General features: G+C 37.9%; 4 protein-coding genes across 5 annotated transcripts; 1 reads left to right on the forward strand and 3 right to left on the reverse strand.

Moving 5' to 3' along the window:
- Positions 1-13,187: 13,187 nt before the first annotated feature.
- Positions 13,188-19,408, reverse strand: LOC136204246 (cyclic nucleotide-gated ion channel 18-like). The gene is made up of 6 exons (XM_065995467.1): positions 18,701-19,408; positions 17,336-17,548; positions 16,239-16,549; positions 15,523-15,634; positions 15,129-15,365; positions 13,188-13,981 (listed from the first exon to the last, which is right to left on the reverse strand). Exons 1-6 carry the CDS (start codon positions 19,202-19,204, stop codon positions 13,265-13,267), a joined length of 2,094 nt encoding a protein of 697 aa, XP_065851539.1. The 5' UTR covers positions 19,205-19,408; the 3' UTR covers positions 13,188-13,264.
- A 3,486-nt stretch (positions 19,409-22,894) lies between these two features.
- On the reverse strand, positions 22,895-27,486 carry LOC136202687 (large ribosomal subunit protein uL3y-like). The gene is made up of 6 exons (XM_065993454.1): positions 27,359-27,486; positions 25,686-25,790; positions 24,438-24,548; positions 23,943-24,247; positions 23,452-23,861; positions 22,895-23,364 (listed from the first exon to the last, which is right to left on the reverse strand). Exons 2-6 carry the CDS (start codon positions 25,768-25,770, stop codon positions 23,106-23,108), a joined length of 1,170 nt encoding a protein of 389 aa, XP_065849526.1. The 5' UTR covers positions 25,771-25,790; positions 27,359-27,486; the 3' UTR covers positions 22,895-23,105.
- A 21,452-nt stretch (positions 27,487-48,938) lies between these two features.
- On the reverse strand, positions 48,939-54,908 carry LOC136203593 (uncharacterized). The gene is made up of 3 exons (XM_065994790.1): positions 54,477-54,908; positions 49,732-49,888; positions 48,939-49,177 (listed from the first exon to the last, which is right to left on the reverse strand). Exons 1-3 carry the CDS (start codon positions 54,660-54,662, stop codon positions 49,044-49,046), a joined length of 477 nt encoding a protein of 158 aa, XP_065850862.1. The 5' UTR covers positions 54,663-54,908; the 3' UTR covers positions 48,939-49,043.
- A 13,380-nt stretch (positions 54,909-68,288) lies between these two features.
- LOC136202167 (uncharacterized) lies at positions 68,289-70,559 on the forward strand. 2 transcript variants are annotated; one of them, XM_065992670.1, is made up of 3 exons: positions 68,289-69,018; positions 69,868-69,928; positions 70,083-70,559. In XM_065992670.1, the coding sequence occupies exon 3, from the start codon at positions 70,096-70,098 to the stop codon at positions 70,372-70,374; it is 279 nt and encodes a 92-aa protein (XP_065848742.1). In that variant the 5' UTR covers positions 68,289-69,018; positions 69,868-69,928; positions 70,083-70,095; the 3' UTR covers positions 70,375-70,559. The 2 variants fall into 2 exon arrangements, with proteins under 2 accessions (XP_065848742.1, XP_065848741.1); XM_065992669.1 differs by lacking the exon at positions 69,868-69,928 and having other exon boundaries at positions 68,308-69,018.
- Positions 70,560-72,089: the final 1,530 nt, after the last annotated feature.

Raw genomic sequence — 72,089 nt, forward strand, 5'->3', positions numbered from 1 at the left:
ATAAAGACCCAGCAGCAGGAGGAGTGGAATGTTGAAGGTCTCTGATCAACGCTTGAACTGAGTCAATGAGCTTTTTTCCGGACTCAGTAGCATTCACATAGCTTTGAGAGCCTTCAGGGACATCAGTGTGACCGGAAGGAAGAGGAGTGAAAGGAGTTACCTGGTCAGTGACTGGAATAGCATTCTCAATCTGCACTTGAGTTTTAGGTATAGTTGATTGATCGGCAGAGAGTTGAGTTGGAGAAGTGGTAATCCGAATATTGTCTATGCTGACGGCAGAAGTGTGTGGAGTCAGCACCATGCTTGAAGAAATGGCATGAACAGTGATCGGCTCAACCTGACTGGTTGAGGTGGCGGAAGCATTTTGGTCGGCATGTTCCTGTTGAGAAGAAACAGAGGCTTGCTTTTCTAATGGCGCCGATGTAGTGAAAGTTGGTTGGCGTTTGAAGAATTTTAGCTTTACTGAGGAGGGGTCCTTGGTTGTCTTTGAGATGACAAAGTCAGGAAGAGTTGGTGGTGGAACAAAATCTTCACTGACAGGCTTCTCACTGGCCTTAACTGACTTTCTTCTTCTACGAGGTGGAGTGACAGTTTGAGTAGGGTCTCCTGAGTGAGAAGGAGAAGATTCGTGTTGCTCATCAGCAGGTTGGTCAGTTTGCACTTGGACTTGATCAACATTGTGTTGGTCAAGTGCTTGCTCTTCTTCAGCATCCAACCCAGTATTGGCTTGCTCAGTTTCATGCTCACTGGCTGTCTTCTCGGATTCCTCAGCGTCATCCTGACCACTGGCTTCTTCTTCTTCTTCATCGGTACTATCACCATCAAGTTCTTCCTCAACTTGTGAGATGAAGTGATCATCCAGTTGGACCTCATGTTCTTCGGACTCAGCTACACCTCCTTGACATTGGGTGAAGTGAGAGTCACCCGGTACAATGAAGTCAGTAGGTATGGCGTTGAGGGGAGTCAGTGTAGAAGGTTTCTGCTTCTTCTGAGGTTGCTCAGCAGTTTCCTCAGTTCCAGGCTCACCTTGCCTGCTTCGTTTCTCAACTGACTTACCAGCTGACTTCTGCCTTTTTGCTGGAGACTCAATATTTTTGGAAGGAGTCTCAGCAGTTTTCCTTTTGCGGGAAGCTGGGGCCTTAGTCCTTCGCCCTTTCTTTGGCTCAGCAGTTCCCTCAGCTTGTCCAGCAGCAGCAGCTTTACCTTTCTTCAAAGGCTGTCCAAACTTTAATGCTCTCAGCGAGGCAGCTGTGATCTCAGTTCCTCGAGTCTTCTTCTCACCTTCGAGATCAACTTTATAGTCGATGAGGATTCTTGTGATGATTGATCCTAGCCTCAGCGTACCAGTACTTCGAAGGAAACCATCAACAAGAAAGATTGGCATATTGATGGGAGTGTACGTCAGCATATGCCATATAAAGCATTGCTCGAAATTTGTTGCTGATGTAGTGCAGTTGATCTTTGGGTAGATGAAGTAGGTCAGCAAGTAATGAGCCATCTTCTGGTGCTGACCCATGGATGAAGCTGAGACTTCTCCTGAGTGGCCCTCAGGTTTGCAGAAGTTTTGTTCATACCCAGTGCCATCCTGATCTCCAGATCTTCTCAGCCTTGCTCCCTCAGTTTTTAATTTGAGAAGATTGCCTAAGTAGAGAGGGTTGATGAAGATGGTTTTCTCTTTCACCACTGTGCACAGATAGTCAGTGTTGTCATTTACAACTTTGAGGTTGTGGTAAAACTCCCTTACCAGGTCAGGATAGGTTTCATCCCTAACCGAAAACAGCTCCGTCCAGCCATTTTGTGAAATCCACTCGCAGAAGGGTTATTCGTTTTGTACGAAGTTTTCTGATACCCATCTTGAGGGCTCAACTTTCCATTCACGGACGTTCTCAAAGACCTTAGAGTAGGTCCTAAATTTTACGGGTTTTCCCTGACCAGAGGTTTGGCCAGCTTTTCCTTTGCTCGACGAGGTTATTTTGGTAGGTTCCGGCACAGAGGTTTGCCTGGAAGTGTCATCGGAGCTGGGTTTAGAGTGGCCAGCACCGGAGATGTTGTGGGAAACCTTAGTCATTGTTGAGGATGGGAAAGCTTAGAGGGATTTTGAGAGAGAAGGAATTTCTTAGCCAGAGTATTCGATAAGCGTAAAGAATAAAAATGGGGAATTACCCATTATTTATAGAGGTGAGAAATGGATCTTATCGAATCCATGTGTCAGTTTTCCCTCGGGATTGTGAACCGACAATAATCCTGGCATTTATGACACATACGGCGTATACATCATTCTAGGGCTATACGCGTGCTTTTGCAATGATGCTAACGGATATAACACTCAGCGTTTAGAATACTAATCGTTTGATATTCTGAGTGGTCAGTATTGCATAAAGGGATGATTTCTAAGTTTAAGTTTAAACTAATTTACTCAGTGTGCAAGTTTACTCAGTATTTGCTGTTTAATTTGTTTCAATGAGTACACAGCAAAGACAATCATTCATCATAGGAATTCACTCAGCATTCATATTCATTTAGCACAGGAATTTACTGAAGAGGATTAAACATACCAATTGCTTCTCTCAGTATGCTGAACTGCTCACGGGCCAGTGGCTTCGTGAAGATATCCACAAGCTGTTCGTCCGTTGGGACAAAGGTCAGCTTGATCTCACCCTTGAGTACATGGTCTCTAATGAAGTGATGTCTGATGCTGACATGCTTCATTCTGCTGTGTTGAATTGGGTTCTTTGAAAGATCAATTGCACTTTTGTTGTCATATTTGACTTCAATTGTCTTCGTTTGAACACCATAGTCTTCAAGCATTTGCTTAATCCATAGGACTTGAGCAACACAGTGACCAGCAGCAATGTACTCAGCTTCAGTGGTAGACAAGGCTACTGACGCCTGCTTTTTGCTGAACCAGGATACAAGACAGCTTCCTAAGAAGTGACATCCTCCAGATGTGCTTTTACGTTCCAGCTTATCCCGTCCATAGTCAGCGTCAGTGTATCCGATGAGTGTAAAATCATGAGTATTTGGATACCATAAACCTGCGTTCACTGAGCTTTGCAAATATCTAAGGATTCTTTTTACAGCAATGTAATGAGATTCCTTAGGGTTAGATTGATATCTAGCACAGTAGCATACTGAAAACTGAATGTCCGGTCTACTGGCTGTTAAGTAAAGTAGAGAGCCTATCATACCTCGATATAATTTGCTGTCTACTGACTTACCATTCTCGTCAGCGCAGAGGACAGTGTCAGTGCCCATAGGAGTGGATATTGGCTTGCAATTTTCCAAATCATATTTCTTTATATCTCCTTGGCATATTTGGCTTGACTGATAAAGATGCCATTCTTTCCTTGTTTAATTTGAAGACCGAGGAAGAAGTTGAGTTCTCCCATCATGGACATTTCAAACTCAGTCTGTATTTGTTTGCTAAACTCCTTGCACATTGATTCGTTAGTTGCACCAAATATTATATCATCAACATAAATTTGGGCCAGCATGGTATCTTTACCCTTTCTCTTAATGAATAAGGTTGTATCAGCTTTGCCCCTGACGTAATTTCTAGTCAGCAGGAAACTGGTCAGCTTCTCATACCAAGCACGTGGTGCTTGTTTAAGGCCGTACAGAGCCTTTTTGAGTTTATAAACATGGTTAGGGAACTTATGGTCCTCAAAACCTGGAGGTTGATTAACATAAACCTCCTCGTTTATAACTCCATTAAGAAATGCACTTTTGACATCCATTTGGAATAATTTAAAGTTCATGTAAGATGCATATGCACATAGAATTCTAATTGCCTCTAGCCTTGCCACTGGGGCAAAGGTCTCACCGTAGTCAATACCTTCTTTCTGACTGTAGCCCTGAGCTACAAGCCTTGCTTTGTTCCTGACTACATTCCCTTGTTCATCCATCTTGTTCCTGAAGACCCATCTTGTTCCGATGGTCTTTTGACTCTTTGGATGAGGCACTAGCTCCCATACATCGTTTCTTCTGAATTGATCGAGCTCCTCTTGCATTGCGTTCATCCAAAATTCATCATACTCAGCTTCAGCGAAATTCTTCGGTTCTTGAACTGAGACGAAAGCAACATTGCTGAGGTACTTCCTGAGTTGATTCCTCGTCATCAGGGTATTCCCAGTAGAATCAAGGATTGCACTTTCTGAGTGCCCTCTTGGGATCCTTATCTCTTTAGGTAGATTCATGTCTTGTGCTGTCTGTGTTTCAACAATCTCTGCAGAAGTAGATGGGTCAGTAAAAGTAATCTTAGGTTCACTCTTACTCTTGGTCAGCCTTTTTATGAATGACTCAGTAGCTGGTTCTTGGTCAGCAGTGGTTACTGAGTGTGGATCATCTTCGGTCAGCGGCTGGTATCTACCTGCAGGGTTAGTTTTGTCGAACTCTACATGTACTGACTCTTCTAAAACTTGAGTTCGCTTATTAAAAACTCTGTATGCTTTGCTGTTTGTTGAGTAGCCCAAAAAGATAGCCTCATCAGCTTTTGAATCAAACTTTGCTAAGCTATCTTTGGTATTTAAAATAAAACATCTACAGCCAAAGGCACGAAAGTATCCAATATTGGGCTTTCGTCCTTTCCAAAGTTCATAGGGGGTTTTCTTGAGTATAGGTCTAACTAGAGCCCTATTAAGAATATAGCACGCTGTGTTAACAGCCTCTCCCCAAAAATACTTTGGAAGCCTATGCTCATCCAGCATTGTCCTGGCTATTTCAACCAGAGTTCTGTTCTTCCTTTCTACAACCCCATTTTGCTGAGGTGTTCTAGGAGCAGAAAAATTGTGGTCAATGCCGCTGGCTTCACAGAATTCAATAACCTTTTGGTTTTTGAATTCTCCACCATTATCGCTACGGATGTGAGCTAGTTTTAGGTCTTTTTCATTTTCAATTTTTCTAACCAAATTTGAAAATGTCTCAAAGGTTTCATCCTTGCTGGTCAGCAAGATGACCCACGTATACCGAGAGAAGTCATCTACAATGACCAAGGAAAATCTTCTTTCACCCAGACTCAGCGGCTGGACTGGACCGAAGAGATCCAAGTGTAGTAACTCTAACGGATGCTTAGTTGAGATAATATTTTTGCTATGAAAAGATTGTTTGGTTTGTTTTCCAGCTTGGCAAGCGTGGCATAATTGATCTTTTTCAAATTTAAGTTCAGGCAGTCCCTTAACCAATTGCTTTCTTGCTAGTTTGGCCAGGAGGTCCATGCTTACATGACCAAGTCTCCTGTGCCATAGCCAGGAATTCTCTTCCTTTGATACTAAGCACACAGTTTTTGAAAACTTTTTCTCTAAGTCTAGCATAAAGACATTATCTATTCGAGGGGCAGTTAATATTAACTCATTTGTTTTACCCTCGTATATTTTACATCCAGTAGCATCAAATATAACTTTTCTCCCATTGTCACATAGCTGAGCTACGCTGAGTAAGTTATATTTGAGTCCGCTGACTAGGGAGACAGATTCAATAGTAGGATTACCTCTGATGGTTCCTGACCCTACTATCTTACCCTTCTTGTTGTCTCCAAAACTTACGCTCCCTCCTCGTTTACGCTCAAACGTGATGAACTGAGTTTCATCACCCGTCATATGCCTTGAGCATGCGCTGTCAATATACCACATCTTTGACTTCTCAGCACATCTCAGGCTTACCTCATTTGATTGCTCCTCGTCATCTGATGCGACGGATAGGTCAGCATGCTCAGAGACGCATGGCTCAGCAAGTTCGTCAACCATGAAGCATATCTTCGCTGACTCGGTGGCCTCAGTTTCTGTGGATAAAGACTCATCACTGTCACTCCATGTAGCCACCATTGCCTTTTTTCCACTCTTCTTGTCCTTCCTCAGTGTGGGGCAGCTTGACTTAATATGGCCGGTTTGATGGCACTCAAAGCATGTAATGGGCTTTGAGCTGTCCTTTTTGTATTTGCTGTCGCTTGAGTCAACTTTATACTTATCAAACTTTCTGTAAGGCTTCTTAGAGTATTTGTCATTTTCCTGAATAGCCTTTTCATCTTCCTTGTGAACATAGCCATCTCCCCATCATCAGTTGAGCTCCCGTCAGTGGAGTCAGCTTTCATGACAAGGGATTTCTACTTCTTGTCTTCAGATTTTTCCTTCACCTCGAAGTTTTTCATAGATATCTCATGGGTCAGCAATGAACCGATGAGTTCGTCATATTTGTAGGTGGTTAAATCCTGAGCTTCCTCAACTGCTGTCTTCTTTGTTTGCCAATCTTTAGGAAGACTCCTGAGTATCTTTTTGACTTGTTCTTCCTCAGTGAAGATTTTCAAGTCTCTTGAGCTCATTAATGATGTTGGTAAACCTTGAATTCATGTCTGAAATGCCCTCATCATTGTTCATCTCGAACAGCTCGTACAGTCTCATCTGCTGATTCACCTTGGACTCCTTTACTTTATTGGTTCCCTCGTAGGTGACTTCCAGCTTTTTCCAGATCTCTTGTGCCGACTCACAACCTGAGATTTTATTATATTCTGCAGCATCGAGCGCACAGTGAAGCATATTGATAGCCGAAGCATGGTTTTGGAGCTTCTTAAGATCATCCTCTGTCCATTTGGCCTCAGCTTTTACAACTGTTTGGCCAGCCACAACTTCGACAGGTACAAATGGGCCTTGGACTATAGATAGCCAGGCACTCATGTTTGTAGCCTGAATGAAATTTTTCATCCTATTCTTCCAGAAGATATAGTTTGACCCGAAGAATAGGGGAGGCCTAGTAATGGACAGCCCCTCAGGCAATATCTGAGTTGTTTGGTTTCCAGTGAGAAACCGAGTGCTGTTTTCGCCCATGGTAGGGATCAGCTCAAGGTTGTTAGACCTTTTACAGTGAGCTTTTAAGCTCTGATACCACTTATTGGTCCCTTGTAAGGTTGCAAGTATAGTTCCAATGGGGGGTTAGGAACTATTTAAACTTTTTTGCAATTAGGGCAGACTTCTTTTTCTAAGGAAAAAGGTTTTAACAGCGACGCTGAGTAAACAGCAAGATACTGGCTTAGTCAACTGGTGACTAGGTCATTTTCTTAGCTTGAGTCAGGAGATAGCACTTAGAGTCTATTCCTGAGCTCAGATGTTCAACGCGCACAACTCTACTTGACCTCTTTACTTGGTCAGTTTTTGGTTATTTTAAGCAAACAATATATATAAGGAGTTAAAGGTAAGAAATACTTCACTCAGCAGATTTATCCAGGTCCGGCTTCTTCTAAGCCTACGTCCTGTCCCCGGAACACGTTCCGAGATTTCGAATCCTCTACTGAGCTCTTTAAAGGTAGAGCCTCAAACCTTTTACAATCTTAGCAACTGAGTATGACAAGAGTACGACAAGAGTACCTTCCTCTATACCTCTACTCAATCCTAATCTCTCGCTGAGTACTAAAACCGAGTACTCAGTCTCTCCTTTCTATCTCTAGAAATGATAAGTGTTTTGTCCTATACAAAGATTTGCTAAGACACTTTAGACGATTGAAACAATCACTCTAGACTTTTACACAAATGTATGAATTGTAGTGTAAGATTTGCTTTGCTTCTTTGCTTGCAGAACTTGTGTAGAAATTTGGTCAGCGTAATGGCTTGATCAAGTTCTGTGTTGAGTGAAGCTTCTGATGGCACTATTTATAGAGACGTCCGGGCATCGGTCATTTCGAATTTCGAAATAACCGTTGGAGGGAAACGGCTACCTGTCGTTGTCATCCTGACTTGTTCAGAGCTCTCGGCCAATCAGAATTGTGTATCTTCTGTCCTCGGTCAGCTCAGCAGACTGTCTCTCCTTTTATGGTAAAGTCAACTGGACAGCATACTGTGTCGTCTGAACTTTACCCGAAGGGGAAATACTTTGTCTGGAAGTTTTCCTTGGCCAGCTGCTGTCTTGTACGTTTGTCGAATCTACTCAGCATCTTCATCTTGAAGTTGTTCCCGAAGGTCTTCTAGATCCTTCTTTTGCTGAGTTGCGTTTTGTTCAAAACGGCAACGTCTTGACAAACGCGGGCCGAGTTGTACTGAGTTTTTTGACTTGGGCCTTGACTTCCGTATTGAGCTTGGGCCTTTTAATTCTTGTGTCTTATAAACAGTTTTAACTCAACATTGAACAAACACATTAGTAGAATAAATCAAAGCATTTAAACTTAGTGTGTTTAGAATATGTATTTTAATTATACTTAAACAATTTTGTCAAATCAAAATTTATGTGGAAAGGTGTTTCAACATTTACCACAGCAATTTGGTGGTTATGACGGTGGATGTGTTCGAATGCCCCTACTTTTGATAAAATTGGGTTTATTTGGGTGCAAGTTGCTAATTCAGTGAGAGCTTTCTTGTCGTCTACGGTATCTATCCCTAGGCTCTTGACGGAGATTTTAGTTACTTGGGAACTTCCAGATACGTGCTGGGTTATGTGATGGGGCCAGTAAGGGAAAGCAGGGCACACATCAGCTGGTGGTGTCCGCGGAGTACGTGGAGAGTGTGGCTAGGTGGTTTTGCAGTCAACCTTGCGTTTGTTCGTCTGTTCTTGCAGAGCTTTGGGGCATATTCTTTGACCTGGAGTTAGTTTGGAAAAGAAAAGGTTTAAGGAGATGAAAGTGGAGTTAGATTCAAAGGTGGTTATCAGGTTAGTGTCTGAAGATTCACCGAATCATTCGTGTTACTAGCTCATTTTGTAACCCCGAGAGCTACTGGGTAAGAAATGGGAGCTAAATTTAAATCACATTTATAGGAAAAGGATCCGTGCAGCAGTCTGAATGATAAATAAAGCAAAACTATTGTCATCGAGTCTTCACGAATACAATGTAACTATTGATTTTAGTATCTTTAACTTTATATGCTTGGTTTGTTGTTAGTTTGTGTTTTGCTTGAGGTCATCCCTCACCTATCCATGAAACCAAAAAAATTTATTTTAGTATAATTTTATCATTAACTATATAATTACACAAAAATTTATTTTAGTATCTTTAACTTTATATGCTTGATTTTAGGGGTGCATGTGGTCGGTTAACCAGTCCATTAAGGTTAATTCGGTCGGTTAACCATTTCATCGGTTTTTTAAATATACTAACCATACACTAGTCCATTAAATTCGGTTAACCACTAATCGGTTAACCAATTATTCGCTCGGTTAACCTTTTATTTCGGTTTCTAACCATTAGTAAATAAACATAAAAAATAATAAAAGAATTGAAATGAAAGTTTAGTGCCAAATAAAATTAACTAAAGTATTATAAAGTTTGTAACATTCACTACTAATCAAATCAAAGTTTAATGTTTCAAAATAGCTCATAAATTTTCATCAATTTAAATACTTAGGCATTTGAAGATAAGAAATGCAAATAAATATAATGAGTTAATACAAAGAATATGATAGTGATTTTTTTAGTAAGTATGACCGTGATTAATTTAATGGAACTTAGAAGAGACTTTGCTAAAATTATATATTAGTATTCATATATTTGGGTTATTGTTATTGAAATTATTTACCCCAATTAATCTGGAGAAGTTGTTTCTCGGGTTGGAATAAAAAAAAAATATTTTTGATACTTGAAGGGTGAGTTATAATAAAAAGAGTAGAGACACAAGTAGAATTTTCTATTTCAAAACAGTAAACTTCAAATAATAAAAGATCAATGATTAGCTATAAAAAGCTTACAATTGATAATTTGTAACTTAGTTTTTTTTTATATAAAATTGTGTAACTTAGTTAGTATAACTAAAATAACATAATAATAAATTGATAATTGAGGAATTGCATAATATAATTGGTGAAGTGGAGTTGATTAATATTATTAATATAATTGATGAAACTATATATTATATTTTTTATATATTTAATTGAATTCGGTCGGTTTCGGTTAACCGTGGTTTTTGGAACATAAAAACCGTAACCGTAATTATTAACCACTATTTTTAAAATTAAAAACCGTACACTAGTCCATCGGTTTCGATTAACTTTATTTTCGGTTCAGTTTCGATTTGGTTTTTCGGTTTTTCGGATTATTGTGTGCACCCCTGATTGTAGGTGTATAAAAATATAGAAACTATTTCAAAGAAAATATGGAAACTCCTACAAAAATAGTAACACAGTATAACACCTGCGCAACATGCGAAAGGCCGGAAAAATAGGGACCCAGTAACTTACACGTTTCAGGTGGCGTGGCAGCAGGATTATCTTTCTTTATTTTTATTTATTTTATTAGCCTTAACCCAATAATTTGTTAAGGTTTATCATTGTTTTGGTCCTTCCATGACCAATTCGGCCATTCATCCTTTTAATAAAGGGTTAGGGGTACGTTTTGGGCCAGGAGCAATTTTACTTTTAACGTCTAAAATAGTACAATTTTACTTCTAATATTGAAAGTTAAGAGCAATTTTACCTCTAATATTAATAAATTGGGTCAATTTAAGAAATAATCCATCAAACTGTCTTTTCGGTCATGAATCTTGTTATCTACACTTCATACGTGTGTCATTTTATCAACAGTTATTGGGATGTGAAAAAAATAAAAAAATAAAAAATATACTATCTTTTTGTACAGATTAGACAAAAAAAATTCAAAAAATCCACCGAATTTATAAATATTAATCTCAAATTCTATTATTAAATTATAAAAAACATGAAATTCTTTTTTTAGAACGAATTGTTATGCAATTGGTGCAGAATAATGAACAAAAATATCTGTACTGTCTGAAATTGATCCAATTTATCAATGTTAGGGGTAAAATTGCTCTTGGCTTCCAACGTTAGGGGTAAAATTGCACCATTTTAGATATTAAGGGAAAATTGCTCCTGACCCAAAACGTTAGAAGTATTTTTGCACCTTAACCTTTTAATAAATTACCTCTTTCATACAAAATAAAGGTATGTTGAAAAAAAACCTAAGACACGTTCAACTCCTTGAATTTGTACGTAATAATTTCCTAAATTTTACACGTGTTTCATATAACCAACATTTTGAATTTATCTATCAAAATTATTACCAAATAAACAAGTTGAATTTTTTAAAAAGGTTTAATACATCACTAGCTTTCTGCACTTATTTATAAAAGTATATTGGTTTATTGAACTTTATCCATGTCTCACCAGTTCTATGAACTTGCTTATTTTATATTACCATTTATGTGAATTTGTCCATAAAAATAGAATAGTTTCCTAAACTTTGTAAGTGTCTCACCAATTCTCTAAACTTACTTATTCTATAACAACTAAATACAAAAATCATAATATTAACGCTCGATGTTCATCTATTCGACTTCTCAAACCTGCAACATTTCTTATAATATATTGAAAGGTAAGAGAAGAGAAAAAATTACCTCTCAAATAGATGAAGTTGTATTTTTAGAAGTTAGATTTAATAAAGTGAGCTGCTAAATACCACCCCCAAATTACTTATCACCGTCCTTTTTTTACCCTTTTTATAATTTTGATCAAAAACTGAAAATTCTTTCTCCAAAATCATAAACCCGAACAACAATAATTGAAATTATGAAAATAATTGATGTGTGACAACCCGAACCCTGAAAATGGATGATTACGAGTTGAAAACATTAAAATTTACATTTTTTTTATCAAAGAACTCATGAAAACAATACATGAGACGATTTAGTATTTTTCGTCACTAAAAATTGAAGAATTTTGTATTTTTTAAAATTTGGCCTAAACGGATGGCGCGTTCCTTCCGGCCCATGGTAGGGGCAGATGCCGCATCCGCCCGACCCATGGCGGGAACGGATGGCGCATTCCCCCGACCCATGGTGGGGGCGAATGCGCCATCCGTTCCCACCATGGGTCGGGGGGAACGCGTCATCCGTTTAGGCCAAATTTTAAAATTTTCTCTCAATTTATTTTTTTAATTTTGCAAAAATTTTATACAAAAGGACAAAATTGTCCAAATGAAAATAGTGATAAGTAATTTAGAAGCAGTAAATATAGCAAAACTAGATGTTATCAGCCTTTAAAAAAAATAATCTTTGAAAGAATATGGCATGCCCTCATTGTCATAGAGAAACATAACATGATTCCAACTGAAAAATGTGGATTTGCTTACAAAATCACTTTCATCCACATGTCATGTTTTTAGTTCCTTTGTGAAGATTTGTCTGAATCTTCATCAATAAAGGTTGGACTTGGGTCCATAAACTACCATGTTATTTTCTTATAAATAATTCATTGGTTATTACATTTTTTAATGTAATACATTGTTTGTTATATTTAACAATTTAATTCCTTTCCAAAAATAATTAACTCCTTAAATATTTAAATTATTAAATAATTTAATCATTTTATAAGACTAATTATTAAAAAATTAAATAACAAACAATATATTAAAAAAATAGAATCAAACAAATATGTTAGATATAAATATGGAAATTAATAAATTATTTATCTTATTCTTTTTAAAGAAAAAAAAAACCCATGCTATTAATTTCCTCAAAATGCAGAATTTCATCATTTACCATGATGCCTATAATTTTAGGATAATACATCTGTTGCACTCTATATTTGAACCAATAAGGCTGATCTGATTCATCAATTGAATTAAATCCAAAAACCTTATAGTTAAAATAGCAGAAAATTATATAACTGCATTCCAGCAGATATTTAAAGCAATTTAGGAGTGTTTGGTTACCTCCTTTTTGCCTTTTCACTTTAAAAAGTAGCGTTTTAGGTGTTTGGTTAGACTCTTCTTGTTTGTTTTTTACTGCTGAAAAATAGCTTTTTACAAAAGCAGAGAATCTCTGCTTTTTGGAAAAACAAATTTTTCCAAAAGCAATCGGGCAAATAGTAACAGCAACCAGCAAGCCTTAGTGTCCATTTGTTTTACCTACAGTTTGCTGTTGAAAAAAACTGTGTTTTTATAAAAAAAACAGCTTTTCAGATGTAAAAGGCAAACATACATGAGGACTCTAACCAAAAACCTAAAACTCTCTATTTTAAAATGAAAAGACAAACAGGAGTATGAAAAGTAGCTACCAAACACCCTCTTAGCATCTGTTATGTTATCTGTTTTTTTTTTTTTTTTTTGTCCAACCCAAAAATGAGTTTGAAATGCATAAAATATCAGTATAAAAAGATGAATATAGATTTTTTTCACACATGACTATTAGAAATTTTAAATTTTAAATTGATTTTTGTTTTTAAATCAATTAATTAGATGAATTCTAATCTACAAATTTACACTATACAAAAGTTCCTAACTATTTTTACATTATCATCATCTCTCTTCTCTTCTTTTCTTCTTTTTAATCTTAATTACAATCTAAACATCCTTAGTATAGAAATCAGGTTCATCAGGTTTAATCAACTCGGGTGTAGTAGCAGAAGCTGCAGCATCAGCATTAGCATCACCCACATCACTACTCTTTCCACCAAATTTGGAAGACAACATAGTTCCAAGATGTTGGGAACTACTGTTCTTTGGTAAAAGATTTTCTTGCTCATTTTGCTCATAATAATTATAATTATTATAATAATCTTCCTCTTGTGAAGCTAATTCTCTAGCCATTCTCCTCTTTTGATACCTTCTCCAACTAGATTGAATCAAACAAGCCCCCCATGTTCTCCATTGATGAGAATAGTACCTGAAAGCATGTTGGAGTTTCTTGCTTTGAAGTCTCTTGAATTGTTGTGCAACGAATATGAGATCGTCGGCTTGGAGTGCGAATGCTTCGACTTCTGAAAGAGCGCGGACTGTTCGGGTTGAGGAAGGTAGATTCGCGCTGGGGTTTGGCATTAGTGCCCATGTTAGTAGCTCTTCGCCGCAGAAATCGCCTGGGCGGAGTGTGATGGAGTTGAAGAAGCCTGAACGGCCTCCGTTGGTCGTTGAGCTCTCGAGTTGGCCTCGGATTACGAATAGCATCTCGTTTACTGGCTCGTCTTCTCGGAATATGAATGTGCCTTCCGTGCTTAATGATGAGGCGAGGCGTTCGCATATCGCGTCTAGTAGTTGGTCGTCCATTTGTGAGAAAAATGGTACCTGTGGAAGAAATCACAAAACTATCAACAATAAATGGATTTACAAGTTATAAACCTTAAACAAACATCTTTGCAAATACGAATGGAGTACATTGCTTCGTGTAAAATGTCGGGAAAATTTAACCATAACCGACATAGACGGAGACAGAGGGGGCAATGGGGGCACGTTCGTCGCAATCTTACCTCAATTTTGTAGTTTCATTTGCTGGGATGCAATTTGTACTCCCGGCAGAAGAAAAAGTAGATAGTCCTTTAGGTAATGGACTTAATTTTTTTAAAATGGTGTTGTTTTTCGTCCATAGTTATCAAAGGCACGCCTGAGACTCAATAGCGCTAGGCTACAGACATGTTGTCTAAGAAGCCAAAAGAAGTTCTCTGTTCAAGAGATGTGTCTGAGTGCGCCTTTCTTAGCCTGGCACCTTGCCAGAGATGCGTCCAGACACAAATTTAGAAGCTACACTATATAGGATGTTTTAATCTTGGGCCTTTCACGCATTTTATGATTACAGATATGGATGATTGACATAATTTAGTATTTGACTATTTGTTAGAACTGCTCTAAACAGGCCTTTCAGGCATTTTATGATTACAGATATGGATGATTGACATAATTTAGTATTTGACTATTTGTTAGAACTGCTCTAAACAGACCTTGCGTCTTAGTACGCCATGTGCCTTTAATAACTATATGTTTGTCGGGGTAAAGCAGAAAAACAGCCCCCAGGCTAAAAGGATACTGTTCGTGTTAGCCTGTGACTTAGGCCATATACGAATGGAGTACATTGCTTCATGAAAGATGTCCGAAAAATTTAACCATAACCGACATAGACGGAGACAGAGAGGGCAATGGGGTACATATATCGCACTCTCAGCTGCCGAGAATCACCCCAATCTTACCTCAATTATGTAGTTTCATTTGCTGGGGTGCAATTTGCAATCCCGGAAGATGAAAAAGTAGATAGTCCTTTAGGTAATGGGCTTGATTTTTTAAAAATGGTACGCAATGTGCCTTTAATAACTATGTTTTAGCCTGGGACTTAGGCCATATAGGCTGCGCTTATTTTTGCACTCAACAATTCAAGACTGGTTCCGCTACTGATAACCGACAAAAAAAAAAATGTAATGGAAAGAAGGGATAGATAACATACTCGACGAACAAGCGACAAACACAAATGTCGTTGAATTTCTCGTCGAAGATCCAAAGGTAGAGAACGTAGTATAGATTCTTCATGAACTCCTCTGGTAGCAAGCCATTGATACTGAACAAATTTACGAACTCGCTCCTGCAAATCTGGAGGTAATTGTCTATGTCGCATCCATTCCTCTGTATCTCTTCTCTTTATCCTCCATTCTTCCACTCTTACCGTCATAGATTGTAAATTAGTCTTTAAGAAAGGACATAAAAAAACATATCATTAATATTAATTAATAACTAGATTATTTGTTTGTAGATGCATATCTTAATTAAAATTCTATAGTACTAATTCTTTTTTATTATTATTGATATGAATTAATTAAAATATGGTATGGTAACATATATACCTGCATGTTGCCAATCAATTGTGCAGAGAGAATCAAACCAATAATACATGTAATAATGCAGAATAAATTTTCCCCCAAAAATGTGCTCGTCTCTAAATTTTGTGCGTAAGAGCTGCCGACAGAATAAATAAATATTTTAGCATGAAATAATATGATATATAAGCATTATAAATTAAGATATTATAGCTTAACAAAAGTATAATTCAAGATATTAGTATAAGAAAAACAATATAAACTTTATAACCATAATATGAGACTACATTTGCTAATAAAAAGGGGATCCAAATCTATATACATCAATGGAAGAGAGTCTAGAGGTGCAATTGCAGTACTGCGATACCCTCTACCTAGGTGGAGTACCGCCTGTAATCACCCCTCCCAAGTGGATTTCGGTAGCCAGAGGCAGTGGCGGAGGGAGAGGGGGTCATGAGAGTTCGTAGCCCCCCAACTCTGGGGAGAAATAAAGAAAAATTACAATTACTGAGAGAAAATTTCGGTCCTAGATATATAATTTCCCTCGTTAATTATATTCTGTTCAGAATTTCTCAGATTTAACATCATTGACAAAGTTATTCGTCGTTGATGCTGCATAAACGAAAAAGAAATATGTAAAATTTCCGTCCATCGACTCATGAGTATTTGGTTCTGCACCGTAGATATTTGAAAAACTAAAAGGGATACATAGCAATTGGTAATTAATAGAGAGGTTAGGTTACCTTAAATTTCTCAAACCCCACCAAAGGCAATACAAGTACTTCTCAGTGAAAGTTGAGGAAGCAACACCATTTATGAAAGCACCAGCAAATATCCCATACTTAAATTCGATATTTTCATCACCTGGATTACAGTTACCCGGAACACGTGTAATATTCCTCCAATATTGACGATCAGGATGCCCCAAACTGCTGCAATCTAGATAATTTTCCATACAACCTATGATTCCTGTCCTGTTCTCTTTCAGACATTCTATTTTCCAGCAGTAAAAATGCCTTCCCAACGACAGCAAATACCATGAAGCTCCCAATGTCTGCAAAACTTGTAACTGTTAATAACTTATAACACCTAATCATATCAAACCTATCCAAATACTAAAATAGATTTATGATTTTTAGCTCTATTCATGTAACAATCCGGACCAATAGTATGTAAATTATTATCCACTTTAGCTCTAATCTCATTCTTTGAGCTCACAGCTTGAATTGGAAACATATCTTACTAATATAATTCGCTCCCTCTTTTATTTATGGCCTCAGTCAACCCCTCTTCGGTGTGCGATATCCGCCACCTCCTGGGCTAGTGAATTGCCACTAGCTTAAGTTGTCTAGTCCATTGAGGACTTGGAGGTGGACATCCGGCCTTGGAAAAGAGAGACGGATATCTCCATAGAAAATAGCCGTATGGACACTTGGGTCATTGAGACCCGTAGTGCACGCTCCTAAGAGGGTCAAGGTTTGGTACATAAGGGGCTTGTGGGATGGGGTTCTGCCATACTCTCTAGAAGTAGGAACTAACGGAATGCTTATAAGGGAGAAATCCCCTTGGTATTGGTTGGCTGGTCGAAGGCTTGGGGAAGTATCGGGGCAGTAGGGGGACTTGGGCTACTCAGACCTTCCACCCCGACATCACTTCCTCCCTCAGAACCAGATAGTTACAATTAATATGACACAAGTTTATCTTTTACTCATACTTTATTATTTAAATATAATGGAACGTCATTACAGTGCCTATAATAAATAAGTACAGCTCAGAGGTACGTTGTTATCAATAGTTTTTAGTAACTAATTAAAGGAGATGGAAAGAAAAAGATGCTTACATGACTTGCAAGCATGAAAAGAAGGAGATTGTAGACAGCTCCAGCCCAGGCAGTTTTGGCAACAAAACCAGTGCTTTTTACAATTTGTTGATGCAGAGGGAACATGAGAAATAATCTAGGTATATATTGAAAAAGAACCATGAGAGCAAGTGTGTTGTTAGCATGATCAGCTCTGCTATCTCTTGTTGCTGGAATCACCACCCAGATCACAATCTGTTATATATGTAAAATAGCATCACTTACAGTGTCATTTAAATTAGCGGTGGTAATTTTGGGTTTTGCGTCAAAATCGTGTTATTACATGTATATGTTCAATATGGTTATATATGATATAAATGCTAGAAAAATGATAATTGTGTCAATCGTGTCATGTCAGTTAGATTGTTTCTGCAAATTGTATTGTCGTGTGAGAAATTGTCACTCCTAATCTAAATCATTTCCAAATTTCACAATGGTTCAACTGAACCTCACTCTTAAATGAGATTTTAAATTAAATTTTGGTGTAAACTACATGTTTTTTGTTAGATAATCATTTTCAGGCTTTTGTCACAGTTAAAACATCTCGGTCACTAATGTGTTTATTGAGAATTAAATCAGAGAGTTCTTCCCAAACAATCAAACCTATCATAAGTTGCAGGACCCAATCAAACAAATTAAGATCGAAGAATTCATTAGCACGAATCCATCAAGTTCATAAGTTAAACGAATTTAAAGTTAGGGGTACATTATACCTATGGCCCCTCAACTTTGCTTTTTCTTTCATTATGACTCCTAAACTTTAGAACCAGTTGTTATGACTTTCAAAAAAACAGTGACAATCTCAAAATAGAAAATTTTAAAAATTAAAATTGTTTACAAGTTTACAATTTTCCAAATAACAATTTCTAGATATCTTGATCAACGTTTTAGTAAAATACAAAGTTAAGGAGCTATAAAGTTAGATTTTGAAATTGAGGGGCCATAAGAAAGTAAGCATAAAATTGAAAGGTCATGAGTGTAATTTACCTTTAAAGTTAGAGATAATAGCCAAATTTGTACGTTAAAGTTATTGAAAAGTTTAATTTCATTCTAATTGTAGTACAATTTTATTCTCATGGTGAAAAATTTAGCTCAATTTTACAAGCATTATACAAATTTTAATTCAGTTTTACACTTCCTTGATAAATAATGACGAAATTCAGCGCAGAATTCTTTTAAAAATAGTAAAATTGAACTTGAATTTTAGCCTGAATTGTTTCTTCTATGAGGACAAAATTGAAGTTTTCCAATAAATTTAACAATAAAATTGACCCTTACTTCTTAAAGTTATTACACACAAGTCCATCACCTTCAACACATAAAATGATTTGAAAAATTGAAAGATACCTGAGGAAGTGGGAGTGCAGCGGCAAAATCAATAAGAAAATCGGACCTAAGATACCGCCTGGAAATTTCCCCGGCATCCATGACCAATTCACCCCTTCCAAAAACTCGAGAACTAGGAGCAACAAAAGCCGTACGAAACTTTAAAAATATATGCAGCACGAAGAACACATCAGCAATCGACCTGAAATAGGTGATCAAAACGACAAGGTGGTTGTCGTTTGTCAAACAAACGCCATCGGAATTCGTGTACGGAAGGAAGAAGAACAGAGGATCGATGAAAAGAGCAATAATGGAGGTAATGAGGAAGACGTAATTCCAATACGTAACGATATCACTGTCTGGATCGAGGATTTGGTACTGCCATAGAATGTGGAGAGGGTTAGCATCGCCGACGGCGGTAGAAGAAGCGGTGAGGTGTTGATGGAGCTGTTGTTGGAGGCGTTGATGGAAGCGGCGGAATGGGAGAAATCTGGGGTTCCGGTAAGGGATAAAGCTACCCATCATCTCCCATGGCGGAGTTTGATGAGATTTTTTTTTATTGAGGGAAAATTTATCAATGAACAATAAATCGAAATCGCTGGAAAATTAGGAATCAGAGAAAGTAAAGATTGACGGAAATGGAGATGGAGTGGATTATGGTTGAGAGGAGAAGTGATTGAAAACCAGAGAAAGGACTGAAAATTCGGAGCAAAGATAGCAAATGCGAGGGAATGGGGAACAATTTTGGCAGGTGATTTTGTAAAAAATTTAACAGGGCAAATTACCGGAAGGGTCCACAGGACTTTGGTTTATGTTTTTATGGTCCTTGTACTTAAAAACTTGTATTTTATTAATATATATTTTTTTCAAAGTATAAAGATTCTATTATTTTGTATTTTATTAATATTTTTTTTTCAAAGTATAAAGATTCTTAAAATAATAGTTATGATTTCAATATAGAAAATCTAAAAAAATAAATTAAAACCACATTTCACAATTATTATAATTTTATCTTTCTGAATAAGAATTTTATCTCTTCTAATCAGATAATATATAAATAGGATTAGTTTGAAATTATTGTGACCAACAGAATCTACTGTGAGATAAAGTGTTGGTGGGAAAAAAATTAATCAGTGTTTGGTAAAAACACAATACAAATTCTAAAAGTTAAAAAAATAAAAATATATAATAGTATTAGGTTATATTGAAAATATAATATCAACTTTTTTTTATAAGTCATGGGAGCTACTTTTCACAAAAGCAATTTTATATTTATTAAATGTTATTTTTAGCTGGATAAACTGCTTTTAAGATTGGAAAAAGTAATGTCAAGCACGTCCATAATCTCAAAATCAAAAAATTCAAGCATTAATTAAAGTTAGCTTTACAATGGAGGTAACCGAATTGTCTACTATTAATTAGAGTGGTAAAAAGTTCTAATTAAAACTTACAACATACACTAGGTCTCGAACTCATAATTTTCAGAGTGCTCTCTTTATAAACAACTACTTTATACATTAAATTTCGAACTCGAAATCTCTAACTGAAGTAATTTGATATCCTTAAACATTCAAACATAAAACTATTTTGTTAACAAGGGAAGGCTAAACACCCGAGAACAAAAAGAAAAAAGAAAAAAAAAACTAAAACACACCGAGAAGCTAAGTCGTCACCATCCTAGGAAGCATAGTACCACATTGATCTTTGAACAGAATAAACTGAAGGCCTGCAGAAGGTACACCACACTCGTGAAAGTCCAAATTAAAGGAGTCCACGAAATTCATCATCCAATCTACTGCTTTGTTCCATTCCCGGAACGTATGAGTAACACGCAGATCCTAAGTCCTGGTTTTAAAGTCGTGACATTGAAGCATGATCTAGGAATACGAGTGGTGTAACTAAGAGGATCTTCCATAAAGTTAACTATCATTTGAGAGTCGAGCTCCACCACGACCCTTATATAGCTTTTATCCCAAGCCAACTTTAACTCAAAATATAAGCCCCAAATTCAAGGAGCATATCCTGAATTTTTGCACGAAACCACCTAACTAAAGTCCTTTTGAATTTCGGAGAATGCCACCTGCTGAAACAAAACCTACATTTCCTTTGCAGGTGCTATCACAATTTATTTTAACCCAGCCATCATTAGAAGGATGTAATTTGATCAGAATCTCATTCTTAGATTTCTTGATTAAACCATTTAGATACAAAAACTCATTTCTGTTCTCCTGACATTTCTCAAATATAAAACGAACACAACTGTCTTGTTGCCTACAACATTTCTCCACCGCCAGTTCTATCATGTGACCATACTGAAGACAATCTGCCATCTGATTCCTCACACGCTATAGATTATACACTAGCCAATCATCATAGGAGAGGCTAAAGAAAGTAGAATATATATTACCTGGGATAATGCTCTCCCAAAGTCCGCGAGTAGAAACACAGTCACGAATGATTTACTGTACTTTTTTTTTTTAATTAGGCATCATGATAGATATTTATCAAGCTGTAAAGACATAGTTGTTTTGCCCAATATGTAAAGCTGCATTGTCCTAGATAGTATTAAGATCATTGGGAGAAGAGCCTAACATTTCCAATTCATTTGCTCATTTTGACCGTGATAGACTATTTCATTTTGCTAAGTTATATTCAGAAGATTTTTCTAGTTATGAGATAGTTGAGCTTAACCATCAACATAGTCTCTGCATTAATAATATGTGAACAAATGAATACTTTTATAATATTCATGCTATTGTCGAGCTTGCTAAAAAGATAGTGGAGAAACAATATCACGTTTTTTACCGTTTAGTGTATCAACTTATAGAGTTGGCATTGGTAATTCTTGTTGCAACAACTACTGTTGAATGATGTTTTTCTGCAACGAATATTGTCAAGACAAATTTACCCAACCAAAAGAGAGATACTTATATGAGTGATTCATTGATGTGTTACATTGAGAATATTACTTTTAACAGTATTGAAAATGAAGCCATTTTGTAAAATCATCAGAATATTCAATCTCGAAGAACACTATTGCCATCAATCAGTAGATCATAAACCATCGATAGCTCTTCTATTTTAAATAAATAGTTATATACTTATCGGCATTATATGTGTAAAAATTAATTTTCATTTTTTTGCAATAGAATTAGATTTTTATGTAGTTTTATTTTAAATTTTTACTAGGACGATTCCCTCGCGTTGCTTCGGGTATTTAAAAGAGATAATTTACATTTAGAACAAAATTAATAAGAGGAATAAAAAAATACAATAACATAATTTAAAGAATTATATAGGAATACTATCATGTTACAAAATTAAGACACATGATGGCTAAATATAATAGTTGCAGAAGTTATCATCATGTTAATTCTTAATGGTATTGTCACTGAACTTCACACTTTTTTATACTGTTGGCCACTCAATTTTAACCAACTCCTCAAAGTGACCGTTAACAACCCCAAAATGAAAATATTCAATAATTAAAATTGTTCAGAACAATATTTACCATGAAACCACATTTTTTATTTTCCAAAATCATTTTTTTTAGATTTCTCTCTTTAAAAATGCACTCTCTCTTAACCAAACTACACCTAAATGACCTCAAAACAAAAAATTTCAAGAATTAAAGTTCCTTAGAAGATCACTAACGATTTGGATTTTTTATTTTTAGGCCGTCAACGGTCGTTTTGAGGTGTTGAGTGGCCACCGATGTTAAAAAAATATAAAGTTTAGTGGTCATACTGTTAAGAATTGAAGTTCAATGGCCATAATATTAAATGAGTAAAGTTCAGTGACAATAATATTAAATGGGTAAAGTTCAGTGGCCATGGACTGATATAGAGAAAAGGATGTGAGATGTAAACCTCAATGTAATCCTAGGTCGTTTTGAGAGGATCGGTTGTGATCATTTTAAATGTTTGAGGACAAAACTGTCAAAAGCCATTTTGCAATTGAAATTTGGATCAATTGAGCTGTTCTCTTTTAATTATATAGAATAATGTGCATGGAGAAATTTCTTTTTTTATAAGGTTGGACTAAATTTATAAGATGCAGAATACGATAATTCTTTACCCCATCAATCTCCTTACAGTCAACCCTGACTGTAGGATAAATATTCATACTTTTACCGCCAAAGATGAAAGCGGAATATGATGATCTGCTCAAGCATTTGCTTATTGGGACAAGGACCGGACTCCACAAACCATCATAGATGCCGAATGGGAATGCTAATCATAATATAATTGTTACAACCATACTTATAAACTTCAGAAATGTATCTGATTAATTAAAATCTCAAAAACAGACCAAATCAAACTTAACTCAAGTCATCGAACAAAAACGAAATTCAAAGCGAAGTCTAGAAAAGAAAACAAGCAGGCAGAGAAGGATCTGGAACCTATTTATTCTCTGTTGTGAATTCTCAAGCCTTAACACGTCCATAGAACTTGTCCTTCTCCTGTGTTGTCTGGAACCTACCATGCCCGAATTTAGAGGATGTGTCAATAAACTTGATCTTGATTTCCTCCAAAGCACTTCTTGAAGTCTGATTCAACAGTGATTGTCTCAATGTCACAACACGCTTCTTTGGTCCGACACAGCATCCTTTTATCATCAGGTAATCCTCCTTCACCACTCCATAATGGGGGAATCCGCCGATAGGTGTGATCTCCTTTTGAGTCCTGCAATTTATAACAAGTATCAGCATCTTCAAAAGCCAATTTGAACAACTTAAATGAGAGAGATAATATGGTAAAAGCTACACTTACTGGTCATAATCAGTAATTGCAGAGTGAGACTCATTGCCGGACTTCCCGAGTTTGTAGATTTTCTTGTTCATCTCAGTACGGTGATGATAACCGTTCTGCCCAGCTCTTGCAACAGTATACGAAACCCTAGCTGGATGCCATGATCCGATACAGGCTACCTTTCGAAGACCACGATGAGTCTTGCGGGGTAGGCGAGTCACACCCCAACGAGTAACAACTCCCTCATAACCCTTTCCTTTGGTTACTCCAATAATGTCGATCATCTCATCCTTTTGGAAAACAGCATCGATAGGAATCTGCTTCTCGAAGAAACTGTAGGCGAAGTCAACCTTCTTGGCGATATCACCACCATTCACCTGAATTTCCATCAGATGTGCTTTCTTCTGCTTCAGTCCTTTCATCTTCCTAATCTGCACGAACCAAAAATTAGAACTCAACCATGAAACATCAATATAAACATCTAAAGATGTGCAAAATGAAGATGAAAGTACCTGTGTGTGTGCCAACACACGGATGACAGTGCAGTACTTCTTCATTTTGTTAAGTTGAGATTCCATATCCTTTTTCCCATCCTCGGATTCAAACCTCTTCGAGTATTTGCTGAATGCCTTCTTCTTGGACTTGCACCAATTCTTGTAAAACCTCCTCTTAACCTCCTCGCTCAAGTGCTGAGCCCAGACAGTGTTCAATGAGCGAAGACCAGAAGGTGTTCTCACATAACCCACAACTCCAACAACAATCATGGGTGGAGTTTCAATGATAGTAACAGCTTCACATGCTTCTTTCTTGTGGAGTTCTGAAGGAGAAGGGTTCAAAAACCAAAAAACTCGTAAGCACATTACAAAGGACAGTACTCTGAAACATTTAAATCAAATGAGAAGAAAATAAAGCTTGTAATACAATATGATTCACAGTTTGCAGCAAAAAACTTGCTAATATACACATTCTATTTAGGAAAGCACCAAACATAAACAAGTAAGACTCACTTGACCCTGGCTTTTCGACATCTCTGACAATGTGAGTCATCCCAGCTTTGTACCCCATAAAAGCAGTTAGTCTGCATGGTTTTGTTGGATCATCTTTGGGAAATGCCTTCACTGTAAACATCGCCAAAGAGAGTTAAATTAAGGAACCATGGGTAATGTGAACAAACATGAGAAACACCATGATTATGAATGTAATAGATCATAAAAAATACAATTCAAGTTCAAAAATCATTTAGGCAATATACTAAATAATTAATCTAACAAGCAAATGTCAAATTGCATCTATTCTTAATTCTCAAATACACATCCCCGCTTAATAAATTGCACAGGTTAACACAAAATAGATGAATATTTCGCTCTTACGTGACACTAATGTAGTTCATTAGAAAAATGAATGACTTGTTTCTTCAAGCAAAAAGAATAAAACATCTACCTGAGTGTTAAATACATACTCATAACCTAGAATAACAATAAAATGCACAATCCCAAAGAAAATCAGAAGGTTCATACTTCATATTACAACAAGATAAAGCGATTGAAATTGCCAGTAACTCTGAAATTATAATTAATTCATACACAAGTAGACACAAACGATGTGACATCAAGGTTATGTGGCACTAACGTAGGTTATTAGAAAAATGAATGACTTGTTTCTTCAAGCAAAAGAACAAAACATCCACCTGATTGTTAAATATACTCATAACCTAGAAGAACAATAAAATGCACACCTCGAAGAAAACCAGAAGGTTCATACTTCGAAATTACACCAAGATAAATTGATTGAAATATCTAGTAACACTGAAATTATAATTAATTTATGAATTAAGGGACAAAATGGCCCCTGAAATTGGCCGATAGAGTCAGTTTATTCCAAATCGAAGTTCAGATATCAACTAAGTCCCAAAGTTGGCAAAATTCGACAAATCAGCCCAAATTTGACGAACTTTTAGGTTTTAGCACGGATTGCTTTTGGGCTAATCTATCAATTTTGGCCAACTTTAGACTAAGTTGGTACCTCCCTACACTTCAATTTGAGCTAAAGTGATCATGCCCAGGCCAATTTGATCCTTAATTCGTTAATTTATAAACAAGCAGACACAAACAATGTGACATCAAGGTACAAATGAAAAGAATCTGGAGCAAAACAACTCTTCCAATCTCAAGAGGAATAAATGGTTAGAGCAAGTAACGATATCAGTCATGAATATAAAAATAACTCCAAACACAATTAGAAAATGAGTTAACAACCTTTTCCTCGTTGGCGAGATGCCCTCTTCCTTGGAAGGAAACCCAAAGATCCATGTCGGGGGTGTTCAAACTTACGATGAGACATTGTTAGCCTCAGCTAAAGAACTGCAAAACTCAAGAGCTTAAAGAACAATATATTGAACATAATGTTATGTAAATTCCAATTATATACTTCGAGAAATTCAGAAATGCCTACGAAGAATTTCAAATCAACTAGTTATTAAGCTAGAAAATCAAAATATGACTTTTTAATAAATTCTATATCATCTAGAACTGAATAAAACAATCACTAATTCGATTAAAAACCATAAAATCATCCAGAAAACAGGACTATTTGAAATATAGAAAGTTCCATAGAAATGAAATAATTTAACTGTTAGACTAAACATTCCCTCATCAACAGTAAAGGTATGGTTTCCACGCCAGACCTGAGTAAATGAAATGAAATGGTTCCCAACCAAAGGCCTATGGCATCATAAGATGCCAATTCTCGGGCTCCGAGGTATTCCATACCAAATAACTTATTCAGTTATTTGGCGAAGAGAGCCCATTCTGAGACTCCAGCCTTGATTACTAACCAACAATCTTACAAAGGGAACACATTCCATATCAATATCAGGCCAAGAGCAGAATCAATACATCTACGGTTGCAAGACAATTATAAAAAGAAGAAATTTAAGAATTTAAATCCAATCTAATAGAAAAACTGAATCAATAATTCTTAATTAAACTAGTTAAACTATTTTAAAACAAGTTCTGTACCTAATTAATATGAACTAAGTAATGCCAATGGAAACTTCCATGTAGAGCCATAGACAAGACACCCACTAAAGCAACAAATCTTGTCCATTGACATTCATAATATTTAGCTTTTAAGCCATTGATCAAATTAACTAGTCTTTAGGTTTTCTCTTTTCAGAAAATTACATTTTGCTTCATTTAGCACCATGATAAAGAATTCCAAACATCAGATATTAATGCTTTACTTACACACACTAAATGTAACCTAGCGGGCATTATCTCCTTTATTTGCTGAATTGTGTTTTTTTCACTATTTTTCTAAAAGCTACAGCAATTACAATATTTGTTTGTTAAATTTTTGTTTTTAATTGTTTTACTAAAATCTACAACCATTAAAACCTTAACTGGGTTATTTTCTAATAAGATTTTCTCAAAACATTAGCAAGAAACGATCTATATATAGTGATGCTTTAACAGGTACTTCAATCCTATAGATTGAGCTACCAAATCGGTGCAACCCTTAGACATCCATGATCAATTTAAGGCAGTTTGAAATGACTAACAACAGCATCAATTGACTCATGATGTATGAGTTTTGTCCAGAAATACAACACAAAAAATAAAGTGTTGTTAAACTAATTTGACAGAAGGAGAAAACAATTACCCAAAGGGTGCTCCTCCTAAATCCAATGATATAGAACAAAGACGAAGCATTAGTTAAAAAAAAAAAACTATTTAAATATACATAAATACCAGGAAAAAAAACAATAATCTAATCTTCCTAAACAAAACCGAAACATAAATCTACAGAATCCAGATCCATTACTTCAAGACACCCCAGGAATTATGAGAAACAAGCCAACGAGCTGTTGCAGCAGCATTATTTCATATGCCCGACAACAACTGAGTGAGTGAGAGCGAAAGAGACATACCAGCGAAAGATGAACAGCGGCGCCGGCTAGTGAGTGAGAGGGAGAAGCAGCCGTCGAGATGAAGAAGATGAGCAGGAGCAGGGGATGAAGAAGATACGATAGGGTTTTATATTTATATTGGAAGAAAGGTCATTTTTAACCTAGAATAGAATTTTGGATAAATAATTTATTAGTCCCCTAGTTTTTACCTAACATACTATTTAGTCCCTTTATTTTGAAAAACACATTTTAAAATCTCTATCTTTTATCAATATTAACCTTGTAGTCCTTTTATCTATTTTTTTTAGATTTTTAACCGAACATATCTTACCTTTTAGACAACCGCAGTACAATACAAGTTGATCATGTTACTCTGTTATTATATATATATATATATATATATATATGTTTATGCTAAAATATAATGATTACAAGTCTACAAAAACTAGATAAAAGGATCAAATTGTTAATATTGGCAAAAACTATGAACCTTATAATAGTTTACCTTTATGTGCACCTCTAATTCTTCTTCTTCGGTAACATATGTCAAATTGATACTTTTTTTGGACTTTGTTCTACAATTCTTTTGTATGTGCCTAAACTCTTTGCACTTGTAATACTGATGCTTTCCTTTATGCTAGCAATCGTCTTCATGGTGGCCGAGCTTATTGCAAATACCACATTTAGATAAAACTTTTCCTTTCGAAGATGAGCCTTTTCTTATATAAGCACCCTCGACAAATGGTATCAGACCATTAAGGATCTTGAGGGACTTGTCAGTGTTGAAGAGGCTCCAAAAATGGCAAACAACGCATCAATTCTTTCTCCTCTAATCTTTATCTCCTTTTAAGTTGCTTGTGAGCCTAATATAATAGGTATATGATGTACGATTTTTATTAGACAATATGTTGATCAGATAATAGTTTTATTCAAATACTTTTCTTCTTCAATTTTCTAGTCTAAAAAACCAACAAATGGTATCAGTGTATTAAAGATCTTAAAAGACTTGTGAATATTGGAGAGGCACCAGGGGAACTCGAAAACCGTACTCGAACTACGCTTCGTAGAGTATAAAAGCATTATCCTCTATCATGTTGTTTGCTCAAATGTTGGGACCGGACACTTGTAGTTTGTAGGCTCCCCCAATTCCATATAGTGGCTCTCAATGTCGAATCTTCTAGGCTAAATATGCTAGCAACTTTATAAATAGGATGGAGTTTTCGAACGTTAACAATGGTCAAACTTGGCACCTAAAGCGCCCCAATGGTTCTCCTCATACCACCATAGTTTTCTATTTTCTTTCTCATACAACGTACTCAGATCGATATTAGCATCATTAAAGGCTCGGTGACAAAAAGAAATATTTCGTGTACTTTTAGTAGAGAAAAAGATTCTTGTGTACTGTGTAACTTTAAGTTTCTTTGGGTTTTCAATGGAAGAGCTTTTATCCTCTTCAATATAATTGTTGGACCAGAAAATGTTTAGAGAAGAAAAAAGTCAAATTTAAAATCTTTAAGAGCTTTTATCCAAAGTAGAAAGTCAAATTTAAAATCTTTAAAAGCAAAAGCTCGGTGAATTTATATAAAAGCAATTGAAAGAAGTAAATGCTAGAAGAAGAGTTTGTGAAACAAAAGACAACAAGCAAGACAGTAGAAGAGTATGGGTTGGTACTTGTTTTAATAAGTCCTAGTTTTAACATATCATGAACTTGTTTTTCTATTTCAGCTTTTTAAAAATTACAGCATTTCCTACCGTTAATGAGGATAGGGAGGTAGTCATGGAGCCTGTTGGAGTCTTGGACACACGTTGGAGTAAGAAATGGTCTAATGTTATTGAAGAATGTCTGATCAAGTGGCAACACTTGCTTGTAGAGGACACTATTTGGGAAAAACCCAGCGATATAAGAACGTGTTTTCCTAATTTTAACCTTGTGGACAAGGTTACAGACGATGGGAGGGGTAATGTTGAACCAAGAAGATCACATAGGAAACATGTGCAGAATAGTCGCTATTTGGACGGAGTGGAAAAAGGATTTGATGAAGTCAATTGAAGTGGTGGAGTTGTAATTTGCTATATCTTTTAGTTGCTAAATTTAAGGAAGTAAATTAATAAAAGACTTAGTCATTAGTCTTTAGTGGAATTCCAGTAGTGGCGTGATTTTAGGCTATTTATCTGGAAAAGTTGTTTTTTTATTTTATATTTAAATCCCTGGGTATTATGAGAAGGATTATTGAATTATCAAATAATAATAAAAAAACTCATTTTCTTCTTGCGGCGTGTTCTTACCCCAAATAGAACTCGCCTTCAAAAAAAACTTCTCTTGATTGGGACCTAACACTTAGATATAGTAGAGTTCGTTCCCAAATTAGATTATGCTTTATACCTAAGTTCTGTTGAATATGAAAAGGTGCAGATCTATATAGTTTTTCATGATTATGAAAAACCATCAGTTTTTTCGACATCAATTGTTGCAAAATCCTCGATTAACAAAGTTAAATCTTAAGATAAGTATAAAATATATAAGCTTTATCTTCCTTTATTTTACCTCTAGCGTTCTCCTGCGACGATTTTTTTTCTGGAAACCCTGGTTTGCATGATCGATCCCCCAACCCCACCGCCGCCGGCAGCTGCCGATGGCCCCGAGCAGATGGATACTTATGACCGCCTCTCTTATCACGATTCCGTCCTGGGCTCTGAGAAAGCTTCTCCGTTTCGCACTACCCGTGACCTTCAAGCTGCGGGTTTAGTATCCGTAATCCAGGATAACCCATTGAAACCAAAGTTTGTGGTTGCACCCCAACTGCTCGATGATTGGTCTCAGAAGTGGAAAGATGCATTGATTGTGAAAGTTCTAGGCAAAAACGTTGGGTATATAGGCTTACAGAAGCGAGTTCTTGAATTATGGAATCTTAAAGGGGGAGTGAACATGATGGATGTTGGTAATGGTTTCCACCTTGTTCGGTTCGATGATATGGCTGACAGGGAATGTGTTGTTTGTGATGGCCCATGGACAGTTCAGGGACACTATCTAACAGTTCGGCAGTGGTCACCAGATTTTGTGGCAGCCTCTGCTACCATTGGCTCTACTTTCGTATGGGTTCGATTTCCAGATTTACCTGTCCAGATGTATGATGAGGATTTTATCATGACTATTGCCAATGTCATTGGTAAGGCTGTGTGGATCGATAAAACACCCTTAAGACTGCACGCGACCGCTTCACAAGAGTGTGCGTTGAGATTGACTTGATAAAGCCCCTAGTTGCTGAATTTGAGGTCAACGATGTATCTTATCGAATTGAGTACGAGGGACTCCATATAGCGTGTACCAAGTGTGGCAGGTATGGCCATTACAGGGAGGCTTGTGTGGCTCCAGCGATTCTAGCAAAGGTTCAGACCGAGGCACAGGCTCCACAGAATATGGCAATGGATAATAATAGCGCTCCTTCAGCTGATAATCCTGAGAATCAGATAGAACAGCAAGACGCAGCAGAATACGGGCCTTGGATGATGGTTCCTCGACGGAAGTATTCCCCGTGAAAAATTAAGCAACCTGATGTCGTTACTACAGGGCCAACCTTTGAAAAATCCTCTGCTCATACCGCCAGCGGATCAGGAACTGCTTCGCATGCTCTGGTTAGTGCGGACTCTCCATCGATTCAGGTGATGATTTCTAAAAACAGCCGTCGAGCGCAGGGCGAAGTTCAGCTCCTTAGAAAGCCTCTGAGTGAAGTTCTCCTTCAAAATGGGTTCTCGGCCCTTCAGAACAAATTGGGGGAGCAGCCAAGTATAGAAAGGTCAGATATGGTCTTGCCGGGTCGGTCTAAACGAAGCCGTGCAGATAATTCTAAGGAGAATCTCCATCCTCGCTAGGGGACTAACAAAGATGATTTTGTGTTTAAATCCCGTCAGGGGAGTGCAATTGGCTCTTCCGTGGGAGTGCATGATCAGAATCGAATAAATAGTGGGCCTACCTCTGATTGGCTCTTGCCGGGATTTCAAATTGGGGTCCTTGTCTTGTTCCTCTTATCTCTTTGCTTATGGAAGTTATATCTTGGAACTGTTGTGGTGCGGGTAGCACCGAATTTCTTCGCTCTCTTAGGCATATGGTGAAAGTCCAAAAGCTTGATATTCTGGTCCTGATTGAACCTCGCCTCCCGGGGACGCGTGCTAAGGAGCTCAGCCATAGTCTTTCCTTCTCAGTTGTGGAAATTGTTGAAACTGAAGGGTTCACCGGTGGAATTTGGGTTTTCTGGTTAGCTCACAACATTACCTTAGATGTCTGCTCCTGATCCCCAATTATTACACACTAAAGTTCTTCTTATTGATGGTCTGCGGGCTGGTAGTAGCTTTTACCTGACCTTTGTTTATGTTAGACCGCAGCTTCATTTTAAACGACAGTTTATGGCGAAGATGCTCTCTTTGAAAACTCAGATCACTGAACCGTGGCTCATTATTGGCAACTTTAATTGTATTAAATCTCTAGAGGAAAAGCAAGGGGGTAATCTCAGTATTTTGAACCGTTGTTCGCTTTTTGCCACGTGGATTGCTATTATGGGCTTTGTTGATCTTGGGTTTCAAGGCCCTATTTTTACCTGGTATAGAGGGATCACTGCTCGGACTCGGGTGGCATGTCGTCTTGATAGAGCTCTGTGCAGCACCAATTGAAGAGTGGCCTTTCCGGAAGCCTTTGTTAGGCATCTTCCTCGAAATAAATCTGATCATGTTCCCATTTGTTTATCTCTTTTTGGTACTGTACCCCTGCGAACCGCGCGGCCTTTGGTTTCAAGCTGCTTGGCTTAATCATCCTAATTTCCAAGAGTTCATGGCTGATAATTGGCAGCCCTCCTTATGCATTCGAGATAGTCTCTCTCTTCTTGAGCCTCGATTAAGGGATTGGAACACTTCTGTTTTTTGGAATATCCATTATAGAAAGCAGAAAGTTCTCCATCGGCTGGCTAGTACTCAGCTCGCGCTGGCTTTCCGAGTCACGAATGGGCTGATCCGGCTTGAAAGAAAGCTCCAAACTGAACTTGATGAGATACTTGGTCAAGAGGAGATTTTTTGGATGCAAAAATCGAGTGTCAGTTGGCTTCAACATGGGGACTGCAATACCCAATTACCTTTATTTGTCGGAGGCGGAACAGAGTTGAGGGAATTCGCGATGCTGGGGGAATCTGGTGTTGGGATGTGGATCAGATTCGGGGTCTTGTCAGAGATTTCTTTGATCACTTATACTGTGAAACTAATTCGAACAGGCCCAAACTATAGACGGTTCATGTTTTCCCACGTCTTGAGGATAGCGCAATCTATGGGTTGGTCCGTCAGTTTACCCTGAGCGAAGTCAAATCTGTTCTTTTTCAGATGGGGCCGCTCAAAGCTCTAGGACCCGATGGCTTTCAAGCACTCTTCTTTCAGCACCAGTGGTCGACTATCGGAACCGAATTATGTAAGTATGTGATCGATATTCTCCATTCTGACACCATGGATCCGGGTGTTAATTCCACGTTCATTACAGTTATCCCCAGAGTTAGTTCCCCAGAATACTTACATCAATTTCATCTGATTAGTCTTTGTAATACCATCTACAAGCTGGTTACAAAATTGATGACTTGTGGAGAATTTCTGATTAGCTTCCGTCCCTGTGGGGGCGTCGTTGGGTTCGACGGGGGGAAGCTCCGATGCCAAAGTCAGTATAGAGGAACAAGAAAGCAAACTGAATTGACAAAGGGTAAGTGTAAGTGTACCTTGATAGCTCGAGATACAAGCTATATATAGTCATGAAGTTGTAACCTTTAGTAACTAGAAAGTCTCCATTAATGCTCCATTAATGGCGGTTACTGGTTTCCTTTAAGCATGTCCGTTAGCTCATTAATAGCTCGTTAATGGCTTTTATGAAGGAATTGGCTCAGCTGTTTCAACTGGCGGATCAAGGGATTATGGCGGATCTCTACATAAGTTTGCCTACGGATCTCATATGGCGTAGTCTCGTTTGATCCGCCCATCAGATCTCTTCGTTTGATTCGCCTTAGCGTTCCGACATCAAGCGATCAATACACGGCCGTTTTGGGGGTAAATATCTCTTTTGACGCTTTGGATAATATCCCAATAATATCAGAAGCCCCCCTAAAGTTCTTTTAAAGTCCTTTAGGGCTTTTGAGCTTCTTCGCGCGCCGTCATGATGACTGGCATTAATGGTCACTCTGTTTGATGCCAATCAATGGGTGACACGTGTCATGGATGCGCCGCTCGAGGAAAGAGAAAACGTCTTCTTCCTTCCTCTCTTTCTCTTTCTTCTTCATTTGTGCTTCTCTTCCATTTTTCTTTACGCTTCTTTGCCCAGAGTTTTCCCGGAGTTTCAGAATCCTCCAAGCTTTAACTTTCATGTAAGTGGATCTTTTTCATTCTATTTTTTCTGAATGTTTAGGAACTCTTCTTCATCCTCCGAATCGACCTTCGAACTTTTTAATTTGACCTCTTCCTCTGAAATCGCAATTAGCTGGACTACTTCTTCGTCGGAAAATTCTTATTCCTCCGAAGATACGGTTAGCTCTGATTTAGCTGAGTTGCGTAACTCGGCCCGTAATAGTGTTCGAACTCATTCAGGTAGAATTCAAAACCTTTCCGTCCCCGTTACTGGTACTGCTCCGGCAATAGATTTTAGGCGATTTTCCGGGATGGAAGCCTCTTCTTCTGCCCGTCTAGGAAAAAGGCACCTCGTGCGGAGTCTACTCTGTCTCGTATGAGCGCCGCGGATCTAGCGGATCTGGCGAATCACTTTCCGTGGATAAATAACTACGAGACCCAATTGGCGGCTGCCCATCAACGACCTGCCTGTCCGCCAAGCGGATATCTGTCTCTATATAGTAGTCATGTAGAAAGAGGGTTCCGACTTCCTCTTCCGAAGATGATGGCAGACATCCTTGCTTACTTTGATATCACTGTCAGCCAATTACATCCAAATGGCTGGTTAGACCTGGCTTTAGATTGTTACTTAGCTTCAAACTTAGGGGTAGTGTGTACCCCTCGTGTCTTTCGATCTCTTCATAAACCGTCAAAGCGAAAGTCTGAGTCTTTCCTCACTTTTGCAAAGTTTGGAACATATTCGCCGTTTAGCGACAAGATGTCCAACGTCCATCTTTGGGACGAAAAATTCTTCTATGTAAAGATAACAGAGGGCGAGTCTTTAGGCTTTCCATCATTCTGGAATGCCAAACCTCTGCATATGGCGGGAGACATGCGCATATTGACAAATAGTGATGAGGTAGTGGCAGACCTCATGAAGGATGTCAAGGCAGATGCTTGGACATACGCTGACGCCTTGGACTTCATGATGAATGACATTCCTTTGATTCGCCGAGAAGGGGACAAGTTCATTTACTCAAAGTTTGCACAACTCGATCGAGGTAACTTTGTTTTTTCTTTGAACCTTGATTACCTTATTGTTCTCTTTGTCAGGGGTTTATCTAAGGCTAGTCACGCTCTTGTAGAGATGCGCAAGAAACTGAAGGAGGATGAGGCTCGAAAGAAAGGGCAGGCAGCGGATCCTCAAAAAAGTGTAGGAAAACATCCTGCTGATACAACGGCTGATCCGCCTTTGAAGAAGAGGAAGCCTACAGCTTCCGGCGGACAAAAGTTTATGGCGGACGCCATGAAATCCGCAATGCCCTTGGTGGAGAAGGAACAGGTAAGCTGTTTTTACCATTTCTCTCTTCCACATTATGAATCTAAGTTATGACCTTCCCATCTTTGTGCAGATGGCGAAGCCTGACCTGGGCGATTACTGGTCCGCCAAATATGGTGACAGGGGATCTTTGAAGAATGATTCTGTTATTAATGACCTGGATGAAGCTCTTGGTCAGTTGGGCGAGGTGTAGAAGAGCCAGAACCAGATCTCAGGATTAGCCCATGTCCAAATGGGAAAAACGGAGCTTCTAATGGTAAGTTAGCTCTATCCTTTTTGTTATTTTTTGGATGAATGAGTGATCCTCTTTGGGGAGAATTTCGCCTTTGTTCTTTCGTTTGAATGGACTGTTTGCATTGATAGGTATACACCCGTTTGCGTGCCATGGAAGCTGAGCTCCTTCAAGGTGTGGCGGATAAGGCCACTATAGAAAGGTTGGAGAAAGAAGTTGCTGATGCTAACGCGAATGCCGCGTCCGCCATTTCCCTCAAGGATGCCGAGATCCAGAAGCTGAAGGAAAAGATCGAAGCAGATGCTAAGGAGCATGAGGATGCCTTAGTAGACACAGAATTCATGGCAGGGGAGCAAGCTTTCTTTTATGGCGAATGGATCATGGCGTATGTCCAACTGGCACATCCCGAGATTGATTTTACAGATCCGGAGTTCGTCGTTCTCGACGCGGATGTTGTCCTCAAATATCGCAAAATCCCAGACGTCAAGGATTACATCCGTGATCACGTTCGGAAATGGATGAAGGGATCCGCCGAAGAAAGCAAACCTCTTGCCAACCTTAAACCCGTGGACCTCGAGGGAATGCCCTCAAAGACAGACGACCAGAGTGAGGAGCTAATAACCGATGGCATTATTCCTCTAGGAGGAATTATCTCTGTAGAGCAGGAAGCCCCACTGGAGGGCGTATCTAGTGTTGTAGAGAAGGAAGCCCCTTTGGAGGGCGCATCGGGGAAAACAGATGCGAAGGAGGATGCTCCTATTAATGTGTAGCTTTGTTTGTAAATCTTAAGTACAGTTGTTAATCCTTGCTATTATTTATTTTACTTTTACGTTTGCGTAAGTAAATTTATAGGCTTTCAGGATTTGTTTTGAATTAGGTGGCCAGCCATACCTCATAGCATGAACCTTTGTGAAGGCTTGAAGCTTTTATTCCTTTAGAGGAAGTTAAGCTGCCTTAGGCGGTCGATTTGCTTCCTATCTTTGAGGTAAATCGATCCGCCCTTAGGACTTTGAACCCGTTTTGGAAAGGGCGTAAGAGAGTGTAAAGACCTTGCATCCAAGGAATGTTTTAACTCTATCTCGAATGGTGATCATTTAAGGATTGATCTGCCCATGAGATTAGTCTCCTATCTTTGAGGAGAAAAAGTAACCATGCCGTGATAGCATTACGTTTTGGCGCATGGGAAGCGTTGGGTGCCCCCCTTCTTTTTTAGGCTGGAATATTTATATTGCTACAAAAAATACTTAAAAAAGAATGTTGACAAGATAACAATTGCTTTTGATTGAGTGGTGATACACCTTATTACAGCAAGCGGGTCTTTACATGTGAGCCTCATTAAAACCTTTAATAAGAAAAACCTCATGGGAAAAAAGCTTACTAAAGGAAAAAGAGTACTCAAGACCTTGGTTACATTCTATTTTCTGGCGAAGTATTTGCGGAGATTTTGGAGATTCCATGTCCGTGGCAGTGTATTTCCTTCCATGTCTTGAATTTTAAACGTGGCGATTCCAATCTTGTTGATTATTTTGTACGGACCCGTCCAGGTGAGTCCCAGCTTTCCTTTCCCTTCCTTAGATTGAATTTTGTCCGCTTTACGGAGCACAAGGTCTCCCACATTCAGATTGATAAGCTTGGCATTTTTATCATGGTAAGCTGCGATCCGCTGCTTACAAGCTGCCATGCGGACATATGCCTGTTCCCGCTTTTCCTCCACTTGATCAAGACTTTCTTTCAATCTTTTGCTGTTTTCGTCCTTGCAGTAGAATGCAACTCGGTCACTGGGGACCTGTATTTCGACTGGGATTACAGCTTCCACGCCATGAGAGAGGGAGAATGGTGTTTCGCATGTGGCCGTTCTGGGTGTAGTGCGATACGCCCATAGGACGCTCATTAATTGATCCGCCCATTTCTTGTCATGCTCCCCCAATCTTTTCTTTATTCCTTTTACGATCGTCCGATTTGTGACTTCGGTCATACCGTTGGATTGAGGATAGTAAACGGAGGCGAATCTGTTCTGAATGCCCAATTGTGCACAGAAAGTTTTGAACTCTCCACAGTTGAATTGCGTTCCATTGTCAGTGATAATCGTGTGGGGAACTCCATACCTTCCCAAGATATTATCTTTGACGAACTCCACCATTCGTTCAGCATTGATGGAGGAGACAGCTTCAGCCTCTACCTATTTGGTGAAATGATCTACTGCCACTACCACGTACTTCCTTTGTCTGCGGGTAGGAGGAAATGGTCCAACAATGTTAATTCCCCAAATAGTAAAAGGTCGACCTTCGATGATGGGCCTCTGGAGGTGTTTGGCGGTGTGTGATTCATTTGCATGAATCTGACAATTATGGCAAGATTCCACCAATTTTTGTGCATCAAGTTCCGCTGTGGGCCAATAAAATCCTGCTAACCTAGATTTCTTCAAGATGGAGGCAGATGCCTCATGGGCTCCACATGTTCCTTCGTGCAGCTCCTTGAGGATCTGTTGTCCCTCTTCTGGCACAATGCATTTTAACCAGGGGTGGCTAAAAGACTTTCTGTAGAGGCAACCATTTATCATGGAGAAATAGGCCACCTTCCTTACTATCCATCGAGCTTCTTCCTTGTCCAAAGGCAGAGTTCCATCTATCAGATACTGGCGGATTAATGATCTCCAATCACTTTCCACTGTCGTGAGTATGGATACCTCCTCCAAGACGAATGTCGGGGCTGCTTTGACTTCGAATGGGCACTGTAGATCTGCCCAGTTCTCCTTGCTGGAAGCCATTTTAGCTAGGTGATTCGCTTCTGTGTTTGATCCTCGAGGTACATGGATCAGTTCCCACTTAGTTTCTTTGGCTTCAAGGTGATTCAACAATTTTTTGACCTCATCAACGTATTTGGCCAGAACATCATCTTTTACCTCGAAATTTTTGATCACCTGGTTAACCATTAACTTGGAATCACTGTAGATCACAATCTGCTCGGGAGTGATTTCCTTTAGCAGGCGCAACCCCAATATTAAGGCCTCATATTCTGCCGCATTGTTGGTTGCAAGGAAATCCAATTTTGCTGCGTACCGTAGCTTTATATATTGGGGACCTTTGATCACGATGCCTATACCTGCACCTTCTGCCGAGGAAGCTCCATCCGTATGCATCGTCCATTCCTCGACTTTAGATTTGGGGAGATTCATTCCCTCTTCAGTGAATTCATTCACAAAGTCTGCCAAGACTTGACTTTTCATGGCTGATCGGCTTTCATAACGAACATCGAATTCTCCCAGGCGAATTGCCCATTCCATCAATCTTCCTGAGGTCTCGAGCTTTTGCAACACTTTCCTCATCGGTATGTTTGTGCGAACTATGACAGTATGAGCCTGAAAGTAGGGCCTAAGGCGAATCGCTGTGGTGACAACGGCCAACGCCATTTTATCGAGCTTGGAGTATCGGGTTTCAGCATCTTTTAATACCTTGCTCACGTAATAAATGGGGTATTGCTGACCATCTTCTTCCCTTATCATGAATGTGCAAACGGCTTTATCTGTTACTGAAACATACATATAGAGATCTTCACCTTTCTGAGGTCGACTCATCAGGGGCGGCTCCGTGAGAAACCGCTTAATCCTTTCGAAGGCCTTCTCACAATCCTCATTCCATTCAAATGCCTTTTGCTTCTTGATCACTTCGTAAAAGGGTTGGCATCTACGAGTAGAACATGAGATAAACCTGCCCAAGGCTACGATATGCCCGTTAAGACGTTGCACCTCTCTAATATTCTGTGGCGCTTTCATTTCTAGGACAACTTTGATTTTATCGGGATTTGGGCTTACGCCCTTCTGGCTGATCATGAATCCCAAGAATTTTCCATATGTTGCTCCAAAGGTACATTTTTCTGGATTCAACTTGATGTTGTGATGTCGAAGTACGCCCAGTACCTCCTTTATATCATCCGCATGTTTTTCCACAGTGGTACTCTTGATGATCATATCATCTACATAGACAGAAAAGTTATCACTTTTGCTTTCTCCGAATATTTTGTTCATCATCCGTTGATAAGTTGCCCCTGCATTTTTAAGCCCAAAGGGCATGACTTTGAAGCAATAGGTGGCCTGGTGAGTCACGAACGAAGTCTTGATTCTATCCGATGGCTCCATTGGAATTTGGTGATAACTCGACTTCACATCAGTGAAGGAGTACATGGCGTGTCCCACGGTTCCATCCACTAAGATATCAATACATGGCAAGGGGTAGTTGTCTTTGGGACAAGCTTTGTTGAGATCTGTGAAGTCAATACACATGCGGCACGATCCGCCTGCTTTTTTGACGAGAACCACATTCGCCAGCCACTGTGTATAAAGCACCTCCTCAGTGGCGTCTGCCCGTTTAAGCTTGGTGATCTCTTCTTCTATCACCTTCTGCCTTTCAGGGCCATGATTTCGTCGTTTTTATGCCACCAGGACCGCGTCCTTGTCAATGTTGAGCTTGTGGGTGATCACGTCTGGACTAATTCCGGGGAGAATCTCATCTTTCCACGCAAAGACATCCTCCGACTCATGGAGAAATTTGGTAATCGCTTCTTTAATCTCTCCTTTCAGCCCCTTAGCCATCCATACCTGCTTTTTATCCGCCATAAGGTACATCTCCGTTTCACCCAAGGCCATGGTGACAAGTTCTTCCTCGTCTTCCTCTTTAGACTGCGGGCGAATCATTAAAGATGTCGAATATGTCTCCTGAGCCACTTTTTGATTCCCTCGGACCATTACACCTTCCTTGGCCGTGGGGATGTAAATGGTTAAATGGCGTATGGAGATGAGAGCTGCGACTTTGGAGATAAAGGGTCGTCCAAGGATAATATTGTAAGCTAACTGGCCATCCAGGATGGAGAATTCCAGATCTCCTTTCCAGACTTGATCTTCATCAGCTAACTCACAATCTAATGTTACCTGGCCCTTTGTTTGGATGGTGTGCCTTGTTACTCCCAAAATGTCTACTATGGTGGTTTCCACTTGGATGGGGTCGACCATAAGCTTGGCGAATGCTCCTCTCGTGATAACATTGCATGAACTTCCCGTATCGATCATCACTCTTTTCATCTCCCAGCCTTCCACCATCATAGTAATGACCAGGGCATCCGCATGAGGAGAGATCTCTGAGCCGGCATCTGCAAAAGGGCGATTGAGTGATGCCCTATCTAGAGAAGTGGTTTTCGCTTTTTTCAACATAGGTTGGTATCCATGTCCGCCTGCTATGACATTGATGGTCCCTTTTGCCTTTTTCTTCTGATCATCTCTCGACCCATTTCCATCACCCTTCTTACTATCATTTTGGACGAACCTGTCCAACTTTCCTCTTTTGATTAGCCTTTCTATCTCTCTGGCCAACTCCCAGCAAGCGTCTGTGTCATGGCCATTCTTCCTATAGCATTTGCAATAATTTTTAGGATTTTTCCCGGTGTTGGTGTACTCCCCCCCTTTTGGTTAGGGGTATGAAATGCTCCGCTTGTGCTGGCTGTTCTCAATCCACATCAGCACTTCGCTTTTAGAGGCATTGAGCAGCGTAAATGACGACACGTATGCCGATTTGGTCTTGGAACCCCTCCGCCGACCTCTAGATGAGGAATCAGGGTTCTTATCTTTCTCCTTATCCCGATGGCGAGATTCGCCTTTATCCTTCTTTGGTGGAGACAAGGACTCCCTGCAGATATCATCGACCTCCATGAAGTCTTTGCATCGTTCAATTAGTTCTGCCATATTTCTGGGCTTCTTCCTAATTAGATCTTCCTGCAAGCTTTTACACGTGGTGTTCTTCACTAAAGCTTCCACTGCCATGGAGACATCCACATCGACGATTCGTATGCACAATTTGTTGAAATTGTCTACATATTCTCGAAGAGGTTCATCCGTCTTGTGCTTCAATTCCAAAAGCTTCCGTGACTTGACCACTGGAGGGATACATCCGACGAATTTAGCATAAAATTCCCTACTCAACTGATCCCAGCTGTCTATTGATCCGGGAGGTAAAGATTGAAACCAATCATAAGCGGGGCTGCCTAATGTGGTGATAAACATCCGGCATAAGACTGCCTCATTTGCACGGTTAAGGCTGAGCAACATTCGGTACTTTCTGGCATGGGCCTCCGGGTTGTCTGCACCCATGTAAACCGGGATATTAGGTATATTGAAATGCCTATCTGTTTCCTCAGCTTCGATCCATGTCGTAAAGCGCGAATCACGATTGGCGAATGGGTTATGCCTGGCATTCTCTTCATTTATGCGGAGCACCGCAGCTCTAACTCGATCATCAAAATTTTCTGGACCCGTCTTGGGAAGTGGAGATCGACTTGGTGAATACGAGGAGCTGGAGCCGGACGACGGGTCTGATGGCGTACGTCCACCTCCACTTCCATGTCCTCCAGGAGGAGCATGTCCATCGTCCCCTCCATATCTTCCAGGAGGTGCTTGCCTATCCTCCCTCTGGTTCGACGGTGGTGGGGGCCTATCCGAACGAGGTGTCTCTAGTGGCCTCTTACTTTGTCTCCGTCCGGAGGATGGAGGTGATCTACCTCGGCGGGAGGATCTCTTTATAGGGGAAGGTGACTTTGATCGCCTGCTTTTCCACTTTCTTCTCTTTTTGTGCCTTTGGCCCCCCGATCTGGCGTCTAGAATATTTGGACGTGAGTGACCAGGTGCACCGGATCCGCCGAGAGAAACTCTAGGGTTTGTCGATCCGCCAGGAAAAGCTGTAGCATTCCTCTGACTTCCTTCCGCTCCGTCAGGAAATAATTCCCGATTGATTGGCCGTTCACCAAGCGGTAATGTGGTGGTCACCAAGGAGTCTGTAGTTTGAACTTGGAAAAATGAAGAGTTATGGGCATTCGATCCTATAGTCGCCTGTGGCCATTGAGATACCGTAGAAGTGGGTGCCATGCTCCAAAGCGGAGGAATGATCATGAATGACTGTAGGCGGTTACCCATCTCAGGTCCAAACTCTCTTCCTATTGCTCCCGCACACATGTCGATGAATGCATCTGGCGCCATACCCCCTTCCGCCTGCGTCGTAGGAGCACTTGAGTCAGCGCGACCAGCACTGGTTACAGGTTGGCTTGATGGTGTTACCAATGGTGTTTCAACCCCCGAGGAGGGGTTCTGTTCTCCATTCGTCATATCTTTTAACGTGAACGAAAACCCTTTATTTGATTAAGGACTCCACGATCACCGCACTAATTGATGACTTGTGGAGAATTTCTGATTAGCTTCCATCCCTGTAGGGGCGTCGTTGGGTTCGACGGGGGGAAGCTCCGATGCCAAAGTCAGTATAGAGGAACAAGAAAGCAAACTGAATTGACAAAGGGTAAGTGTAAGTGTACCTTGATAGCTCAAGATACAAGCTATATATAGTCATGAAGTTGTAACCTTTAGTAACTAGAAAGTCTCCATTAATGCTCCATTAATGGCGGTTACTGGTTTCCTTTAAGCATGTCCGTTAGCTCATTAATAGTTCGTTAATGGCTTTTATGAAGGAATCGGCTCAGCTGTTTCAACTGGCGGATCAAGGGATTATGGCGGATCTCTACATAGGTTTGCCTATGGATCTCATATGGCGTAGTCTCGTTTGATCCGCCCATCGGATCTCTTCGTTTGATTCGCCTTAGCGTTCCGACATCAAGCGATCAATAAACGGCCATTTTGGGGGTAAATATCTCTTTTGATCATTTGGATAATATCCCAATGTTATCAAAAATGTATTGTGAGTCGCCTAAAGCCGTTCCTTGGGAACATGATTGGTCCTATGCAGAGTAGCTTCATTCCAGGGCGGTCCATTTTAGATAATATTATTATTGTTCAGGAGGTCCTCCACTCCTTGCAGAAGAAAAAGGGTAGGAAAGGTAGTATGGTTATTAAGCTGGATCTGGAGAAAGCTTATGATAGGATTAGCTGGCAGTTTCTCCGAGATACTCTGCAACTGTTTGGCTTCGATTCTCACTGGGTTAATCTGATCATGAGCTGTGTGGAGGCTTCCTCGATGCAGGTTCTATGGAATGGAGAGCAACTTCCCGGGTTTAAGCCTTCTAGAGGACTCAGGCAAGGGGATCCCCTGTCGCCTTATCTTTTTGTCATGTGTATGGAGAGACTGAGCCATATGATTGAAGATGCAGTTCAGCATCGGGACTAGAAGCCTGTTCAGATTTCAAGAGCAGGACCCAGACTATCTCATGTTTTCTTTGCTGATGATATCATCCTGCTTGCGGAAGCTAGTGTTGATCAAGCCGCCACTATTCGATGAATCATTGACTCATTCTGCGATTGCTCGGGCCAAAAGATCAATTTTGGTAAGTCAAAAATTTTCTGCTCTCCTAATGTCTCTGATGCAGTCAGCCGTGGGATCTGTGATATTTTGAATGTATCTCGCACTGGGGATTTGGGAATTTACCTCGGGGTTGCTCTGTTTCATAGATCTCCTACACATGCAACCTTTAATTATCTTGTGGATAGAGTAATGAATAGGATGGTAGGTTGGAAGGCAAAATGTCTCTCCTTTGCAGGCAGAATCACACTGGTCAGGTCAGTAACCTCTGATATTCCAACTTTTATTATGCAACATGTCCTCTTGCCTATGCGAGTGTGCTCAAAATTAGATGCTTTAAACTGTGACTTCATTTGGGGCTCTACGGCGGAAAGTCGAAAAATCCATCTGGCAAATTAGAAGGTTGTGTGTCAGTCCAAAAAGGCAGATGGGCTGGGCATACGGTGCACTAGAGATTTTAATGTTGCATTGGTTGCTAAGCTAGGTTGGAAAATCCTCACGGACAAGTAGGCTTTGTGGATTAAAGTTGTGAAGAGTAAATATGGGAAAGATAATCATGGTTTACACCTTTTTGAAACTCGTCCCTCGAGCTCTCAGGTTTGGAGGAGTATTGTGGTTGGAGTTAAGCAAGTTCTGCAAATGGTTGGGTCGGATTGTTTTTAATGGACTGGATACATCTTTCTGGTCTGATATTTGGTGCGGAAAAACTCCTCTTGCAGCTCAAGCTTCTAGTCCAATCCCATCAGATTGAATTCTCTCTACGTGTAGGACTTCTGGGTACCAGGGTCGGGTTGGAACTGGATAGCTCTATCAGATTTCCTCCCGGTGGAAGTTCTTTTTGCAGATGGCATATTTGGTGCTGGATGTGGAGGGCAAAAGGAATGATGAGTGGTTCTGGACTCAAACGCCTATGGGCTTGTATACGGTGTCGTTTGGAGCTAAGTGGATGGCGGACCAGATTCTGAACCAGGAACCGTCGGGGTTGGAAGATGTTATTTGGAAACTCAATGTGCCGGAACGGATTCGCTCATTTGTCTGGCTAGTCTCGAAAAAAGCGGTCATCTGCAATAGTGAGAGAGTCCGCCGGCACCTTGCGACGGACCCGAGGTGTGTGGCCTGCAAATTAGACGAATCCCTGATCCATTTATTGCGTGACTGTCCCCTGGTGTGGAGCTGTTGGCAGAAACTCCTCCCCACCGTTTTCATAGTTCGTTTTTTGCTGCAAGGTGGTCTGAATGGCTGCCCTTTAATTTATGAAGCCAGGAGAAGTTAGGCTCAGTCCCGTGGTCGGTCATCTTCACTGTCAGCTTGTGGTGGCACTAGAAATGGATGAACCAACAGACCTTTGAGGGCTTACTGGTTACCTTCTCAAGAAGTGAGTTTATCTTTTCAAAAGCCAGTGAAGCCTATAGAGCTAATCAGGCAATTGACAGGTTCAAGGGACCGGGAAGAGAACCGCTGTAGACACCGAGTCGGAGGACCTGTGACGAAAACCTGAAATAAGACGGTCGAAGCGATTGATTCCGGAAGTTTTGAAAAATATATAGAGAATAATAAGCTGGGGAAAATTAACGGCACGGCGCGGGCACACAACGGCATCCCGCACGCGGACGACGATGGTCGAACGCCCGCTTGACGGCTCGAGACGTGCGCGCGGCGTCCGTCGGACGCACCGCGAGTGGCACGCTCCCGACGCCCGAGCAATGCCTGGGACCGCTGGCGGTGCGCGCCCTCGTGGGCCGTTGAGCACACGTGTCTGGCAGCGCGGAGCGCGCGTTCGGTGATCGCGACGTGCGAGCGTCTAGCTGCGCAGAACGCGCGCTCGGCGGCCACGGAGTGGACGCGTCCGACGGCGCGGGGCATGCCCCGAGGGTCGCCGGGCGGGCACCCAACCGCGTCGGGCGAACGCCCAACGCATCGGGTCACATTTTGTTTAATTAACATATTTATTTTTCGTTTCGTGTTAAATAAAATTCGGTTTTGTTTTAAAGTAAAAAACCTCGTTTTGATATCCCAATACGAACCGTGATCCGATAAAAAGGTAGTTCGGGTGTCGAAAACGTTGTAATGATAAGTTTTTAATTTAGAAGAAATTTCCGAATAATGTTTTAAAATAAAAACATCGTTTTAGGAATTTCCGTTTTCGACTATGATCCATTTTTGGTAGTTCGGAAATCCAAAACGATTGAATTAGATTTAATTTAAAGCTTTTGAATAAATCTGGAAAATATTGGGGTGCTGCTGTAATTTGCCAATTCTGTTACTAATGCTGTTTACCGACGGATTTTCCGTCGGTAAATCTGCCAAAATGTAAAAAATGTCATTTCAGTCCCTTTTTCTTAACTTTTAAACTTTTAATCCTTAGTATATATATATATAATTATGTAATATATGCATTTCAAATTATTTTAGAACTTTAGCATACATAATTATTTTAGAATATTTGTATATTATTATTTATCCCATTTTATATTATAAGTATAAGTATATATATGTATTCTTTTTTTTATTAATTTGGATTATGTTTTAAATGTTAGTTATTTGGTATTTTGGGGGAAATAATTAATATATATTAGCATATGGTATTTTTGGTATTTAAAACTATATTAGTTATGTATATGTATGGTTTTGAAACATTTGGGTTATTTTAGTGATTATTGAATAAAACTATTTTTGGTTAAGAATTATTTCATTAGTCATAGGACTTACTTACTATTTTCATATTTTTAAAGTATATATATATTGTACTTATTATTTTTATATACATATAGTTCATTTTGTATTAACTTTTGTTTTTCATATCCCATTTTTGATTTAAATGTATATATGCATGTATAAACTATTTTCTTTATTCTTTGAGCCCATTCATGGATCCATGTTTCAAATGGGCTTTATTTAAGTATAAATATTAGTTTAAATAAGTTTATTGTTGTAAGTATAACAATTAGAGAGTCCATTAAATAAGTGGGGAAAATAAATCACAAAAAGAGAGTTTTCAATTGAATTATTTAAACAAAATGAGTTTTTTTAGATTTCTAATGTAAATAAATAGAGTCATTCTTGTTAATATTTCAAATCGTCTTCAAAACACCACGTTTTTTTTAAAACCTTAATCCGTTCCAAAGGCGGATTAAAGGATCATTGTAATTAAAATCGTTTTCTTTGCAAATAATAGAGTTTGGAACCATTTTCTCAAAGGATTTGTACAAAATAAAATTGACTTGTATGTTTAACCACGTTTTCTCATTAAAAGGTTTTTATCTCAAACGTTTTCAAATACTCGAGTCGTTCCAACGGCGGTTCGGGTAAAATTCATCAAACGGGGCTTTAAAACGCATCTAAATCGTTCCAACGGCGATTCAGGTGCGAACCATGTAAATAAATCTGTTTTGGGGATAAGTTAGTGTAGTATAAACACACAATATGACACATAAATGGACTGTAAATAAATCACTTCTTCCTTTCCCCTCTCTGTGTATGTATAAACATAAATGAGTGATTCTTTACTAATGTGGCTTTTCAATATCATGTGCTCAAAACGGTTTCCAAAAAGAGAAAGAAAAGGGTTTCAAATGAATTTTAAACTTAAAGAAGTATACGATTAGTCCGTTATCGCCTAACATGCTGAGTAGGAGGCCGGTGGTTCATAACCGGGCGATGTCGGGGTGCCTAGTAGCCTTTCTCCGGAAAGGAGCTAGCCTTCTCGGCTCGTACCTAAGTTTCCCGAACCCACGCCGGTCTCCCGCAAGGGATCGGTGTTCATTTTCCCATTCGTGGGTGGCGACTCTTCCATATCTCCGAGCTCCGGTCCTGCCGAGCAGCTTGATTCCGCGATTGGTTGCTTTCGGCGCCAATCACCGCTTACGTCGCCATGAGGTTGTCCACCCCCCGGTCCGTCCGGAAGATTAGGCCGCGGCACCTCGTCTAACAACCGCGGTGGGTTCAATGGCGACCTCCGGACCGTGAATGGGTTAAAATTAACACCGACGGGTCAAGTAAGGGCAACCCGGGTAGCGTAGCGGCAGGAGGCTTGATTAGGGACTCCGGTGGTTCGTGGCTTGGGGGTTTTTGTATTAATCTGGGTATCTGTTATGCCTTCCTTGCTGAATTGTGGGGTATTTTCTTTGGTTTATCTCTTGATTGGAAGAAAGGTTTTCGTAAGGTTACTCTGGAACTGGACTCAACCTCAGTTCTCCTCTTCATGAACTCCACGACACCATCATCCACACGCGTGGCTCATTTACAAGTGTCAAGAACTTCGGGATCGAGCTTGGGACATCCGTTTCTCCCACACATTAAGGGAAGGAAATAAGGCTGCTGACTAGATGGCGAATTTCGCAGGTACTCTTCCTCTGGGTCATCACGAGCGTGGTGTGCCTCCTGCAGGCCTCCAGAATATTCTCTTTGCGGATCGCTGCGGGCATTCGACATTGAAGATAGTTACTAGTTAGTTGGTTCTTTTTGTTTGTTTTTCTTGGGCTTTTGCCTTCCTCTTCTACCAAAAAAGCTTTATCTTCCTTTGATGTTCAAAATTGACATAAAAAGAAGAGAAAACGTTTGTTTCGAACTAAACTCATAAAGAGACCCATTTCACCTCAAACAATCCAAAATGGATTCCCAGAATTAAAAACCGCCCATCGCCCTAACCATGGGGAAACCGATACTTCCGCATAACCTGAACTTCTAAATAGGTAACTATTGCTTTCTCTAGCTATTCTGACTTGAAGGTTTAGAAAATGCAGATCAAAGCTTATAAGGAAGAGTCAAGAATCTAGAGCTTCCGAACAAACCCAACACAAATTATTGGTTGAGTTAATAAATTTAACGATAACATTTAGCTAAACAATCATAGTAATATAATAGTTACATTTCATAATTCTTTTTAAATCTTTTAAAGACTTAATAAATCATTTGCCCAAAAGGCTTGATTAGCCCTCTGAACTTTAAAAGTGTCTAAGACAACCCTTTTAACTTGCGTAAAATGTAATCATTTAATCACTTGGTTGCAAAAAAAAAAAAAAGAAAAAAAAAGAAAAGAAAAAGCAAACTAGATGAGGAAAATGTGTTGCACAAACCTTAAAATATTATAATTCACCGTATAAATTAAAATATATTAAAAAGTAAATTCTTACTTGTTGAACGGTAAAACTTGTCTTCTCTAATATTAGAATAGCATACCCAACCTTGATTGTTTTACTTTTCCAAGATACGTGCTACACATATCCCACATATAACTTACTTTTTTTTTTTGCAACCAAGTAATCAATTGGTTACATTTGACACAAGTTGAGAGGGTTATTTGGACATTTTATGCAAGTTCATGAGGCTATGGGGCCACTTTCAAAGTTCAGTGGACCAATCAAACTTTTTTAAAATTTGCTACCCAAACACCACATCATTCCATTGTATTATAACGTCACCTAAGAATAGTAAAGTGAATCAAACATGAAAAGTGTCATTATTCAACTTTTATAAAGAAATACATGAACACACTTCTGCAGAATATGTTCAGCCATTAGCAGAATGTGATTCTTTCCCACCAAGTGTCTGAATTATAGCTTCCAAAAGTTTGATTTCCTCATCTCGTTTAGATATTTCATCTTGCTTTGCCCGCAGCTCTTCCATGTGCAATTCAAATACCTCTGCACCCAAGACACAACAGCTTTCATTAACTATCATTTACAGGTTTGTTTTCGGTTCAATTACACCGATGGCTACTCAACTTTGACCTTACTAATATAATGCTCATTCAATTTTAAAACCGAATATAAAACTCACTCAACTTTACTTTTAGCATAAAAACCCCTTAACCTTTGCACACTCCGATAGCAGCTGACTTTCTATAGTAGAGCTTATGGAAATGATAGTCTAAACAACTTTAGTTTTTGAACTTTTTGGTTTTGAGGTCCTTTGGGTGTTGTTTGGTGAGGTGAGAAAGTTGTTTAATTTGGAAAATCGGAAACAGTAATTTCATGAGAAAAGTGGTTCTAAACAACTTTAGTTCTTTTGAAATTGTCATATTTTAACTTGATTAAGGGTAAAAGGGGTCATCATGTTAGTAAAACACAAAACTCAAGGGTCATAATATCTGGTTTTGAAGTTCAGGAGCCATAATGAAAGTAGAGATAAAGTTGAGAGGCTATGAGTGTAATTTACCCGAGATATATGGTTAAAAGGTAAGAATAGATAGACATACTTGTGGTATTTTCAAGTTCTCTTGTAATTTCTTGTGCACGTAATTCAGCAGTTTTTTGTGCTGCCTCAGCCTGTCTCTTTTCTGCACGAGCACGAGCAGCAGCAGAAATGGCATTATCAAGTTCTCGTTCCAAGGTTTCTACCCTTTGTTCCAGAACCTACAAACAATAGATAACCTGCATTATTTATATAAAACTAAATAAAAGGCTACCTTGACAGAACATGTATGTATTATCAAAGAGGAGCAATTCAGTTCCATAACAGGAAAAGAATAGCATTCAATGTCATTTGCAAATGTAACTTCCCCCGATACGAAACCTATTACAGGAACGGCGATAATAGCAAAGCAGCAGCAAGTTAGAGAGAGAAAGCGCTTGCTTGGTCCAATTTCTCACAGCGGAAATATCTGGAAAGACTATAGCATCAGATAGAAAGGGCACATGGAGAATGAGGATTGGGTGAGCTGCAGCTGAGAGATAATTTAGTACCTATGTTGCACAGAAACCGACACTGGGAAATGTGATAGAGAATAGAGTATTGAAACTAAAGGGTAGTTTCCGTATCAAGGGGCATGTGATATGGCCCTTAGCTGTGGGAGTTATATGAGGATTGTTTTGTATTATGTATAGGTGGGTGTGAGTAGAGAGGGTAGCTTTTGGGAATATTGGGTATTGGGATAAGGATCAAATTTGACCCTAATGTTTTGAAGAAGTGTTGATTCAGCCTTAACGTATGAAATAATGTAAATCTTACACTAACGTTTCCAACCAAGATCAATTTTAGTCCAACGTTACCAAAAAATTCAAAAATATTGTTTGACTGTTATTTAACTGTCACATCAGACCATCTAAGCAAGTTTGTAACTATATTAGAAACACCGTACACATTTTAGACACTTTTGACAAAAAAAAATTGTAATTTACTTATAGGTGGCAAACTTAATTATTAACATTTTAACAATTTTTTTTTAACTTTGTTAGTAAGACATTAAATATCTCAGACATAATTGATGTTCGAAAAGTTAAATGTGACAGTTAAATAACAGTCAAACCAGTCTTTTCAAAATTTCAGTAAGGTAGGGCTAAAATTGATATTTCTTGAAAACATTTAAATTTGGACCATTTTGTATGTTAGGATCAAATATGCACTTCATTGAAAACGATAAGGTCAAATTTAGCCCTTATCCCTTGGATATTTGGGTACTTGGAGCTGTGCTTGCATAGCTATTGTTCTCTTCTTCGTTTCTTTCGGATTCTTTATAGTATAATCACTCAATTCATCTGATTATCTGTCATTTTCTTCTTGTGATTATGTTTCTTTTTACTGTTCGGTTTATTTGTGTTTGAGTTTCTATCAAAACATTATTTCTATAACATAGTCTTCAAAATATAGCTAGGAAAAAAAAAAAAAAAAACTGAAATGGAAACCGACACGAATGTGGAAACTCTACTGAAAAGGAGTTTATATGCAACATAGTTTAGGACAATAAAGAGCTGTAGTCTGTCACAGCAGGGCTGTCTGGGAAATTCTGTGGCCTACGCCAACACCTGAGGTTTGGGAGTTTTGGGCTGTGTCCCTGGAAGTGCGAGTCTTTCTTGCATTTTGTTTCGCCTATTTGCATTGTCTTCAGTGCAGACCATTGTGACTGTTCCATTGAGAAACAGAATATCAGTTATTCTTCATCTACTGCTCTTATTTTTGTGTTTGTATGAATTGTTCTTGTGGTTTTGTGGATCTCAATCAACTGGTCCAACCTGCCACCAGTCCATAGGCTAAAACTGTCGGTGACATAAGAGGAAAGGTTGCAGTCTGGAATCAACTCCAATGAATTCCAACTTGCAGGGGTGGATGCCCAAGTACAAGAGTTCACGTTAATGAGGTTGTCAGGACTCGAACCCTCGACCGTCTGGTCCAAGAGGCTCTCATACCATGTCATGGAACCAATTGAACTAAAAGCTTAAGCTTATAGTTAAGGCCCAATCATAGATCTTATATTAATCTCTGACACCAATGCTTGTTTTAAAGGTGAAGATTCTGATGTTTAAGGGTATTGACCCAAGCAGTAGGATAGTTCAAGTCAAAATTTACTTTTGGATTCACATCTGGAGATGAAACTAGCGTTGGCTGAGATTCATATAGAAGGTCCAGTAATTCATTGGTTTTCTACACTCAAGGAAGTGTACCAACGGGCTATATTCATGGAAGAGCCAATGGGATGGAGTTGCAGAACCCTCATGAGTTAGCGGCTCAAACAGAGAGAAGTTCTAATAGAGATCAGAATGGAATTTGTTTATCGTCCAACTACTTGGCATGTCTACTCTAGGAAGAAAAGAGGATTATGTGGAACATAGATGAGCTAGATGTTTGTTATGCCTGGGAGAGTGTGTAGGTTGTAATTAGTAACCGTTAGTAGTTTTGGCTCTTGGCTTTAGCTAGGAGAAGGGAGAAAAAGTCTGTGCTGACAGTGTAGCTATTCCTTCTGGCATAGTTGTTAAAGGCGCGCCTCAGGCAAGGCTCAAGGTAGTGAGCCTTGATTGCACAAGGCGAGGCGAAATTTAAAAGGCTCTCACCTTGTGCGCCTTGGCCTCAGAGCCTGAGTCAAGGCGTGCCTCAGTAATATATACTGTTTTCACTATTTTTTTCTTTACTGTTTTGAGTAAAACAAATGGTTCATTAATCTCAACCACTAATCCAATTTAAATAAACTAATCTTAATCCTTGATCTAAATAAGAATATCAAGAGACATAAATATAGAAAGACTATATCTGCGTTATGGCATGCTCATATCTACAAGCATGTGATTCTATTAATATGTTAATGTATCTATATTTTAAACATTTGTACCAAGGCTACAAGTTAATGTAGACAACCTGTTCATGCCAAAATTCAGGCTAAACTAATGCAAACCTTTTTTTCTATTCCTCTAAACTAATGTACCAAGACTACAAGTTAATGTAGACAACCTGTTTTCTTGGTTTATGCTTTAACTAATAATAGAGTATTAGTGATATTGATATCAAATATTGATATGCTGTAACTAGTAATAGAGTATATATATATATATATATTTTTTTTTTCTGCGCATCTTTTTCCTCAGGCGCGAGCCTTGCAATGCGCCTTGAACCTAGGCTCCAGGACTCCTTAGCGCCTTAGTGCGCCTTTAACAACTATGCCTTCTGGTACATTCTCTATTTTTTTATCATTCAATAAAGCTCTCTCATCAATCTTCTATATAACCTGTGTTTTGTGTGTATTGTCTATGTTTTCTAACAGGTTGCTGCATATTACATAGAACAGTTTGAGATGATTGCCTCCATGATTCCAAAGCAACCTGAGATCCAATATGTAGGTTATTTGGTTAACTGCTTGATGGATGAGGTAAAGACTAAGTTAGGCTTCATAATTCAAAATCAAGGCTACAAGTTACGAAAATAGCTGCTAACATCCAGCTGGCGAAAAGTAGTTAAGGGGAGAAAGTGGCAGATAAGCATTGAAGGGATATTTTTTATGGAACAGCAAGGATTTTTGGGCCTTTTCAGGTGGATAAAAAGGTTATATCACTTACGATTTAAGTTACAGATCACAAAAAAATAAACCATGTGTTTCACATGTCCATGTTGAAGAAGGCAGTGAGAAAGCAAGCAGTAGAGCTAGCGCTACCTGAAGGTTTTGAGCACATTGGATGACTACCAGCAAACAGAACAGGTGCTGGCCACTAAAAAGGTGAACTAAAAAAAAAAGGGCGGCCCGGTCGCACTACGCGTCCCCGCTGAGCGAGGGTCCGGGGAGGGGTCCCACCACAAGGGTGTACTGGGGGCAAGCCTTCCCCTGCCAATTTATTTGGCAAGAGGCCGCTCCTAAGACTCGAACCCGTGACCTCTTGGTCACACGACAACAACGTTTACCGTTGGCCACTAAAAAGGTGAACTGCAGAGCAGAAATTAAGAATACAGGAGGTAACGTGGAAAGATGAATTCACTATGCAGAGCTAATTTCCTGCTTTAAGTCTTGGGTTGGGGACAAGACTGATTTTAATGGAGAAGGCAATAATGACAAAGAAGCAGCAAGTGAAAGGGAGAAATGGTCTATCTTCGGTTCAGCCAATTGTTTTTATCAAATGGTCTATATGCTATCATGAACTCGGTTTACTTCTAAAAATTAGCCTTCAAACGGAAACAGATAAGTACTCGAACACTATATGCTAAAAATCGAGCCATCATCTTGAAATGTCAATCAATTACCCAGTACTTTTACTAGTTATTTTTATCAAAGGCACAAACTCTACCAACTTCAATGCATCATTAGCAAAATTTGACTCTTTGCAAATAACAACCTCATATATTTAACAGGTCAGAACACATTTTTAGGGAAAATGTATCAAATAATCTAACATTTGTTGTCATTAAGAGCATACACAAATTTGTTTATGTAGTCAAATAATCCCCAACAACGATCTATAAGCCAGAATAAATACAATATTCTTTAACATGTAATGTACCTAAGGAAGTTTAAGCATACAGATGAATATGATCAATGTACCTGCAATTGCCAAAACAAAAAGTTCCAAAGATCTCCCATCAATGACTACATTCGATACCCCTAAAAAGAGAGGCAATATGCCCTATCAATGGTCCTAATTTCAAATTAGGACTAGTGATTAGTGAACAGGATTTAGGGATTGCTAATACGGTGATACCAAAAAAAGAAAATCCCAAATGAAAAAGGAGAATTAATTGCAAGAGTACCTTGATAGTACGAGCTTGTTCAGAGCTAAGAGATGCTTTAGCAAAAGTATCGTCATCCACAAAGACAGCTTTCTTAAGGAGTAATTTCTGGAGGGAATCCAAGTTGGAAGTCATCTCGGTGAGATTGGTTATGGCTCCATTCCATCTCTCCTCACTGCTTCCTTTGTTTTTCTCTTTCTCCTCCATTTTGTTATGATTTTCTCTGCCACAAAGAGTTACCTCTCGATTCCGTCCTCTTTGTGGTTTCTCTATAATTTTGACGAGAATAAAAGTTTTTTGAATTCAGGTAGTCAACTTAGTCGAGTCTGGAAGCGAAAGATCTCCGGCATGGGAACCCTTTCGCCGGAGAGAGGGAGGAAGAGTAAAGTAATCTTTAGTTGAAATCACTAGGACACTATTGGGGATGGCACGTATGCCTGCAATTTGTTTTACATTTTACTCTAAAAAAAGTGTTGTTATTAAAAAAAATCATACAACCAAGCTTGTTCAAAAGAAAGTTCTCTCGTTAGCTTTCGAGCTCAATTTTACTCTGCTTAATCTCGAATTGTTTATAAATTAAGCCGAACACTTTCGAGTTTTTATCGAGCCAAACTACTTATTTACACCTCTAATAATGTTAATCGCAAACTATTGCACGTAGAGGTGGCAATTTCGTGTTTTGTGTCAAAATCATGTTACCTCATATTTATGTTCCATATGGTTTTATATGTTATAAATGCTAAAAAAATAATTTCCGTGTCAATCGTGTCGTGTCAGTCGAGTTGGCTCTGTAATCGTGTTTTCGTATCAGAAATTGCCACCTCTAATTGCACGTTTATTTTTGAATTACTCGTTCGTTCTATTGCCGTAATATTATTGTAACTATTATATTTTTTTGAATTTTATACCGTTTCATTTTATTTACGGATACATGTAGCTATCTGTAAAATTAATAAATCATTTGAATTACTCATGTTATCTGCCACAAATTTAATAAATCATCTGTAAATTAAACAAACATTATAAATTCAACTATTCTAAATCACACAATTAAAACAAACTTAAAAATAATAATTTATTTTGATATAATGATAATTTTTATTTTTTTCACATATATGAGGGTACCGGGTAGCGGAGATCCGAATAATCTCATACACGTTACAGGGAATATCTATCTCATACCCTTTAATAGAGTTGCACATTTTTAGAATAAAGCTTGGTGCATTCCGTCCAATCCAGTCCATAAACAAATCTAATTGAAAGAGAAGGAAAATTAGTAGTTGATATAATATTAAATGGCTCTATTGTTTTTTACTGGACATTAAAGAAAAATCATTTTATTTTTACATGTTAGAAAAAAGTTCTCTTCAATTCTCTTTAGGTCATACATATAATTAAGTTTTTGAAATTTTTACAAAATTGAATCAATCGTCATTTATTTTTCCAGATTATTGAGTCGCCTATTAACGTTTCTATTATCTAATCTGTTAGTAAATGATTCAGTGAGTGTGAAAATTAAAAATCAGAAAGTTATTCCTTAAGAACTTAAAAATTTAAGAATTTAGTCATGTATTTTGATATTGTCAAAATACATGATTAATTAGTTACTGAATTTTTTAAATTTTGAGGATTAAAGACGCCAATCTTGGAATTTCACGAACTATTCACTAATGCTTAAATAATTGAACCATTAGGGAGCGACTCAATGTGTATAAAAAATTAATTTTAAAGGTCTAATTCAGAAAAATAAATTTAAGTTAAAGTCCTGAAAGTTCATATAGTTCCCTTTATCCTTTTGATTAACCTTAAACTCTCTAGCTTCGCAAATGTTTAATTGCGATTTATTCCTTATTTTACTAATTAAGTTTTTATGGGTGATTGATGGCCTTTAGGAAAGTTAGTATTCTTTCCTTATTTTACGAATTAAGTCTTTATGGGTGATTGCTGATTTTTAGGAAAGTTAGTCTTTTTTTCTTGACGAGTTTTCTTCCTTTATTGGTTTTCTTCCTTTATTGGTTTTCCCTCTTGTATATATATGTGGATGTTTTTCAATAAAAAAACAAGAAAGGTACATACAATTTATCATGGTATCCGAGCCCTAGACTGAGTTCAGAAACAAAATTCACTAAAAGATGACTAACGAATGGAAGACAAGATCGTCGCCGCCGAAGATTGAGTGCAATTTGCCATACTTATTAGGGCTGCAATATCGCCCTGATGATTTTATTACTCCTATACGTATCAACACCGTTAAATCAGGTTTGGATTAGTGGATAATTGATACAGGTTGCTCACATCATGCAACTAGTGATGAAGGATGTCTAATGAATCTTTGGACAATCTCTCCATGTCCCTTTCTGGATTCATTTCTGTTAAAAAAAAGTTACTAGAGAGAGAGACAAAGAGCTAGGCCTGTAGAAACTACGAGAATTCATTGATTATGTAATGCTTCTTTCATATCAAACGATTCTTTCTAGTGGCATTCGATCATAGAATCCATTTTAGATGAAATTGTGCTGTTTTAGTGGGTTGTTCTGTTTGTTTTCTGATTGATTTATGGGTTAAAGTGTAAAAATACCCCTAACATTTTGGGTCAGGAGCAATTTTACCCCTAACGTCTAAAATTGTGCAATTTTAGCCTTAACGTTGGAAGCCAAAAGCAATTTTACCCATAACATTGATAAATTGGATCAATTTGAAAAATAATTCATCAAATCGTCTTCTCGGTCATGAATCTTATCATCTAGACTTCACACGCAGTGGCGGAGCCAGAGCTCAAGGTCCGGAGGGGCTCAATTGCACGAAGATTTTTTTTTAATAACGAGTTAAGGCTTTGATTCATAGTAGTCAAATCGAAATTTTCAAATTTTTGATAATATAAGGGTAAATTTGATCATAATTGGAAAAATTAAGGTACAAAACAACTGAGATTCAATATGAAGTAAGGATAAGGTGCAAAAATACTGTAATGTTTACACCTAAGAATAATTTTACCTCTAATGTATAAAATGGTGCAATTTTACCCTTAATATTGGCAGTCAAAAGCAATTTTATCCCTAACGTTGACAAGTTTGGTCAATTGGAGAAATTATTCATCAAATTGTTTTCTCGGTCATGAATTTTGTAACTAAAAAATATAATTAAAAATAATAAAGGAGAATGAGGTTAATAATGATTAAAAATGATATTTAATATTGATATTTTTAAAGGAAAATGAGGTTTAAGGGAAAAAATTAAAATGAGATAAATAGTGAGGGGCTCAATTGCACGAAGATTTTTTTTTAATAACGAGTTAAGGCTTTGATTCATAGTAGTCAAATCGAAATTTTCAAATTTTTGATAATATAAGGGTAAATTTGATCATAATTGGAAAAATTAAGGTACAAAACAACTGAGATTCAATATGAAGTAAGGATAAGGTGCAAAAATACTGTAATGTTTACACCTAAGAATAATTTTACCTCTAATGTATAAAATGGTGCAATTTTACCCTTAATATTGGCAGTCAAAAGCAATTTTATCCCTAACGTTGACAAGTTTGGTCAATTGGAGAAATTATTCATCAAATTGTTTTCTCGGTCATGAATTTTGTAACTAAAAAATATAATTAAAAATAATAAAGGAGAATGAGGTTAATAATGATTAAAAATGATATTTAATATTGATATTTTTAAAGGAAAATGAGGTTTAAGGGAAAAAATTAAAATGAGATAAATAGTGAAGGGAGAGAGATTTGAACACAAGACCACTTGGATGTTGAGATCCCTTTAATTATCACTACAACCAACTATGCAAACTTAGTTTTATGATATATAATTACATTCTACATTATAAGTATTAATTTTAACTATTTTGGGGGGGCTTCTCGGGACTGAACCACTATTCGTCAAGGGTATTCCGGAGGGTCGGAGGGTCGGGAGACCCTCCCTTACCCCCCCTAGATCCGCCCCTGTTCATACGTGCATTATTTTATCAGTAACAAATCACAAACATATGTTGGGATGTGGAAAAAAAATATATACTGTCTTTTGTACGAATTGGATAAAAAATTCAAAAAATTCACCGAATTTATAAATATTAATCTCTAATTATATTATTAAATTATAAAGAACATGAAATCCTTTTTTAGAACGAATTAATATGCAGTTGGTGCAGAATAAGGAACAAAAATATTTGTGTTTTATAATATTTTCCGAAATTGATCCAAATTATCAACGTTAGGGGTAAAATTGCTCTTGACTACCAACGTTAGGGGTAAAATTGCACCATTTTAGACGTTAGAGATAAAATTCATGGTTGTCGAAACCGAACCGGTCAAACAACCGGAAAAGGCAAAGGGTCAAGGGTTTGAGGTTTAACCGGGATCCAACCGGGGTTCAACCGGTATTCAAAAATCATGTGCAAATTATATTTCTATTTATAAACATAGTATAATATCCACTATATTCATAAAAGTTATACTAATATAATAACATTTATTTAATATCAAAACATGATATCAAATTAATAAATTTAACTTTACCAAAAAAATAAATTTAACATGACAAATAAATATAAAAATTAAAGAAAATATATACTTTAAAAATTAATAGTAATTATTTTTTTATTAATAACTAACATGTAAATATATAAGAATAGGATATGTATTTTATAATTAAACTTAAACTTAAATTTAAATCTATTAGATTTTTAAAATTTATTTGTATATTTTTAAAATTTAAATACTAATTAAACTGTATTAATATTGAGAAAATATAATAATTTTTAATGATATTTATCTAATAGAAAACAACAATACTAAATCATATTTTAATTATTTAAGTTATAACATTATTCAAGAATTTTCACATTCACTTTAATGAGCAAGTGAATTTGCTCATTCACCGTTAGATATAGGCTTATTAAATCCAAGCCTCAGGATGCTTTGAATCTCCATCTTAGGATTCTAATAAGCCTAGATCTAACGGTGAATGAGCAAATGGTAGTGTAGTGGTGAGTATTAGAGTCTATAGACCAAAGGTCTAAGGTCCAAATCCTACCTTAGTCAAACTTTATATTTTTTTTAAGTAAACATGTCTAAAAGCAAACCGGACCAAACCGCTTAACCGGCATTGGGTCAATTGGGTCACGGTTGAACCGGTCGGTTTGAGCGGTTCTGAACGGTTTTGACCACCTTCGGCCCAGAATTATAACCGGTTCTGATCAAACCGGGTTGGACCGGCCGAACCGGTCCAGGTTTGATAACCTTGATAAAATTACTCCTGAACCAAAATATTGAAGGTATTTTTGCACCTTAACCCTTGATTTATTATTGTTTCCTTCATCAATTAACATTATGCATTCTTGGGCTATGTTCCTATTGATTGAAATGTAGGTTTGTTTCTCCTTTTTGATGTGTGAATTATGATTGTGATTTTTTTTTTTTTTTTTTTGCGTTTTTTTTATTTCTCTTTTATTTTGTTACCCTTTGACTAGAAAATGAGTTATAGAGTTGGTCCAATTCTATACATAGTCTTTTCATTATCAATGACATATTTGGGATTCACTAACATGGGTAGAAAGACGGCTTCCCTTCTCGAGGACCCCTTAAGTCTAGAGCTTCTACTTTCGCTAAATAAGGAGCTGCTCGTATGGGTTGGCGATGAGATTATACCCGTGAAAATGCTAAGGTATGAATTATAGGAGAACTTATGATCCATTGTTCATAGAGTTATTGTCTAATTGTCGTGTAACTTGTATCGGGTTTCTATTTTCGACTCATTTGTCCAAGGGGTGATTTAGTTTGGGAGGGACTTCGATTATGTTACGTACCAAAGAAAGAAGAAGGTTAATTGTTACAGCTAAGTAATTAGCTATTAGTTTATCAGCTATTAAGTTTCATTACTTAGTTGTTAAGTTTTAATTCCTTTTATTAGTGTCTTAGCTACTAAGTCTTAGTTACTTAAGTGTTAAGTTTTGCTAGCTGTCATTTCTTCTTCTTTAAGTATCTTTTGTCACTGCTATAAATACAGCTATTTTCATTGTAAGGGATCATGAAAAAATATTAATGAATTATTTTCTTTTCTCACTCTCTATTCTTTGATTTCTTTTTCTATCTCCTACCTCTGAACTTTTTCATCTTAATTCTTTTCTGTAAAGTGTAAATCGTAACATTGGTATCAGAGATCTCGATTCTTCGGCAAATTCTGATCGGGTATGATAAATATGACTGCATCGGTAACTCGTGTAACTAAGAAGAATCAACAAGCCATGGAAACTCTAGAAGATCAGATCAAGGCTCTCGCGGCTCAGTTTTACGATCGATCGGAGTCTATTGCAGAACGATTGGACAAGATAAGCGATCAACAAACTGAGCAACAGAAGAGGATTGAAACCCTAATTGCAGAGCAGAATCAATTACGAAGAGATCAATTGGATTCCAACAAATCCATTGATGAAAGATTCCACAACGTGTTATCTACCTTCACCAAGCTCCTCCAGATTAATTCCGGTATCCAGATTAATTCCGATCAACCTACGACTTCAACCCTCAATACTAACACTGGAAAAGGAATTCTCGGCAGCGGTCCTAATTCATCCCCTGCATCCTTCGTAGAAGTTTCTCCACCTGAGAGAACTCCCAATTTCCACAAGTTACTTCTGAAATGCGATCTTCCTGTGTTTGAAGGTGTTGATGTAGATCTTTGGGTGAGTAAGTTTAATAAATATTTTCAGATATTTGAAGTTGCAGAAGAAAAGAAGGTGATGCTGGTTGGATTGTGCCTGCAAGGACGAGCAGAGCGTGAAGGAAATTAAGGCTAAGGTATAGCAGCGGAAATATAAAAATTTTAGCCTACTACCTTTTAACAATAGGATCCGTTAATCGTTATTTCATATAAAGAGGGATAAGAAGAAATACCTTTCGATGATCAATCTATCGTTGCAAACGAAGTGCCCACAACTTCAAAGGAGATGTAAACTGTTTACCAATCTTCCCCTATCCGAAACAGACCTTCCAGACCTCCGAACGATAATCCCTTCGGTGGAAACGTGGAAGAATATGTATAGAAGCTACTGTCCAAAAATCGCAACGATCCGACGGTTCAATCTCCGGAAATCCTCGAAATAGTGAACTGACCTGATGTAGGCGAAGAAAAACGAATTTCTCCCTTTTGATTGTTTTTCCTTCTTTCGTGAACACGGTGAGATTAAATTAGAATCAACCCTTATGAGATGCAACCAAAATAGATTGCCTCTAATAAACCAACACAAGATCAAAGAGAAAGAGGGATGAATAAGATTAATCAATTGATGGAATGCCGTATGAATTCTTGTTCACGAACTTGGGAATAGAATTCTTTTCTCTCACTAATATAGCAATTTCGAAAATCACAAGTAGGGGGAGGGATAGGCTTAGTCGAAATTCCTTAGGGGGAGGGGTATATATATTAGCTTGTATCTAAACCCTAGTTAGATAGGATTAGGTTACTTAATATGAATCCAATTCGGAAAAGGATTCGTAATTATTATCTCATTATATATCTAATATATTTAGGATAATAATAAATAACCTAATTGGATAATGATAGGAGAATATTAATCTAATTAAAACTCCTAATTAAATTATCTCTTAATTAATTTAATTCATAATCCTAATCTAATTAGGATTAATGGAATAAAATTAAGGGAAAATTACACAGAAATTCATCTTTTAACAATTATTTACAACTATGTCAAGTCATAATTTTAGATTATGTCAAACTAATAAAATCAGTACTTTTAATATATTTTAAGATTAGAATTTATAGATTAGAAGTCTAGAATATATTTTCTAGGGTTTATGATTTATGAATTGGAGTCTAGAATTTTTAAATCATAGTGTAAAATCATAATATATAAAGAATAATGACATATTAAGAATTAAGTTTGGTGATATGACTTAGTTGTAATTTTATACTTAATTATGATATTCATGTAATTGACCCTAAAATTAATTCCTTACTAATACATATAAATTTCGGCCCCCTCCTTGTTTTTGGGCCTTACTGGGCTCAATTGGGCCTCCATCTATTAATCATATCCATCTCTCTTTTGGTTTCAAGTCTTATGTGTGATCCATTAGGTCCTTACTACTTCTGGCCGTATGCAACCTATTAAATTAATTTCTTCAAGAATTATATTTAATCCCTTGCATAACGGAATGATGTACAGAGTATGTTATTGGCAAGTCCGTAATCATTCCCCCAGAGTCCGTTAAGAAGACAGGTTGATTCTGTCGTTAACCCTTCCGTATTAGTTACGGTATAATACGATCCTTTATCAACTACATCCTTGAACTGAATCTTATGACTATGGGTAATGTCAAGTCACATATAGCGAGACGTTCGTTTTACTTGTTATTGGCTGAGTCAACTCAAAAAGATAGGTTAAGTGAAATCCGAATTTCTACTCTTAAGCTATCACCTTGCAAGGGTTTAGAGTCGAGTCTTCCACAAGCGATCCTTGGATGTATCTCCCATTAATCGGGAGTGATAAATGCTCAATCCAATGTATAACTACCCTGAAATTACTTCCTGTGACACCCAACCTTTGCAGTTCACACCCCAGAGTCATCTCTGTTAAGGATCATGGGACCACAGGATCAAAGTCTCACATTCAGTAATTCAGGATGACCAATTAACATTCCTTTGAGTCTGAGGATTAGTTATACCTATTAATACCAATGAGATGAACAGTTGACAAGGATGAATCTACCCATCCTGTTATCTCAAGTCGGATCCCCAATCCTAATGAACAACGTTTCACCGGATCTATGTAACTGTCCAGATATCTATATATGTGAAGCTTGTGAGATCAGCTTTCTGTCGGACAGAAGACATTGTTACATACAAGTCTCAACTGTGATATATCAATCCTAAATATATCACTTGACTTGGGGTGGTTTTAAGTTTATTAGTTTATTATAAAGTTTTGTCTCACTTCATGCTTGTATGAACACTTTATAATCACTTTAAACAAACTTACGGATTTCCTTTTATTAGACTTTATTTAGTGCTTAAAAGGGATTGTCTTTATATAGTTATAAAACATATATCTCATTAAAACAAATGATATAAAGAACAATTCATTTACAATAAGTTTGTATCCTGCAACAATTGACTATAGGACACAAAACCCCAACAGAGCGATGGTTCCGAAATTGGATTTCCTCTAATCCTCAAACTTCTTGGAATGAATTTGTCCAAGAGGTTGAAAAGAGATTCCAAGAAACAGAGGTGGAAGATGTAGTCCAACAATTATCACAACTAAAACAGGAAACTACAATCCTGGCTTATCAGGAACAATTCGAGGCAATCAAGCTCAAAATGGAAAAGGTTCACCCTAATCATACTGAATCTTTTTATATTTCTAGTTTCATCACTAGATTAAAACCAGAAATTAGGTCTGCTGTTAGATCTTTTGAACCCACTACACTCTATGTTGCTATTAAGCAAGCCAAATACCAAGAAACTCACATTAAAACCATGATCGAAGCTGTCAAGCCCAAACCTACTTTTCGATCCCCAAACACACCTAAACCCTGGCCTTATACTATCACCAATCAACCTTACTCTACTCAAAATACAAGAAATATTGTTAAACCAATGGAACAGAAACCCAGTCTAAACACTAATCCTATAAAATGCATACCAAGAGCCTGTTGGAAATGTGGTGATAAGTATCATCCTGTTCATCAATGCACTACTAAGAAACTGAATTTGATTAGTGGAAGTGAGGAAGTGGAGATTGAGGAGACAATGGAAGGGGAAACATTGGAAGAGCCAACTGAAATAATGGAAGTAACAAGTGAAGAACAACCGATCACTATATCCATAAATGCCTTAGATGGAGGATTGACTAATGGAACTTTGAAACTCAAAGGCACCATGATGAAGAAACCTATATTGATTCTAATTGATAGTGGAAGCATTCATAGCTTCATTGATTTTAAGCTGACCCAGGATTTAAAACTTCCTCTTATCAAGGTTAAGCCAGTAGCAGTGACTGTGGCTGATGGAAGACAGTTGATAGTCAGTTCCAAGTGTCAATAGTGTAGTTGGACTATGAATCATAACAAGTTTGCTTTTTAACCTTAGGGTTTTGGAGTTGGGAGATTATGATCTCATACTAGGATCTGATTGGATGAGGAAGCACACCCCTGTAACGTTTGATTTTGACAAGAATAGATTGTTGGTTCATCAAGGTAAGAAGGAAGTGGAGTTGAAAGGAATGGGGGATGAGATGTCCGTAAAATTGATGTCTCTCAAGTCTATGAATAAACTGATCACCAAAGGATGGAAAAGTATTTCTTCAACCTTATTCCTTATTTTTGTTTCTGAACCACAACCGGAAGTATCCAAACCAAAACTAGAACCCTTACCTAAATCACCACCCAACTAATTTTCCCTTCTCACGCGCTATAGTCACTTATTCCAAATGCCCACATCTCTTCCACCACAATGAAGCCATGACCATCAAATTCCTTTAAAACCATCCATTGAACCCATAAATGTCAGACCCTGTCGCTATTCTTATCACCAAAAAAATGAAATTGAAAGGATGGTTGATGAAATGCTTATAAGTGGGGTAATACAACCAAGTCAAAGTCCTTATGCATCACCAATTCTCCTTGTAAAGAAGAAGGATGGCACATGGCGTTTCTGTGTTGATTACAGAGAACTTAACAAAGCTACGGTTAAGGATAAGTTTCCTATTCCCGTAATACAAGAACTTATTGATGATCTTCGGGGTGCAACAGTGTTTACCAAGCTGGATCTCAAATCTGGTTATCATCAAATTCGAACGAAGTTAACAGATGTTCCAAAGACTGCTTTTCGCACTCATTCTGGCCATTATGAGTTCTTAGTCATGCCTTTTGGCTTGACTAATGCTCCTGCAACATTTCAATCCCTTATGAACATAATTTTCAAGCAGTATTTGAGGCAGTTTGTACTTGTATTTTTTGACGATATCCTCATCTACAGCTCTTCTGAGGCTGATCACTTGAAACATTTGGAAATAGTCTTTCACCTTTTAGAGGAGCATCAATTATTTGCTAAGGGGTCTAAATGTGACATAGCAGTTCCATCAATTACTTATTTGGGGCATATCCTATCGGCGGACGGGGTTGCAACCGATCCTTCTAAGATTGAATCGATGGTTAAATGGCCCATTCCTACTACTCTAAAGGGTCTGAGGGGTTTCCTCGGTTTAACGGGATATTATCGCCGTTTCATTAAGGATTATGGTACCATCAGCAAACCTTTGACCGAATTACTGAAGAAGGATCAGTTTTGTTGGAATTCTGCTGCTACTGAAGCTTTTCAAACACTTAAGAGAATGATGACCGAGGCTCTGATTCTTTCTTTACCCGATTTCACGCAGCCATTTATGTTGGAATGTGATGCCAGTGGTACCGGAATTGGGGCAGTACTCATGCAGGCCGGTAAACCTATTTGTTTTCTTTCAAAAACCCTTAGCCCCCGTAACCAAGCCTTATCTGCTTATGAAAGAGAATTATTCGCCATACTCCATGCTTGCACTACTTGGAGGCATTACCTCAAAAATTCACCCTTTATAATTCGTACGGACTATGAGAGCATCAAGCATTTGCTGGAGCAAAAGCTTCACACCTATTTGCAGCATAAGGGGATATCTAAATTACTTGGCTTAGAGTATTCAATTCATTATAAAAAGGGGTCTGAGAACAAAGTGGCAGATGCCTTGTCTAGACAAACGGAGGATGCTGGTTCCTTACTTGCTATTTCTAATATGGTACCCACTTGGTTAGAAGAAGTTAAAACTTCTTATGAAGGGGATGTCAATGCTACTAATTTGCTTCAGCATTTAACCATCCAGCCAACCAGTCATCCCAAATATACCTTAACCAATGACATTCTTCGTATGAATCAATGAATTTACATAGGTTCTCACACTGACCTACGACAGAAGGTAGTAAAGGCTTGTCACAGCTCATATATTGGAGGGCATTCAGGGGTTAAAGGCACTCTCTCTCGACTGCAACAAACTTTTTATTGGCCAAAAATGAAAACTGACATTATTCAGTGGGTTTCTACCTGTGACACATGTCTTAGATGCAAGGCTGATCGCTCTGCTTATCCTGGTCTCCTCCAACCTTTGCCAATTCCAGATGGAGCATGGAAAGATATCGCTATGGATTTTATTGATAAGCTGCCTAAATCCAGAGGATTTGATACTATCTTGGTTATTGTAGACAGATTTACCAAGTCCAGTCATTTTATTCCTCTTTCTCATCCTTTTGATTCAGCTAAGGTAGCCAAAGCCTTCCTTGGTCATGTCTTTAAATTACATGGTATGCCCCGAACCATCACTTCGGACCGAGATAAGGTGTTCACTGGTTCATTTTGGAAGGAGTTAATGAAGTTATTGGGCATTACATTGCAATTTAGTAGTGCCTATCATCCGCAAACGGATGGGCAGACAGAGCGACTCAACCAATGTTTGGAGAATTATCTCCGTAGTATGTGTTTTCTTACTCCGAAGAAATGGGCTGATTGGTTAAGCTTAGCGGAATACTGGTATAATACCAGCTTCCATAGTGCAATTAAGATGAGCCCTTATCAGGCATTATATGGCGAAGCACCGTCACTTCCAGTAGTTCCTTCAATTACAACATCTGTGGCAGCGGTGGAAACATTCCTTAGTGATCGTGAGCAAATGAATTCTTACTTGAAAGCTTGTTTAGCTTCGTCTCAGAATCGTATGAAGCAGATGGCGGACAAGCATCGATCTGACAGAGCATTTACAGTGGGTGATATGGTTTTCCTTAAACTCCAACCATATAGACAGACTACTGTAGCAGTCAAAACTTCACTCAAATTGGCAGCCAAATACTATGGCCCTTTTCTGGTATTGGAACGAGTAGGGAAAGTTGCTTATAAGTCCAGCTACCTCCTGCTTGCAAAATTCACCCTGTATTTCATGTGTCCTTACTTAAAAAGCAGTTACAGCCTTCTACTCCAGTCCTTACTACACTTCCTCCAATTGTTGATGCTGAGTGGGTGATTCTTCCTCAGAAGGTCCAGAATACACGCTATGCCCACATTGGCAGTCACACTAAGTTTCAACTTCTTATTCAGTGGGAGGGATATTCAGCAGTTGATGCCACTTGGGAGGCTGCTGACACTGTTCGCCAACAGTTTCCTATTTTTTACCATTCTTGGGGACAAGAAGGTTCTTATGGGGGAGGTATTGTTACGTACCAAAGAAAGAAGAAGGTTAATTGTTACAACTAAGTAATTAGCTATTAGTTTCTTAGCTATTAAGTTTCATTACTTAGTTGTTAAGTTTTAGTTCATTTTATTAGTGTCTTAGCTACTAAGTCTTAGTTACTTAAGTGTTAAGTTTTTCTAGCTGTCATTTCTTCTTCCTTAAGTATCTTTTGTCACTGCTATAAATACAGCTATTTTCATTGTAAGAGATCATGAAAAAATATTAATGAATTCTTTTCTTTTCTTTTCTCACTCTCTATTCTCTGATTTCTTTTTCTATCTCCTACCTCTGAACTTTTTCATCTTAATTCTTTTCTGTAAAGTGTAAATCGTAACAGATTATACTGCGGAAGGGTATTCATGTAAGAGGAACATCTGGATAGGTGCATAAAAAATTGATTAATTTTTGGTATAATAACGATTCTTGTGATTATGCATGGGAATACCTCGAGAGTATCAAACCGACTTCTCAATAATTATAGTAACAAATAAATGGATGTTTGACACTGAGCTAATGGTGTTCTTTTTTATTTAAATCTTTTTGGCTAACCAATTCATATGAAGTGCTGTGGAGTGGTTAGCAGAAAAGATTTAAGTAGAAAAGAACACCACTAACTCCGTGTCAAATATCAATTTATTTGTTGTTGTAATTATTCAAAATTTTGTTTGATATTCTACGGGTATTCCCATACACCGTCACAAGAACCAACATTTTGTCAAAAATCAATTAATTTTTTATGCACGTGTCCGGATGTTCATCCAGCATGAACACCTTCCACAGTATATTCGAAGCTCTTCCAAACAAAATATTAAGGACTTAATAATATCCTTTCTTAGGGATCTTTATCCGACATACTCTTCCTTTCTTCAGGGTCTTTGTGCGAATCTTCTTCCTTCATCCAGGATCTTTTATCAATTCTTCTTCTATCTTTCATGTCATGTATAGTATAGTGATGCTTTTTGCCTTGATTATTCATACCAACTTTGGGACTCAATTTTAATCTTTATTCTCTTTTTTTTTCTTTTTCTTTAAGGAAACTAACGTTCTCCAATCCACATCAAACGACGACGTTTCTTCTATGAGTGGATTTGGAAATAAATTTTCCAAAAATTAATTGAAACATAAGAAGTGGCAGGTTGAGGGCATCTGCCTGCACCAAGCCTTCGTGTCTCTCCTGGCTCCTGCTCCCCGCCCAATTTAATTTATTTTCACCCCATTTCAGAGAGAGGAGTCGAGAAAGAGTGCAGGAGGCTACCGAAATCTTTGAACTGCAGCTGCTTCTCTTCTCCAAGTAAGCTTATCCTCTTTCTTACCCAAAATGCATCAATTTTCAATTTCAGGTTTGAATGAAAGTATGCAACTCTAGGTTTTGAAATTCATTAGATGTTGATGATTGTCTTGAAATTTTATGATAAGTATTGATATATACTAGTTGATTTGTGTTTGTATGTGTCAATGTCAATTTCATAAACTCCTTGTATGCTATGCTCACAATGTGTTTGATAAAAATCCATAATGAAGAAAGCCCTTCAAAACTCAACCAATTTATTCAACAAGTTAACCATATACTCCTTTTGAACTTCCATATCAGTGGACAGGGCTGTAATTGATCCGAGCTTTGGCCTTGTCAGGCCTCTGCTCCTCAAAAAATTAACTACCTCGAGCCCGAGCTCAACATTTTGTTCATGAACTGCTCACCAGAGCTGTAACGAGTTTGTTTATGAAATTTGCTTGCTAACAACTCATTAATTATATTGATCTAAATTTTCTTTAACACTTTAGTTTGAAATCTAAAGTTTATAAAAAAGTTTATATTTCAATATATTATTATAAAAAAACAATTGAACCAAGTTTGCTTATACGTGTCTTTATAAACATTATAATTTAGCTTGCTCATGAGCTTGTTTACGAACCTATAATTGAGCCTGCTCGCGAGCTTTTGAGCGAACTTCACCGTGCTCAAACTTGGCTCATTTATAAATCGAATCGAATACGATCGAGTTTTTACCGAGGCTCATTTACAGCCCTATGAGTGGGTATATGAATGAGATAAAAAAAAAAAAAAACTCTCCACTTGGCTGAACCATATGGTATTGGTAGCCAAAGTATGCTAATTTCATTTTTTTTATGTGTTTTTGAGTATTCCATGACATAAAATTGCAAGTAGATGGCCAAAGAACAAGTATTTCCAATTCTTTCAGGTAATATCTGATATTCATCTTTGAAGTTTTTCTCTTTTGCATAGAATAATTGAAATTGAAAGCAACTAGTCAGTAGATTCAGCTAAATGGAGGATTTGTAATCCGTTGTCATCGATTATTTCCTCTAATCCGAATGTTGTTCTTTTTTCCATAGTTAAGCTCTTCCCATGGCCAAAGGTCTGATATGGGCAACGGCAGAAGATCTGTCGAGGAATAGAGGACATGTTCTTTCCCTCTATCGCCAAATACTCCGCAGCCTGAATTCTCCGAAGTTGCCTCTTAATTTAGCCGCAAGACTGGCGAAGAAGGCAGAAGCTCGCACCATATTCATGATTGCTTCGGAGGACAGATCCATTCATAATATCAATGATCTTATTGAAACTGCTGAATATGCTCTGTCCTTCCTCAGAAAAGGTGAAATCCCTAAATACGTTCCTCCTTATTGATTTTGCTCAATCAAATGATCAAATGTCTAGATATACCATGTGTGAGAATTTTGATTCAAAAGTCTGTTCCTTTTTTCTCTGTAAGTTGTCAATTTGAAGGTTTGATCATTCTGGTAGCTATTATATGAGCTAATCAGCATCTAGTAATAAAGTAATTATGATTAGATGAGATCTTTTCGTTCGTATCTACTTTGTAATACTCTAGCCCTTTTGATACTTTAGAAATATGAACTCACTTATATATTGCCCTTTTTAAGTCCACGTGGAGAGATTTTGGAATATCACTTGAAGTAAGTTTAGTGGACAATATCATTGTAAGCAAGTTCAAGAGGACAATCGATCGTTTTAAGAAAGTTAAGAGGTTAATAGGTCAATATAAGCAAGTTTAGGACGATAAATAAGACATGGAGGACAATTAAGTTTTCTAGACTGAGGTAAAAGTTTATAGACAATTACAAGAGGTAAAAGTTTCAGGATAACATATTTCTACAATTGAATCTTTGAATCTACACTCAAATGCACTATATACTTATATGTTGCAATCTAAGATTCATGGCTTAAACATACACAGCCACTTCGAGACTGCCGTAATGGTTATCTTTCCGAATTTTGAAATCATTCATGAACTTTTTTAATTTGTTTAAAATAATTTATTGAATTAAGGGGGAAAATAGCCTCTGAAGTTAGCCGACAGAGTCAGTTTAATCTAAATCGAAGTTTAGGTATCAACCTACCATTGAAATTGACACATTCATCCAAAAGTAATCAGTTTTAATACCTAAAAATTTGTCAAATTTAAACTAATTTATTAAGTTTTGCAACTTCAGGATTAAATACCTAAACTTCGATTTCGATTAAACTGATACTACTACTAACTCTCTTAATTCCTAATTTATTAGCTTTCTAAACTGAAGTTTAGAGTGGTTATGTATCACCACTTGCTCTATATGAAAGGTTAATAATGTAATTTTAAGGAGATGTCTATGATAAAATAAAAAATGCAATGACATTGGTATTAATTAAAAGGGTAATTAATTTATTAGTCCCTATATTTAGACAAAACACACTGTTTAGTCCTTATATTTTCAAAAACACATGGTAAGGTCCCTAACCTTTTTTCTCAGTGAATTGTTTAGTCCTTCCGTCTGTTTGTTAGATTTTTTACCTTTTATGACTTCGGAAATGACTAAATTACCCTTTTACTATTTACCTTCAAACTTCAGAAGAGGAAATCCAATTTAGAAGAAGAAGCTATTTGTATGGAGAACAAGAAAAAGAACAGACCCAATGCTTACGAATTTGAACGATTAAGAAGAAAATCAAGAACAAGAACACTCAAAGTTGATTTTAGATGCTTTAGAGTTTAAAGGAAAGGAAAATAAAGGAAAAGAAGAACGCAAATCCAAATTGACTAATAGAATCTTCATGAGAGTCTAACGGCATGGACTAAACAGTTCACCTAGAAAAATGTTAGGGATTAAACCGTTCACCGAGAAAAACGTTAGGGATTTTACCGTGTGTTTTTGAAAATACAGGGACTAAACAGTGTGTTTTGTCAAAATATAGGGACTAATAAATTAATTACCCTAATTAAAATAAAGAGCCATCTTTTAGGGTTTGATTGGATGGGGGGTTTGGGAGGGTTAGTAAGGGAAGGGTTTGGGAGCGTTTGTGGAAACCCTTGTTTAGAGGATATAAATTTAGAAGGGTAAGGG

Source organism: Euphorbia lathyris, chromosome 8, assembly GCF_963576675.1.
Source record: "Euphorbia lathyris chromosome 8, ddEupLath1.1, whole genome shotgun sequence".
Lineage (NCBI taxonomy): Eukaryota > Viridiplantae > Streptophyta > Magnoliopsida > Malpighiales > Euphorbiaceae > Euphorbia > Euphorbia lathyris.

What these genes read in the sequence shown, in the direction of transcription:
- LOC136204246 (XM_065995467.1), bottom strand. Translation starts at nt 19,204, where the DNA reads ATGATGGGTAGCTTTATCCCTTACCGGAACCCCAGATTTCTCCCATTC. An exon ending in TGGGGTTTGAGAAATTTAAG is followed by an intron (nt 15,635 to 16,238) that starts GTAACCTAACCT and finishes TTCTGTCGGCAG; the next exon opens with CTCTTACGCACAAAATTTAG. An exon ending in GTTTGTCGCTTGTTCGTCGA is followed by an intron (nt 13,982 to 15,128) that starts GTATGTTATCTA and finishes TTTCTTCCACAG; the next exon opens with GTACCATTTTTCTCACAAAT.
- LOC136202687 (XM_065993454.1), bottom strand. Translation starts at nt 25,770, where the DNA reads ATGTCTCATCGTAAGTTTGAACACCCCCGACATGGATCTTTGGGTTTC. An exon ending in ATCTCGCCAACGAGGAAAAG is followed by an intron (nt 24,549 to 25,685) that starts GTTGTTAACTCA and finishes CGATGTTTACAG; the next exon opens with TGAAGGCATTTCCCAAAGAT. An exon ending in GCAATTACTGATTATGACCA is followed by an intron (nt 23,365 to 23,451) that starts GTAAGTGTAGCT and finishes TATAAATTGCAG; the next exon opens with GACTCAAAAGGAGATCACAC.
- LOC136203593 (XM_065994790.1), bottom strand. Translation starts at nt 54,662, where the DNA reads ATGGAGGAGAAAGAGAAAAACAAAGGAAGCAGTGAGGAGAGATGGAAT. An exon ending in AACAAGCTCGTACTATCAAG is followed by an intron (nt 49,889 to 54,476) that starts GTACTCTTGCAA and finishes TATTGTTTGTAG; the next exon opens with GTTCTGGAACAAAGGGTAGA. An exon ending in AGAACTTGAAAATACCACAA is followed by an intron (nt 49,178 to 49,731) that starts GTATGTCTATCT and finishes TCTTGGGTGCAG; the next exon opens with AGGTATTTGAATTGCACATG.
- LOC136202167 (XM_065992670.1), top strand. Translation starts at nt 70,096, where the DNA reads ATGGCCAAAGGTCTGATATGGGCAACGGCAGAAGATCTGTCGAGGAAT.